At 41.5% G+C, this 72,089-nt stretch overlaps 1 protein-coding gene across 4 annotated transcripts; it reads left to right on the forward strand.

Moving 5' to 3' along the window:
- Positions 1 to 30,436: 30,436 nt before the first annotated feature.
- Positions 30,437 to 59,814, forward strand: LOC128686744 (juvenile hormone esterase-like). Of its 4 annotated transcripts, none has more exons than XM_070082306.1 (13): positions 30,437 to 30,490; positions 34,604 to 34,756; positions 35,807 to 35,963; positions 37,148 to 37,221; positions 37,417 to 37,528; positions 38,131 to 38,354; positions 38,570 to 38,768; positions 45,637 to 45,732; positions 49,997 to 50,100; positions 50,639 to 50,807; positions 50,984 to 51,101; positions 52,765 to 52,945; positions 59,516 to 59,814. In XM_070082306.1, exons 1-13 carry the CDS (start codon positions 30,452 to 30,454, stop codon positions 59,693 to 59,695), a joined length of 1,806 nt encoding a protein of 601 aa, XP_069938407.1. In that variant the 5' UTR covers positions 30,437 to 30,451; the 3' UTR covers positions 59,696 to 59,814. The 4 variants fall into 4 exon arrangements, with proteins under 4 accessions (XP_069938407.1, XP_069938405.1, XP_069938406.1 ...); XM_070082304.1 differs by lacking the exon at positions 30,437 to 30,490 and adding an exon at positions 30,497 to 31,004; XM_070082305.1 differs by lacking the exon at positions 30,437 to 30,490 and adding an exon at positions 30,497 to 31,004 and having other exon boundaries at positions 52,765 to 52,927.
- The last annotated feature ends 12,275 nt before the right edge of the window (positions 59,815 to 72,089 follow it).

Raw genomic sequence — 72,089 nt, forward strand, 5'->3', positions numbered from 1 at the left:
CTTGCACTCTTCACTCTTATTTGTTATTCCATCTGCATTGGTGTACCATACATTTAGCTTCCTTTCCATTACTGTATTTTGGGAGATGGAAGAGGAAGGTGCAGGCTGGGAGGGTGGGAGGCAGGGCACAATATTATGGGAGGCTGCTGTAATTGTGGAATTAGTGCCTAGGGGGGTGGTGGCTATGGAGTGAGGTTCATTTCCGTTTACTGTTTGGTTGATATGTGGTGGCAGGGGTTGAGAGGTTTCTGTAAGCATTTGTGTTTGATGTTCCCCCAAAGGCTGAGCTTTCCTGTCTGCCGTTGCCTGTCCTGTCTCTCTTTCCTTCCACTGGTTCTGTCTTGCTCTCACTTTCAGTTGTTCCCTTTCCTTTCGTGTTCTGTCTCGATTGAGGAACACTTTTTGATAATCTTGAGAGTCCTTTAACAGTGGTTTATGTTGTAGTATCCTATTCTGTACCACATCTGTCTTGAATATCAATCTGATTGGTCGATTTTTTTCCCTCGAATACCCCCCAAGTCTGTGAAAATTTTCTACCTGAGACATGTCCCTCTCTCCTGTTATTGCAATGATGTTCTTAATCTCTGTTTTCTCCCAATGCTTTCTTTCATCATAGGTCTGCCCTTCAGCCTCCTGAAGGCCATGAATAATTATTGACCTCTCCCTCTCCTCTTCCCATTTATTTTCCCTCTGTATCTCTGGATCTGATTTAAGCATCTCTTTTGCTGTTTCTCTAATCATCTCCCAGACACCACGATGGCCTGATATTACTGCTGCAAAAGACTGCTAAGATCCATCCCCTCCTTCATTTCCCTCGCTGCCTGCTGATGTTCCCATTTCAGTCATCTTGCTCCTCTTGGACCTCATCTTTAGATCCTGCTTCAGCACATCCATTTCTTCCTCCAATCTCTGTATCTTTGCCTCAGCTACTACAGCGCGTGATTCCCACTTCTTGCTCTCTGCAGATATTTGCTCTAACATGTTATTGCAAAGCTCGTTTAACCTTATCTCCCATTGTTGTTCCATTTTGTTCTTGAGCCGTTCTACCCATTCTTCCTTTTCCGACCAGCCATCATCGGTTCCCTTGCCTTTATGTCCTCCCTTTAGAGAGCCCATTTTGTTTTTGTCCTGTTGGGATGTTCTAGCTGCTTCAGCTTATCGTAAAAATGTGTGTGTGTGTGGTGGAGGGATTTATGAGCTGATGTGTTAGGCTAGGTTTGTATGTGTGTGTGTGTGTGTGTGTGTGTGTGTGTGTGTGTGTGTGTGTGTGTGTGTGTGTGTGTGTGTGTGTGTGTGTGTGTGTGTGTGTGTGTGTATGTGTTTGTGTGTGAAGCAGTTTGACATACAAATTGTTAATTTTGCACAGAACCTGACTTAGTAGCTTCATCCAGCTTTGCTAACATTAAGATATAATTTAGATGAACCTTACCAAGGTTATGTTAGGTCAGCTTAATATTGTTAGTATTATTTAAACATTTCATACTGCTATTTAAACATTAATGAAATATATTAAATTCGTAACGTAAATCAGTCTGGCAATAACGAATATATTTAATTGGTATTAAATAGTATTAAAATTAGGCTGGTGTTAACTGATTAGGTAGATTAGGTCGGATATAGCTAGACTATGTTATTACTCACTAACGAAGCTATATGTGTCTGTTAATTTAGCCATGGTTCAAAATTACAAATTAACATTCACTGTTAATTCATTTACGATGGAACTTCACCAGCAGGACATGCAAGGTACCATCCGTTATCTATGTTATCTATGCAGATGATACAGTCCATGTGTTGATAAGACACCTTCTCTTCTTACACAACTTCATGTGTTGCTCCAGTCACCTGACTAATTCATATATACCAGAACCTACGTTATATTTACAATAAGTTAGAGTAATGAGAGCAGATTTCGAAGTGAAAAATGGGGATTCACAGTATACCTGGAGGGGGTTTCGGGGGTCAACGCCCCCGCGGACCGGTCCGTAAAAAGATAGAATTGATTTGTATATGTCTGCCTCAGGTACAGAGATCTGATGAAGAGGGCCTCTGATTGATGCTCTTACAGCATCTGCTGAAGAGGGTCTCACACTGAGGCCGAAATATATAGGTCTATTTTACGTATTTCCTATTTCTCTCCAAGTGGCTTCTGATTTTCAATCATGCAGCTTAAATGACATTTTACTCCAGGCAAATTCCAAAATGTTATAATCATCTTATGACTGACCATTATGCCCTTATTTGGCATCTCCCCAGTGATTTGCTGCTCCTTGTACAGCAGATATATATATATATATATATATATATATATATATATATATATATATATATATATATATATATGTCGTGCCGAATATGTAAAACTGGTCAATTAGCAAGAACTCATTTAAAATTAAGTCCTTTCTGAAATTTTCTCTTATACGTTTAAAGATATATTTTTTTCATTAATGTTAATGTAAAAAATTTTAATTTTGAACCAAAAGAATCTTAGAAAACTTACCTAACCTTAATATAACAAGTGCAATTTATTTTAGCCTAACCCAACTAAATATATTTTAAATAGGTTTACAATAATTTAGTACTAAACAAACACAATCAAATATATTTTTTTTCGTTAGGTTCAGAATGATTTTGGCAAAATTATTGCATACACAAATTTTCACTTGTCCTATATGGCAAAATGAGCGTTGCTTTTTAAGTCAAGATCGCAAGTTCTGCATATTCGGCACGACATATATATATATATATATATATATATATATATATATATATATATATATATATATATATATATATATATATATATATATATATATATATATATATATGTATGTATGTATATATATAGATAAGGATATTCGAGTCCTGAATTTAGTGTATAGCATATGTATGTTGCATGTGATCTTATTCCATGCAAGTAAGAAAGGTGGTATTAAATCCCTTGTCTCGGGCATTTAATCGCCGACTACGAAATCTCTGGCTTCTAATCCACTTGAACCTGAGTAGATAGAAACGGAACTTCACAGTTAAAGGTATTAAAGTTATTACAGTAGGAAAAACTGCAATCAATTTTTTTCTTTGCTTTTTTAGAATGCAAAGAAACCGACATGGAAAATTATCATGGCTTAACTTTTCGAAAGTTTTTACGGCGAAAAATGGATTACTGGACATTATTTAATTTTTTTTTCCCTACCCCATCTACCTTTGTAACTGTTGTCAGGTAGGATGTAACTGCTGCAAGGCAGGATGTAGCCGTTGTAATGCAGGATGTAACTGTTGTCAGATAGGATGTAACTGTTATCAGGTAGGATGTAACTGCTGTCAGGATGTCACTGTTGTCAGGCAGGATATAACGTGTTAGGCAGGATGTAAGTATTGTCTGCTAGGATGTAACTGTTGTCTGGCAGGATGTAACTGTTGTCAAGCATGATGTAACAGTTGTCTGGCAGGATGTAACTGTTGTCAGGCAGGATGTACCTTGTCAGGCAGGATGTAACTGCTGTTAGGTAGGATGTAACTGCTGTCTGGCAGGATACATCTGTTGTGAGGCAGGATGTAACTTGTCAGGCAGGATGTAGCTGTTGTCAGGTAGGATATATATATCGCATCATTTTACGTCATAGTGGTGATGGTAGGTGATAATAATCATGGGAGAACGGAGGGGTGTAGTGTGGCGTAATGACACAAAGATTTCTGGAAAGTACAGAGAACAGTACCCGCCATAGTGCTGCCGTATGTTGACGTCATTCGTATTATACAGAGACAGTGCTTATGACCAGAGACACGAATACTTCTGAAATTTGTATCTTTTGGAAACTATGTCATAACATACTGATTACTGGAGTGCGAGTCGCAGCCTATTCCTCCTTGCAGTACACCATGACCTTCCTATCAACTCCTCCTTGTAGTGCACCATGACCTTCCTATCAACTCCTCCTTGTAGTACACCATGACCTTCCTATCAACTCCTCCTTGCAGTACACCATGACCTTCCTATCAACTCCTCCTTGTAGTGCACCATGACCTTCCTATCAACTCCTCCTTGCAGTACACCATGACCTTCCTATCAACTCCTCCTTGTAGTGCACCATGACCTTCCTATCAACTCCTCCTTGTAGTGCACCATGACCTTCCTATCAACTCTTCCTTGCAGTACACCATGACCATCCTATCAACTCCTCCTTGCAGTACACCATGACCTTCCTATCAACTCCTTGCAGTACACTATGACCTTCCTATTAACTCCTCCTTGTAGTACACCATGACCTTCCTATCAACTCTTGCGTTTACTCAGGCGATGCTAGGCATGTTGACAAACTGGTATGGAAATGACGTCAAACATGTTGACTAGTCTATTGTCTACTAGGCGGCATATAACCCAGTCTGTCGTTTTACCATATATTTATTTTTTTCCTTGGTGCAAACTATGGTATATGTGTTATTTATGGCTCATGAAAGTGCTTGCTTGTGACCTACAGATGAATATATTCATAGTGAAGCGCCGATAGAACTCCTTAACTAAAAACTGACTCCAAGGAGAAAATAGCCACAAGCTCTCTCGTCATATATTCATGTAGGTAGATCCTGCGACGTGTATTGGAAGGAGATAAGAGTTATCTGCTGGGAGGTTGCTCAAGGGTTGGCCTGCTATCTTGTTATGGCCTCATTGTTATCTCAGCATGTGAACTGGTGGCGCCGTCTCTTAGAGTGCTATTTCCCGGTCATAGCCTGATTAAAAATTCCTGAAGATTGCTAAAGTATCAAGTTGAGTCACATGAATTACAGAGTCAAATGAGTTTCACTTACTTTCCTTGACTCACTGTTACGACTTTAATGTCGTAAATTAAATAAAATGTTCCTGGCTCCCAAAGGCTGCTCACACTGCTGTCAAACCCGCAAAATGACATATGGAGCGTTATTTCTTATAAAATTTTTACTGTAGCACACTTGTCCTATATGGCAAGATGAACGTTGCTATTTAAGCCAAGATCGCAAGTTCTGCCTATTCGGCACGACATATATATATATATATATATATATATATATATATATATATATATATATATATATATATACATATATATATATATATATATATACCAGGAATTAGCAAGAACAGGCGAGATATTCACAAACGCTGATCTCTGGCAGAAGGAGACTCGAACTTACGAATCTTGAAACAAGGTACACAGTGCTTTACCATCCGTACCACACTGGACCAATATCTCTACGCACAGCTCACGCTAGACGTTTGATCCAAGGCAGCTTGGATCAAAACCTTGGGCGTCAATGTATTGGTCCAGTGTGGTACGGATGGTAAAGCACTGCATACCACGTTCCAAGGTTCGTAGGTTCGAGTCTCCTTCGTGTCCTTAATACGGACGGGAGACCAAAGCCTTGTATTTTTCATACGAGAAACACAGGTCATGAAGCTGATATAGTTACAACAACTGAATAAGGAAGAGGAATAATGGTCGACGATGTTGTGAGATGACTATCTTACTTCATTACGAGAGCATCATTATGGCACAACTGCACCTAGTATCAGCATCCATACGATCACCAGGAGACATGGTTGCCCTAGGTCGACGTGGCCTTTAGGCAAATTAATGCCTTTGTCCTGACAATGCCAGTGGTGAGAGCTACGAAGAATAGTCACAATACCGAACAAAAACCCGGTCATTGGAGAGGAAACTTAGGCTGACATTTCGGTCCGTCCTGGAACATTGTCAGATTACAGCTGAATGAGAAAACGGCAGAAAAGGCCAGAAGACAGAACTGTAAAAGTGCTAAGCCAAAGGTGTGTTGAATCCTAAAACTGCGGACAAACTGTACCACCACCATCATCATCGCCGCCGCCGCCGCCGCCGCCGCCGCCAGCAGCAGCAGCAGCAGCAGCAAGGTTCAGCTAACCAAGGAAACTATAACCAGATATAAATTAACTGTAAGATCTTTACAACGATTTTTAACTTAGATAAAGCCTCCAGTAAGTGAAACATCGTACTTATAAAGGTCTACTTTTTGCTATAAGGATTTTTTTACCATTTGTCGACTACACCATTCCTTAAGCAAAGTTAATTAATGGTTGGACGAGAGATACACATGTACGCGCTATGGAAACAGTTCTCTCTTGACTTTGTCACCAGTAACTAGCTAAGTAAACTTAAGTAAGTTTATTTAGGTATAGGTACACATAAGCACGGTCACACGAATTTAGGTGATTACATTTATCATACATAGTAACATGTGGGTAAATTACGTAGGATAACCCAAAAAAGTCAGACGAAATGGCTTATTTCCAATGGGGTCCTTGTAAGATGCAGTAGAAATCAGTCATGGTTATTATCTTAAAAATTAAAACAGATAAACCATACCGCGGGTGGGGTTTGATCCCGAGGTCAGAGAGTCTCAAAACTCCAGGCCGTCGCGTTAGCCACTCGACCAGCCATCTTATTGTGGCTAGCTGGTCCAGTGGCTAGTAAGTAAGTAAGTAAGTTTATTCAGGTATACACAAATACAGTTACAGAGAATTATCATACATAGCAGCATATGTGTAGAGAACCTAGGATAACCCAAAAAAGTCAGACAGAGTGACTTATTTCCGGCTAACGCGCCGGTCTGGAGTTTTGTGTGGCCCGGTGGCCTGGTGGCTAAAGCTCCCGCTTCACACACGGAGGGCCCGGGTTCGATTCCCGGCGGGTGGAAACATTTCGACACGTTTCCTTACACCTGTTGTCCTGTTCACCTAGCAGCAAATAGGTACCCGGGTGTTAGTCGACAGGTGTGGATCGCATCCTGGGGGACAAGATTAAGGACCCCAATGGAAATAAGTTAGACAGTCCTCGATGACGCACTGACTTTCTTGGGTTATCCTGGGTGGCTAACCCTCCGGGGTTAAAAATCCGAACGAAATCTTATCTTATCTTATCTTATCTTGAGACTCTCGTGGTATGGTTTGTTTGCAATCGTGTCATTACGATTTCGTGAGTCAAGTTAAAACAGATAAGTAACTCAACTTTGAAAATAAAAAATCAGTTACAGTAAAAGGAGAAGCAATAGGAATAAAGTGAAATTAATTATTTACAAGAACACTTATAATTATAGTATACGAATGTTAAATATACAAGAAATCCCTCACCTCCCAGTCTCTAGCTAGCCTCTGGCTAATTTTTTAAGCATTTCTTATATATTGAAAGTTGATTTCAATTCTTATACGTGGGGTACAATTGGAAATAATAAAAAACCTTGAAGTCTGATTAGAGACTAATTATGATATTTAATAAAATATTCTAAGTGTTAACTCACTCACTCACTGGGTGGGCGGTGTTTAGATAAGATAAAATTTGTTAGGATTTTTAACTGGAGTGCTATCTACCCAGGATAATCTAAGAATGTCGGTGTTTTATCGAGGACTGACTGTCTTATTTCCATTGGGGTCTTTCAATCTTGTTCCTCCCCCAGCATGTGACCCACATTAGTCGAATAACACCCGGGTACCTACTAACTGCTAGGTGAACAGGGACAGCAGGTATAAGAAATATGCCCAACGTTCTACCCATGCCGAGGGTTGTACAGCCAATAAACTTACACTTAACACTGACAAAACCTACTATATTATGTTTGGTAGCAGAGCAGGTGTTGCGCAACTTAACATTAAGATCGACAACACTCTAATTGCCAGACATAATGAGGGCAAATTCCTAGGCCTATACCGTGACAACAACCTGAATTTCAGCACCTATATCCAACACATAACAAAAAAAGTATCCAAAACGGTTGGGATCCTCTCCAAGATACGATACTGTGCCGCAAAATGCCCTTCTCACACTATACCATTCACTCATTTACCCATACCTATGCTATTTGTGCTTGGGGATCAACTGCAGCAACACATCTAAAGCCAATAATAACCCAACAAAAAACCGCAGTGAGAATAATCACTAAATCCCATCCCTGGCAACACCCCCCCCCCACTCTTCATAGATCTAAACTTACTCCCTGTTCAGAACATCCACACTTACTACTGTGCAATTTACATCTACAGGACCTTAAATTCCAATATTAACCTTGACCTAAAACATTCCCCGTGTCCGACTAAACCTCTACAAATATTCAATGTATTTCAAAGGCCCTACAATCTGGAACACTACCAAAAAACTCTAGAACTGCAGACACATCCATCACCTTCAAAACTACCGTTAGAAAAAATCTTATCTCCCTGATACACCCCGTCAACTAATTACACGAATACCACCTGGTGGTTCACACTTACACTCACTCACCCATTTGACTATAAACACAGAAATACGAATCTTAATCTTAAAATAATGAATACTATTTAGTCATAAGTTTGCCTGTGATACTCCAATATAGAAACTATGTATTGTGCCAAAACAAAAACACTCGCATTGCTAAACTCACGAACTATAATTTAGTTAATTAGTCATAATACCAACTTACTCTATAATTTTAATAGTTTAAAGTTAAGAATTAATCTAAGTCTGCCCGAAATGCCTAGCCATGCTAGGTGTCCTAGTGGCCCCCTCTGTATTTAGTATTTTATAACATGTAAACTACACAATATCCAAAATCTGTAAACCACGTATTGTAATCCTTATAGAGAATAAACTTGATTGATTGATTGATACTCATTGTGCGAGGCGAGAGCGTTGCCAACTGAGTCACGAGATACACATGCTTGTTTTCTCACACTCTTTTATTTATACTTTATATGGCTGATGTCGTTATGCTGTACGAACATGTCCCAGACTCGAGTCATCCTAGGATTAATGATATTATATGAAGTGATGTTCTTGGGAAAGATACAGCCAAAGTGTAATTGTTGTTCGCTGCCCGTCTTGTTGTGTAGAAGCTCACTTCTCGCTGTCGGCGGAGTGGAGCCAAGTGGGGTACCTAGACAACACTGGCCATGAACATAAAAGGCTGTGCTGCAATGACAAATCTGTCCAGGCGGGTCCTTTGGTCTTGTTCCCAGGATGCGACTCACACCCTCACATCAGTCGACTACAACCCTCACTCAAGGAAATTGATCTTGGGGTGAGTATAACACCGAACACGTCTCCGGAGGCACACAACCAGATAACTGCTGCAGCATACGGGTTCCTAGCAAATCTAAAAACAGTATTCCGACATCTCAACAAGGAATCGTTCAGGACCCTATACACCGTGTACGTTAGGCCTATATTGGAGTATGCAGCAAGTTTGGAACCCACACCCAACCAAGCACGTATGGAAATTAGAAAAAGTGCAAAGCTTGCAACAAGACTAGTCCTGGAGCTAAGAGGAATGCCCTGCGAGGAGAGGTTAAGGGAAATCGACCTGACGACACTGGAGGACAGGAGAGATAGGGGGGATATGATAACGACATATAAAATACTACTGAGATGAATCGACAAGGTGGACAGAGACAGGGTGTTCCAGAGATGGGACACAGCAACAAAGGGTCACAGTTGGAAGTTGAAGACTCAAATGAATCATAGGGATGTTAGGAAGTATTTCTTCAGCCACAGAGTTGTCAGGACGTAGAATAGTCTGGGAAGTGATGTAGTGGAGGCAGGATCCATACATAGCTTTAAGAAGAGGTATGATAAAGCTCACGGAGCCGGAAGAGTGACCTAGTAGCGGCCAGTGAAGAGGCGGGGCTAGGAACTGTGACTCGACCCCTGCAACCACAACTAGGCGAGTACCCAAGTACCTGCTTACTGCTAGGTGAACAGGGACATCAGATGTCTTAAGGAAACACGTCCTAATGTTTCCACCCGTTCCGGGGATCGAACCACGGACCTCAGTGTGTGAGGGGAGAGCTCTGCATACCATACCTATGAAGCCATTTTTATCTACTTTTCCGAGGCTATGGGTCCCCACAATTTGCACTAAAAGTTGACCCCATTTATACATATTGGAAATTCAAGGATCCCAATGGAAATAAGTCTGACATTTTTGGGTTACCCTAGGTAATTTACACATATGGTACAATGTATGATGCATAGCAATATATATGTGTAAATTACATAGGATACTGTATTAATGTGTACATGTACACCCAATTATTATACTCCTTTTTTTTTTTATTCGGCGGTATTCTCCCGGCCCGGGTCTTTTCCAAGTAGTGGTGACCCGGCCTTGGCTCCCTATCTGGGGAGTGTCTCGAGACTTAAGTCTCCCATGGGAGGAGGTACAAGTACCTCCTCATCTTTGGGACCAATTGTCCCCAGGCCTAGCCACAGGCCCCGCCCTCACGGGGCTCGTAGGGAGAAGCTAGTCCTCTGGTCTGCCATCTGCCCCGCCTCAAAGGGGCTCGTGGGGATGGCAGTCTTAGGAGCTGCAAATGGTAGCAAGGTCATGTATTATTTATTATTAAAGATTCGCCGGTATTCTCCCGGCCCGGGCCTATTCCAAGTGGTGGCCCGGCCTTGGCTCCCTCTTTAGGGAGTGTCTGAGACCTAAGTCTCCCATGAGAGGAAGCACAAGTACCTCCTCATCTTTGGGACCAACTGTCCCCAGGCCTAGCCACAAGCTAGGCCTCTCTGGTCTGCCATCCCAGCCCCAAAGGGGCAAATGGGAATGACAGTCTTATGAGCTAAAGGCTCGGGCTCAGGCACCTACCCTACCCTAGAAGGGTTAGGCATGGTGTCGATGGGTGTCGATTTATTATTATTATTATTATTATTATTATTATTATTATTATTATTATTTATTATTATTATTATTATTATAATTATTTATTATTATTATTATTATTATTATTATTATTATTATTATTATTATTATTATTATTATTATTATTATTATCATCATCATTATTACCCTTATCATTATTATTATTACTTAAAAAAAAAAAAAAAAAAAAAAAAAAAAAAAAAAAAAGAGGCAAATAATATATTTAAAGTTTACCATATCCAAGTTTTTCATATATATCGCCGTTTTCTGCTACTACGAGCGAGTTCCGAAAACAGAAAACGTAGGTGTCTTAACGGACACTTTCTTTGTATTATTTACCAAGATTAGGTCCAAGAAACCATAAGATTTCTTCCTTAATTCTGTTGAGGTGCTGTTAGAGCTCCTCCAGCATGCCACCCACAACAGTCAACTAACTTCTAGATACCTATTTAGTGCCAGGTAAACAGGAACAGCAGGTATACCGCCAGGTGAACAGGAACAGGTGTACTGCCAGGTGAACAGGAACAGTTGAACTGCCAGGTGAACAGGAACAGGTGTACTGCCAGGTGAACAGGAACAGGTGTACTGCCAGGTGAACAGGAACAACAGGTGTACTGCCAGATGAACAGGAACAGCAGGTGTATTGCCAGGTGAACAGGAACAGCAGGTGTACTGCCAGGTGAACAGGAACAGCAGGTGTACTGCCAGGTGAACAGGGACAGTAGGTGTACTGTCAGGGGAACAAGAACAACAGGCGTACTACCAGGTGAACAGAACAGCAGGTGTACTACCAGGTGAACAGGAACAACAGGTGTACTGCCAGGTGAACAAGAACAGCAGGTGCACTGCCAGGTGAATAGGAACAACAGGTGTACTGCCAGGTGAACAGGAACAGGTGTACTGCCAGGTGAACAGGAACAGCAGGTGTACTGCCAGATGAACAGGAATAACAGATGTACTGCCAGGTGAACAGGAACAACAGGTGTACTGCCAGGTGAACAGGAACAGCAGGTGTACTGCCAGGTGAACAGAACAGCAGGTGTACCACCAGGTGAACAGGAACAGCAAGTGTACTGCCAGGTGAACAGGAACACAAGGTGTAGTGCCTAGTGAACAGTAACAGCAGGTGTACTGCCAGGTGAGCAGGAACAGCAGGTGTACTGCCAGGTGAACAGGAACAGAAGGTGTAGTGCCTAGTGAACAGTAACAGCAGGTGTACTGCCAGGTGAACAGGATTAGCAGGTGTACTGCCAGGTGAACAGGAACAGCAGGTGTACTGCCAGGTGAACAAGAACAGCAGGTGTACTGCCAGGTGAGCAGGAACAGCAGGTGTGCTGCCAGGTGAACAGGAACAGCAGGTGTACTGCCAGGTGAACAGGAACAGCAGGTGTACTGCCAGGTGAACAGGAACAGCAGGTGTACTGCCAGATGAACAGGAACAGCAGGTGTACTGCCAGGTGAACAAGAACAGCAGGAGTACTGCCAGGTGAACAGGAACAGCAGGTGTACTGCCAGGTGAACAAGAACAGCAGGAGTACTGCCAGGTGAACAGGAACAGCAGGTGTACTGCCAGGTGAACAAGAACAGCAGGAGTACTGCCAGGTGAACAAGAATAGCAGGAGTACTGCCAGGTGAACAAGAACAGCAGGAGTACTGCCAGGTGAACAGGAACAGCAGGTGTACTGCCAGGTGAACAAGAACAGCCGGTGTACTGCCAGGTGAACAAGAACAGCAGGTGTACTGCCAGGTGAACAAGAACAGCAGGAGTACTGCCAGGTGAACAGGAACAGTAGGTGTACTGCCAGGTGAACAAGAACAGCAGGTGTACTGCCAGGTGAACAAGAACAGCAGGTGTACTGCCAGGTGAACAAGAACAGCAGGTGTACTGCCAGGTGAACAGGAACAGCAGGTGTACTGCCAGGTGAACAGGAATAGCAGGTGTACTGCCAGGTGAACAAGAACAGCAGGTGTACTGCCAGGTGAACAGGAACAGCAGGTGTACTGCCAGGTGAACAAGAACAGCAGGAGTACTGCCAGGTGAACAGGAACAGCAGGTGTACTGCCAGGTGAACAAGAACAGCAGGAGTACTGCCATGTGAACAAGAACAGCAGGAGTACTGCCAGGTGAACAGGAACAGCAGGTGTACTGCCAGGTGAACAAGAACAGCAGGAGTACTGCCAGGTGAACAAGAACAGCAGGAGTACTGCCAGGTGAACAAGAACAGCAGGAGTACTGCCAGGTGAACAGGAACAGCAGGTGTACTGCCAGGTGAACAAGAACAGCAGGTGTACTGCCAGGTGAACAGGAACAGCAGGTGTACTGCCAGGTGAACAAGAACAGCAGGAGTACTGCCAGGTGAACAGGAACAGCAGGAGTACTGCCAGGTGAACAGGAACAGCAGGTGTACTGCCAGGTGAACAAGAACAGCAGGTGTACTGCCAGGTGAACAGGAACAGCAGGTGTACTGCCAGGTGAACAAGAACAGCAGGTGTACTGCCAGGTGAACAGGAACAGCAGGTGTACTGCCAGGTGAACAAGAACAGCAGGTGTACTGCCAGGTGAACAAGAACAGCAGGTGTAGTGCCAGGTGAACAAGAACAGCAGGTGTACTGCCAGGTGAAGAAGAACAGCAGGTGTACTGCCAGGTGAACAAGAACAGCAGGTGTACTGCCAGGTGAACAAGAACAGCAGGAGTACTGCCAGGTGAACAAGAACATCAGGAGTACTGCCAGGTGAACAGGAACAGCAGGTGTACTGCCAGGTGAACAAGAACAGCAGGTGTACTGCCAGGTGAACAGGAACAGCAGGTGTACTGCCAGGTGAACAGGAACAGCAGGTGTACTGCCAGGTGAACAAGAACAGCAGGTGTACTGCCAGGTGAACAGGAACAGCAGGTGTACTGCCAGGTGAACAAGAACAGCAGGAGTACTGCCAGGTGAACAGGAACAGCAGGTGTACTGCCAGGTGAACAAGAACAGCAGGAGTACTGCCAGGTGAACAAGAACAGCAGGAGTACTGCCAGGTGAACAGGAACAGCAGGTGTACTGCCAGGTGAACAAGAACAGCAGGAGTACTTCCAGGTGAACAGGAACAACAGGTGTACTGCCAGGTGAACAAGAACAGCAGGAGTACTGCCAGGTGAACAAGAACAGCAGGAGTACTGCCAGGTGAACAGGAACAGCAGGTGTACTGCCAGGTGAACAGGAACAGCAGGTGTACTGCCAGGTGAACAAGAACAGCAGGTGTACTGCCAGGTGAACAGGAACAGCAGGTGTACTGCCAGGTGAACAAGAACAGCAGGAGTACTGCCAGGTGAACAAGAACAGCAGGAGTACTGCCAGGTGAACAGGAACAGCAGGTGTACTGCCAGGTGAACAAGAACAGCAGGTGTACTGCCAGGTGAACAGGAACAGCAGGAGTACTGCCAGGTGAACAGGAACAGCAGGAGTACTGCCAGGTGAACAGGAACAGCAGGTGTACTGCCAGGTGAACAAGAACAGCAGGTGTACTGCCAGGTGAACAGGAACAGCAGGTGTACTGCCAGGTGAACAAGAACAGCAGGTGTACTGCCAGGTGAACAGGAACAGCAAGTGTACTGCCAGGTGAACAAGAACAGCAGGTGTACTGCCAGGTGAACAAGAACAGCAGGTGTACTGCCAGGTGAACAAGAACAGCAGGTGTACTGCCAGGTGAACAAGAACAGCAAGTGTACTGCCAGGTGAACAAGAACAGCAGGTGTACTGCCAGGTGAACAAGAACAGCAGGAGTACTGCCAGGTGAACAGGAACAGCAGGTGTACTGCCAGATGAACAGGAACATCAGGTGTACTGCCAGGTGAACAGGAACAGCAGGTTTACTGCCAGGTGAACAGGAACAGCAGGTGTACTGCCAGATGAACAGGAACAGCAGGTGTACTGCCAGGTGAACAAGAACAGCAGGAGTACTGAAAGGTGAACAGGAACAGCAGGTGTACTGCCAGGTGAACAAGAACAGCAGGAGTACTGCCAGGTGAACAGGAACAGCTGGTGTACTGCCAGGTGAACAAGAACAGCAGGAGTACTGCCAGGTGAACAAGAATAGCAGGAGTACTGCCAGGTGAACAAGAACAGCAGATGTACTGCCAGGTGAACAAGAACAGCAGGAGTACTGCCAGGTGAACAGGAACAGCAGGAGTACTGCCAGGTGAACAGGAACAGCAGGTGTACTGCCAGGTGAACAACAACAGCAGGTGTACTGCCAGGTGAACAAGAACAGCAGGTGTACTGCCAGGTGAACAAGAACAGCAGGAGTACTGCCAGGTGAACAGGAACAGTAGGTGTACTGCCAGGTGAACAAGAACAGCAGGTGTACTGCCAGGTGAACAAGAACAGCAGGTGTACTGCCAGGTGAACAAGAACAGCAGGTGTACTGCCAGGTGAACAGGAACAGCAGGTGTACTGCCAGGTGAACAGGAACAGCAGGTGTACTGCCAGGTGAACAAGAACAGCAGGTGTACTGCCAGGTGAACAGGAACAGCAGGTGTACTGCCAGGTGAACAAGAACAGCAGGAGTACTGCCAGGTGAACAGGAACAGCAGGTGTACTGCCAGGTGAACAAGAACAGCAGGAGTACTGCCAGGTGAACAAGAACAGCAGGAGTACTGCCAGGTGAACAGGAACAGCAGGTGTACTGCCAGGTGAACAAGAACAGCAGGAGTACTGCCAGGTGAACAGGAACAGCAGGAGTACTGCCAGGTGAACAGGAACAGCAGGTGTACTGCCAGGTGAACAAGAACAGCAGGAGTACTGCCATGTGAACAAGAACAGCAGGAGTACTGCCAGGTGAACAGGAACAGCAGGTGTACTGCCAGGTGAACAAGAACAGCAGGTGTACTGCCAGGTGAACAGGAACAGCAGGTGTACTGCCAGGTGAACAAGAACAGCAGGAGTACTGCCAGGTGAACAGGAACAACAGGAGTACTGCCAGGTGAACAGGAACAGCAGGTGTACTGCCAGGTGAACAAGAACAGCAGGTGTACTGCCAGGTAAACAGGAACAGCAGGTGTACTGCCAGGTGAAAAAGAACAGCAGGTGTACTGCCAAGTGAACAAGAACAGCAGGAGTACTGCCAGGTGAACAGGAACAGCAGGTGTACTGCCAGGTGAACAGGAACAGCAGGTGTACTGCCAGGTGAACAGGAACAGCAGGTGTACTGCCAGGTGAACAAGAACAGCAGGTGTACTGCCAGGTGAACAAGAACAGCAGGTGTACTGCCAGGTGAACAAGAACAGCAGGTGTACTGCCAGGTGAACAAGAACAGCAGGTGTACTGCCAGGTGAACAAGAACAGCAGGAGTACTGCCAGGTGAACAAGAACAGCAGGAGTACTGCCAGGTGAACAAGAACAGAATGTGTACTGCCACGTGAACAAGAACAGCAGGAGTACTGCCAGGTGAACAAGAACAGCAGGTGTACTGCCAGGTGAACAAGAACAGCAGGAGTACTGCCAGGTGAACAAGAACAGCAGGAGTACTGCCACGTGAACAAGAACAGCAGCCTTGAAGACTTGGTCTTATAACTGGCATTCAAATACAATAATAATAATAATAATAATAATAATAATAATAATAATAATAATAATAATAATAATAATAATAATAATATCTTTATTTACTACAAGTACATATACAAGGTATACAGTCCTTTCTGACATCACTGACATACTACTATATAGAAAGCCACTTGTTATGCAGAGCATTTCGGGCAAATTAGGTCAGTGTCCCAGGATGAGACCCACACCAGTCGACTAACACCCAGGTACCCATTTTACTGATGAGTGAACATAGACAACCGGTGTAAAGAAACACGCCCAATGTTTCTACCCTGGCTGGGAATCGAACCCAGACCCTCGCCGTGTGATGCGAGAGCTCTAGCCACCAGGCAATGTTAAGTAAGTTTATTCAGGTTCAGGTACACATAAATACAGTTACATAAATTATCATACATAGCAACGTATGCGTAGATTATCCAGGATAACCTAAGAAAGTCAGACAAAGTTACTTATTTAGAGTTTAGTTTCAGTCTGCTCGAAATGCTCTTCAAAATCAGGGTTTATCAAGAATGTTTGAAACAGACGCCATAAAAATTTGGTAAATGTAAATTTGTATTTATTGATTAAAAGTCTACTTCATCCTCTGTTCGTGTGTCATTCATAATAGTGTGGACTCGATCTTCCGTCTGCCTGTGATAGATACTTAGTTAATCCTAGAGGGATTAGTACCAAACTTGCACACGAAAATCACTCCCTACTAAAGTAAAAGACTCGGCGGGAGATGCAACATTCCCCCAATGAAAAGCAGGGGCGCCACGAGTACACTAAGAGATAACACAGTAAGTGTCAGGGGCCCAAGACTATTCAATTGCCTCCCAACATACATAAGGGGGATTACCAATAGACCCCTGGCTGTCTTCAAGAAGACGTTGGACAGGCGCCTAAAGTCAGTACCTTATCGGCCTGGCTGTAGTTCGTACGTTGGTTTTCGTGAGGGCAGCAGTAACAGCCTGGTTGATCATACTCTGATCCACCACGAGCCCTGGTCTCAGATCGGGTCGCGGGGGCTTTGACCCCCGAAACCCTCTCCAGGTATATTCTGCTTCTATTATTATTATTGTTATTATTATTATTATTATTATTATTATTATTATTATTATTATTATTATTATTATTATTATTATTATTATTACTAATATTTTGTTTTAGCATTATTATTACTATTGTTATTATTATTTTGTTCTAATATTATTCTTATTATTGGTGGAACACTAAATCTGTATGGGTCATACAAGTGCCTGGCAAATGGGGTGTATTAGGTTTATCTAAGAAAGAGGAGAGTATAGTAGAATTCCTTGATCAAGAGCCTCTCAAGAGTGTCTAGGAGCCTCCCTGCACGGCAGATCTTGTTGTCTAAATATTGGCTACGAAAAAAAAATTGATTCAGCACGGAGCTTACAGCAGCTTCAGCATCAGTGTGGACTGATGCACAAGGGCTTGGAAGCTGCTGGTTTTCAGCATCAATATGAATTGATGTTCTCTCATCTAGAGAGAGAGAGAGAGAGATAGAGAGAGAGAGTGTGAGAGAGAGAGAGAGAGAGAGAGAGAGAGAGAGAGAGAGAGAGAGAGAGAGAGAGAGAGAGAGAGAGAGAGAGAGAGAGAGAGAGAGAGAGAGAGAGTGAGAGAGAGAGAGAGAGAGAGAGAGAGAGAGAGAAAGAGAACATCCAGAACATCACTTCATATGAGATCATTTATCCCCAGGATGATTCGAGTATGGAACACAATCGTACAGCATTATGATGTCAATGAGATAAAGTCATTTGATCAAATGAAAATGCTGGCCCACAGATGGCTCCAACTTCATCCTGTTCCCTACTTGTATGTCTCATAACAATAAAAATGCTTTCAAATGAGCTGATGTAGGTAACAGCTCTTAGCTTGTCAATAAAGTTAGGAATCCTTAACCTGTAAATAGCTTGTCAATGAAGCTAGGGATCCTTAACCTTGTCAAACTCTGTGTAAGAGAGAGAGAGAGAGAGAGAGAGAGAGAGAGAGAGAGAGAGAGAGAGAGAGAGAGAGAGAGAGAGAGAGAGAGAGAGAGAGAGAGAGAGAGAGATAGAGAGAGAGAGAGAGAGTGATTATCATCCCAGAATGATAAGAATTGTGTGATAACGTGAAGCTCTTAATTCAGTGTTAGATAATTACTCCATTAATGTGATAGGATGATATTTATGGAGGCTACACAATACCTAAAAAAATGTCAAATAACGTAATTATGTGGATGTTACAATCACAGTGTTACGCAAATGAATGTAATTATGTGGACGTGAGAAGCAGTGTTACGCAGGAGAATGTAATTATGTGGATGTTACAAGCACAGTGCTAAGCAGGAGAATGTAATTATATGGACGTTGAAAGCGCACTGTTACGCAGAATATAATTATGTGGATGTTACAAGCAGTGCTACGCCGTAGAGTGTAATTATATGTGGATATTTTAATAATTTTATTATGCATCCTATACCCATTCTTAGTCTGCCGATTTTCTTGGCTGCACAAAGTAATGACCACAGATGGACCGACTGGTGTCATTATATATGTGTCTCGGCTCTATGGAGTACAAATTAACTTTTTTCTTCTCTAATATTGCTATCCGAAACTATAAGTGGATGGCCAGTTTATCAGCTGTTATTTAAAGAGCACTGTAAGAGGGAATGTACAAGAGGTGGATGATCTTAACAGCAACGTGGTGAGTAGAATGAAAATTCAACGATTATATAAAACTGATTCTTTTGAGAAGTTTGTTGTTCATCATAAAGGATTATTTATTTTGAGAAGGGTGTTGTATAATCCTATAGTGGTTTAATACTATAGTGTTGTATAATTCTATAGTGTTGTATAATCTTATAGTGTTGTATAATCCTATACTGTTGTATAATTCTATGATGTCGAATAATCCTGTACTGTTGTATAATCCCATACTTTACTATAGATAGTTGGAATTATCGCTGATCCGTTTAGGTCTTTAATATTAATGCGTCACAATACTTGATCATAAGATATGACATAAGGAAATAATAAGACAAGAATTATATTAACTTGAAGATGCTTCTCAAAATCTTAAGCTACAAGAATATCTCATGCATTACTTATAATAATATTGTCCATGGGGAAGTGGAAAAGAATCTTTCCTCCGTAAGCCATGCGTGTCGTATGAGGCGACTAAAATGCCGGGAGCAATGGGCTAGTAACCCCTTCTCCTGTAGACATTTACTAAAAAAGAGAAGAAGAAAAACTTTATAAAACTGGGATGCTTGAATGTGCGTGGATGTAGTGCGGATGACAAGAAACAGATGATTGCTGATGTTATGAATGAAAAGAAGTTGGATGTCCTGGCCCTAAGAGAAACAAAGCTGAAGGGGGTAGGGGAGTTTCGGTGGGGGGAAATAAATGGGATTAAATCTGGAGTATCTGAGAGAGTTAGAGCAAAGGAAGGGGTAGCAGTAATGTTGAATGATCAGTTATGGAAGGAGAAAAGAGAATATGAATTGTAGATGAATGGTTCAAAGAACCGACACGTTGTTAAATTAGACACATGTACAACTCTTGGGTATCTTTATTGAGGAAACGTTTCTCCACACAGTGGCTTCATCAGTCCATACAAAGGATAAACTTGAAGAACAGGAGGAGAATGAGGTAATCAGTCCCTCAACCTTGAGTCGATGTGGTCAGTCCATCAATCTTGAATAGAATACGGCATATGAGCGGAGAAGCAGCTTATAAACCGTATGGCAGGAGAGGTGCAGCAGTTGCAGGTGATGTCACATTTGTCCAATGTGGAAGTAGGTCGTGCCCAAGGGTTAGGCAGGCGAAGAATTCCCAAGTATTAACATCCCATAAAGTCTCTCAACCTTGAGTCGTATGTAAAGAGAGTAGTTTTTACAAAGTAGAAGTGATGCAAGGAGGGAAGAGTATATGGAGAAAAAGAGAAAGGTTAAGAGAGTGGTGAAGCAATGTAAAAAGAGAGCAAATGAGAGAGTGGGTGGGATGTTATCAACAAATTTTGTTGAAAATAAGAAAAAAATTTTGGAGTGAGATTAACAAGTTGAGGAAGCCTATAGAACAAATGGATTTGTCAGTTAAAAATAGGAGAGGAGAGTTATTAAATGGAGAGTTAGAGGTATTGGGAAGATGGAGGGAATATTTTGAGGAATTGTTAAATGTTGATGAAGATAGGGAAGCTGTGATTTCATGTATAGGGCAAGGAGGAATAACATCTTGTAGGAGTGAGGAAGAGTCAGTTGTGAGTGTGGGGGAAGTTCGTGAGGCAGTAGGTAAAATGAAAGGGGTAAGGAAGCTGGGATTGATGTGATAAAGATAGAAATGTTAAAAGCAGGTGGGGATATAGTTTTGGAGTGGTTGGTGCTATTATTTAATAAATGAATGGAAGAGGGTAAGGTACCTAGAGATTGGCAGAGAGCATGCAAAGTTCCTTTGTATAAAGGCAAAGGGGACAAAAGAGAGTGCAAAAATTATAGGGGAATAAGTCTGTTGAGTATACCTGGTAAAGTGTATGGTAGAGTTATTATTGAAAGAATTAAGAATAAGACAGAGAATAGGATAGCAGATGAACAAGGAGGCTTTAGGAAAGGTAGGGGGGTGTGTGGACCAGGTGTTTACAGTGAAACATATAAGTGAACAGTATTTAGATAAGGCTAAAGAGGTTTTTGTGGTATTTATGGATTTGGAAAAGGCGTATGACAGGGTGGCAATGTGGCAGATGTTGCAGGTGCATGACTTAAGAAATCGTAATGACACGATTGCAAATAAACCATACCCCCGGCCGGGATTGAACCCGCGGTCATAGAGTCTCAAAACTCCAGCCCGTCGCGCTAGCCACTAGACCAGCTAGCCACAATAAGATTCATCCAACTAGGTATATTTCTACACCATAGGAAAGTTAGCACAGGCACCTCTGTGACCACAAATGCAAGTTTTTACAGACGAATCTCCAGCTAGCGTGGCCGTGACGAACTCTAGCTCAAGTCCCTTCACTACCTAGTTGGATGAATCTTATTGTGGCTAGCTGGTCTAGTGGCTAGCGCGACGGGCTGGAGTTTTGAGACTCTATGACCGCGGGTTCAATCCCGGCCGGGGGTATGGTTTATTTGCAATCGTGTCATTACGATTTCTTAAGTCATGTTGACGGCAGTGAAGGGACTTGAGCTAGAGTTCGTCACGGCCACGCTAGCTGGAGATTCGTCTGTAAAAACTTGCATTTGTGGTCACAGAGGTGCCTGTGCTAACTTTCCTATGGTGTAGAAATATACCTAGTTGGATGAATCTTATTGTGGCTAGCTGGTCTAGTGGCTAACGCGACGGGCTGGAGTTTTGAGACTCTATGACCGCGGGTTCAATCCCGGCCGGGGGTATGGTTTATTTGCAGGTGCATGGTATAGGAGGTAGGTTACTGAAAGCAGTGAAGAGTTTTTACGAGGATAGTGAGGCTCAAGTTAGAGTATGTAGGGAAGAGGGAGATTATTTCCCAGTAAAAGTAGGCCTTAGACAAGGATGTGTGATGTCACCGTGGTTGTTTAGTATATTTATAGATGGGGTTGTAAAAGAAGTAAATGCGAGGGTCTTGGCAAGAGGCGTGGAGTTATAAGATAAAGAATCACATAGCCTATGTTAGGTCCTTAATTGATTATACTGCTCCCATGTTGATATTAGCAAGAGAAAGTTCTCTCCAACCCTTGGAGTTAATGGAAAATGAAGCTCTCAGAATTATTCTTGGGTGTCCCAAATCTACAAAGGTTCTTAATATGAGGAAGGAGCTTGGTATTTCTAGTATCAGTGATAGGATTGTTGAGATTAACACTGTACTCGGTATTAGAATGTTAAGAAATGAACCAGACACTGTCACAATGAACCTTACTAAATGTCTAGAAGTAAATACACACATATCTCAATGGATTGTGAAAACATGCAATTATATTAAGTTTTATAACCTGCATGAACTGTATCACTGTAGACAACAAGAGCATTTCACCCCTCCATGGAAGATGTGTTCATTTAATATCACATACCTGCAAGTCCCTCCCAAGAACCTCATTGCTAGTAATCCCTTCCTTAAATCACTTGTTAAAGCAACTGCTCAAGAAGAAATTTCTCGCTTAGTTGGTAGTAATAAGTTATTACAAGTACAGTGTCTGCACTCTGAAGGAGGGGTGTTATTTTTGCAGTGTTATAACTGTGATGTAAAGCGCCCCTCTGGCAAGACAGTGATGGAGTGAATGATGATGAAAGTTTTTCTTTTTCGGGCCACCCTGCCTTGGTGGGAATCGGCCGATGTGTTAATAATAAATAATAAAAAAGTTATATACACTGATGGATCTAAAAAGGAGTCTTCTCTGGTTGCCATCTTCCTAGTTAAGAACGATAATAAATTTGTTTTGAGTTAACAACTGGGCGTCTACACTGCAAACTGAATTGTTTGCAATCCTAATGGCGCTAAAGCTAACTTATGACACTGAGCTTGACTCTATCATCATTACTGATTCTATGTCATCACTGAAGGCTCTTGATTCATATAATGACTCCAGCAACATATTGGAGAAGCCAGGTATAGATACATAAAAAATCCGAGAAAGGGAATTAATGTACAATTGCTATGGATCCCATCAGACACTGGATTACTCCTTCATGATAAAGTTGATAAGTTAGCCAAGAAGAGTACCCAGAAGGAGAAAGTAGAATATAACTTTGGTATATCTGTGTCTAGCATTAGGAATAATATTAGGAGAGAAGTAAATAATGAAAATTATTGTTATAGGAATGCAGTTAGAAGCCTGAGTAGATCTATAACCCACTATGATAACATGAACGTAGATAAGTATGTTTATGGAGCAACTTGCAATTTGAACAGACTGACTGATGATGAAATTAAGACACAGGTGCAACATCTGGGAATCTTTATTGTAGACGTTTCGCCATCCAGTGGCTTTATCAATACAAATTCTAGGACATAACTTGAAGACAGTAGAACTATGTACAGAAGATGAGGTAATCAGTCCCTCAACCTTGGAGTTGGTGCGAAGAGCACCGTAGTCGTGGAGATTCTGAAGCAGAAGCAAGGAGCCTGGCGCTTATATAGTAACGTCAGGTGTAGCAGACGAGGGCATAGTCACTGGTAGCCACTGGATGGCGAAGCGTCTACAATAAAGATACCCAGATGTTGCACCTGTGTCTTAATTTCATCTTGTCGGTATTATATACCATTCTTGCACAGACTGACTGATGTTGTAGTGGCCAGGCTTAGGCTTGGTTACAAGTAGTACTTCTGGCAGTTTGGGAGACAAACAGATGATCAAACTAAATGTAAATTATGTGATCAGGCATATGGTCACTGTCTTGAACACTATGCGCTTAATAGCCACCTATTGAGGAATATAAAGACAGACAGTATAATAACCTATGTGGCATGTGAAGATATCTTATTAATAAAAATAAGATACCAGATATACTAAGCAAATTTCCTAAATTTGCTTGTAACAGATAAGTGAACTGTAGATATAAATCCAAATGTGCACTTGTTAACCTTTTTGGGGCCTAGTTCCTAGGCCTTGTGTGTATCCATATGCTCTTGCGCTACCGTCCACAGGATGGATATGGGGTGCACAATAAACTAGCCATTTCGGTGGCAAAATCTATTCTACTGTCGTTGCTAACACTCTTGATGCTACTGATGAAAAGAGTAAAGTATCACCAGGTGGAACAGTATTGTTACAGAATAATAATAATAATTATAATAATAATAATAATAATAATAATAATAATAATAATAATAATAATAATAATATCTTTATTTTTACAAGTACATATACATGGTATACAGGTCTAGCTGATATCAATGACATACTACTATATAGAAATTCGCTTGTTATGCAGAACATTCGGGTAAATTAGGTCAATTTTGTCCCAGGATGCGACCCACACCAGTTTACTAACACCCAGGTACCCATTTTTACTGATGGATGAACATGGACAACCGATATATGGAAACACGCCCAATATTTCTACCCTTTCAGGAAATCGAATTAGGACACCTCAGCGTGTGAAGCGATAGCTTTTGCCACCAGGCCACGGGCCACCGTAATAGCCAGGAACATGGAATGCGTCAACTGGTCCATAAATTCATTGCTCTGCCTCGAGTTCTCAAGCAACTACGAGGTAACAAGTTTAAAGACAGATATTTCAAGGAAGCCAACTTGGATCATTTAAAATTCATTGACAACGATCAAGCAGAACCTAAATTATATGACCAGTGTTGAGCCTGAGTAATTCAACGACAGATCTACTCTCATGGTAAATATCAGTCTACCAATCAAGCATCCTTACGCATCATTATTCTCGTCGTTCCGGAACAGGAATAATTGCGTGTTATTTATAATTGTGTGTGGTGGACTCTATCCCTGACACTCCTGAGCTGTGTATCGAGTACATAAATTGCTTCCTGAGTTGGATGTCAGTATCCACAAGTCATACAAATAGCTGCAACTTTCGTGTATCTCAGAATCATTGTAAATAATTATGGTGTAGTCGTGTGTTCACACATTTTATACAAATTGTAACTTACTTGCATCTTGCAAGAGGCTACAGTGCAGTGATAAGATCTGTATTTCAAGCTTTGGTTGTTTAGCCCTAGTATATACGTACTGTATTTATGTTACACTTTCAAAAAAGCGTTGTCGCCTCTATATTTGACAGAAGAGGATGTACGACTAAACAATAGAGCCTGACAGTGTTCTCTGCCACCTGGCTGATAAATTATACACACGTATATAACATTTAGATACCCGTATTTGAAGACATTTAACCAAGCAGTGTTTTTTTTCTTCATTTTAATTCAGAGATGATATATGAAGACAGAAGATGAGGTAATCAGTCTCTCAGCCTGGAAGTCGATGTTTAGCACCCTAGTCTAGATGACTTACATGCAGGATGATGATCTCATATGCTGGAGTCAGAAGAGATGCAGCGGTTAAAATCAGACGACAGGTGGGCGGGACCCACTAGTGGAAGTAGGTCAGGCCCAAGAGTTAGGCCACGGCTTAGCCAACAGGTAGCAAGAGATATCCTCTGTACCAAGATTCTATGGTGCTGCTGCTGTGTCAGATCAGTTACCATAATGGTATACAGTGCCGACAAGATGAGGAGTTTGACTCATGTGCAACACCTGGATATCTTCCAAATAAAGATTTCCTGATGTTGCATGAGTATCCAAACCCTAATCCTCTGGCACCTGTCAGCGTGATGTGGATGAGTGTCCAAAATCCTCATTCCCTGACACCTGTCAGCGTGATGTGGCGCGCAGAAGGAGCGGTGGGAGGAAAGGAGCCGCCCCAGTGACCAGGAAGAGCTACAAAACTTCCTATTCTCTGAAGCAGCAACAACAACAGCAGCAACAACAATAACAACAGCTACAGCAGCAGCAGCAGCAGCAGCTGCATCCTCTATGGAATCAAAAAAAACAAGTCTTCGCTATCCTTTTCTACTAAACTAGACGTGCGGTTAATTTTGTCTTCCCCTCAGGGGAGTTATATATTTTTTTCTCGAGTTTTGTAAAGCTGTGAGAGAGTCAAAATGCAGTGCTTAGCCAGGGTTGAGCGAACTAAATATTGTATAAGGACGACCTGACTGTGAGCCTACCTGTGCAGGTAATCAAACTTACTTCTAAAAGCCTCGTATATATCTTGTCCCCACAGCTTTTCTCGGCAATGTTATCCGTAGGCTGTTCATGGTAATGTAGGCCGTGTAGTATGAGCGAGATTTCGTCCTCATAAGGCCTAGGTGATGCCTTCTAGCATCACCTAGTACCACCTTCCCCGCCCTTGGCTCACTGTGTTCGTGGCTCACTGTGTCCTTGGCTCACTGTGTTCTTGGTTCACTGTGTCCTTGGTTCAATGTGTCCTTGGCTCACTGTGTCCTTGACTCCCTGTGTCCTTGGCTCACTGTCTCCCTGGCTCACTGTGTCCTTGGCTCACTGTCTCCCTGGCTCACTGTGTCCTTGGCTCTGGCCCTGCTATTAAGTGCCGTTAATTTACTAAACAAACATAACTACACAAGGATTATCACAGTAAGTGTACTTTGTTACTGTATTGATGTTTGTGTGTGTGGGCGAGTCTGTATTTATTAGATAACGTTTCGGTCCTGGGACCTTGATCACTGGCCCTGGAACCTTGATCACTGGTCCTGGGACCTTGATCACTGGTCTTGTGACTTTGATCACTGGTCCTGGGATTTTGATCACTGATCCTGGGATCTTGATCACTGGTCCTGGGACCTTGATCACTGGTCCTGGGTCTTTGATCACTGGTCCTGGGACTGTGATCACTGGTCCTGGGACTTTGATAACTGGTCCTAGGACTTTGATCACTGGTCCTGGGACTGTGATGACTGGTCCTGGGACTGATCACTGAAATCAACACCGTTTTGACTTCTGGCTTCTTGAGTACCAACATACATTTTCCTTAAATATTTATACGCTCTGTACGGATCCTGTCTCTTCCATGTCACTGATTGTCCAGGTCGATCCACTTCCTGGTACACTCCGAGGCTGAAGAAATACTTCCCAACATCTCTGGGAGGGGGGTGCATTTATGCCCCCGTGTACCTGTTTCCGGCCTCTGACAACTCACACACGACGAGGTTCTTCGCACTCAGCATGTGAAAGACGGAGCCTCCCAGCCCTCCTTGCGCTGGAAGACCCGCACGGGTTTAGTACTTCTCACACACATACACACACACAAATACTATAACATTGCGAACGTCAAGTTTCAGTGAATCTCTCACTGCTAGTTCACTGCTAGTCCACGTTAGTTCACTGCTAGTTCACCATTAGCTCATGACAAGTTCACTACTAATTCACTACTAGCTCACTCCTAGTTCATTACTAGTTCACTACTAATTCACTCTAGTTCATTACTAGTTCAGACATACATCAACTACAAATGCACCTACCATGGACATGGGGGCTGCGGTGTGTGTGCTCCTCCTACCTGTGCTCACCAGTATTTCACTGTGGGTTTGTGTATGCTTGCGTTGTTACTTGTATTAGAGGTCACACACACACACACACACATACACACACACACACACACACACACACACACACACACACACACACACACACACACACACACACACACACACACACACACACACACACACACACACACACACACACACACACACACACCTGTGACGAGCGGGGTCCCACAGGGGTCGGTCCTAGGACCAGTGCTATTTTTGGTATATGTGAACGACATGATGGAAGGGTTAGACTCAGAAGTGTCCCTGTTTGCAGATGATGTGAAGTTAATGAGGAGAATTAAATCAGATGAGGACCAGGCAGGACTTCAAAGAGACCTGGACAGACTGGACACCTGGTCCAGCAAATGGCTTCTCGAATTTAATCCTGCCAAATGCAAAGTCATGAAGATAGGGAAAGGGCACAGAAGACTACAGACAGAGTATAGGCTAGGTGGCCAAAGACTGCAAACCTCACTCAAGGAGAAAGATCTTGGGGTGAGTATAACACCGAGCATGTCTCCGGAAGCACACATCAACCAGATAACTGCTGCAGCATATGGGCACCTGGCAAACCTGAGAACAGCATTCCGATACCTTAGTAAGGAATCGTTCAAGACACTGTACACCGTGTATGTCAGGCCCATACTGGAGTATGCAGCACCTGTTTGGAACCCGCACTTGATAAAGCACGTCAAGAAACTAGAGAAAGTACAAAGGTTTTCGACAAGGTTAGTTCCAGAGCTAAGGGGAATGTCCTATGAAGAAAGATTAAGGGAAATCGGCCTGACGACACTGGAGGACAGGAGGGTCAGGGGAGACATGATAACGACATATAAAATACTGCATGGAATAGACAAGGTGGACAAAGGATGTTCCAGGTAGGGGACACAGAAACAAGAGGCTACAATTGGAAGTTGAAGACACAAATGAGTCAGAGAGATATTAGGAAGTATTTCTTCAGTCATAGAGTTGTAAGGCAGTGGAATAGCCTAGAAAATGACGTAGTGGAGGCAGGAACCATACACAGTTTTAAGACGAGGTTTGATAAAGCTCATGGAGCGGGGAGAGAGAGGACCTAGTAGCAACCGGTGAAGAGGCGGGGCCAGGAGCTAAGACTCGACCACTGCAACCACAAATAGGTGAGTACAAATAGGTGAGTACACACACGCACACACACACACACACACACACACACACACACACACACACACACACACACACACACACACATATTGGAGTATGCGGCACCAGTTTGGAACCCACACCTAGCCAAGCACGTAAAGAAACTAGAGAAAGTGCAAAGGTTTGCAACAAGACTAGTCCCAGAGCTAAGAGGTATGTCCTACGAGGAGAGGTTAAGGGAAATCAACCTGACGACACTGGAGGACAGGAGAGATAGGGGGGACATGATAACGACATACAAAATACTGAGAGGAATTGACAAGGTGGACAAAGACAGGATGTTCCAGAGATTGGACACAGTAACAAGGGGACACAGTTGGAAGCTGAAGACACAGATGAATCACAGGGATGTTAGGAAGTATTTCTTCAGCCACAGAGTAGTCAGTAAGTGGAATAGTTTGGGAAGCGATGTAGTGGAGGCAGGATCCATACATAGCTTTAAGCAGAGGTATGATAAAGCTCACGGCTCAGGGAGAGTGACCTAGTAGCGATCAGTGAAGAGGCGGGGCCAGGAGCTCGGACTCGACCCCCGCAACCTCAACTAGGTGAGTACAACTAGGTGAGTACACACACACACACACACCATCTTACTGAAGCCTTTTCTAAGTTTCTATCTGTTTTTTTGTTTTTGCTAATTATTGGCTTTTTCTTTACATTTCTCTTTCTGTTTTTGTTTTACACAGGGTTTTACAAGGTTATATTAAGGAGTCTTAACTTTATTTACTAGCTAAGAGGTGTTAAAACATCAGCTTATTTAAAAGTATTTTTATTGTTATGAGACAGACAAGGAACAGGATGAAGTTGGAGCCATCTGTGGGCCAGCAATTTCATTTGATCAACTGATTTTATTTCGTTGATATCATTATGCTGTACGAACATGTTCCAGACTTGAGTCATCCGAAGAATAAATGATCTCAGATGTAGTGATGTTCTCTCTTTCTCTCTTTTTATTTCTTGCGTCTTTCCCTTCTCGTCTCCTCCCCTCCTCCCCTTCCTTCAGTGATTTTTATCAGACACAAGTCTCCACGGTTCACTCGGCCTTGATAATAGCCTTCAAAGATTAAGAGACGTCACCAGTCTCTGAGACAATGGGATGTCACGGCCCAGAGAGACGGAGAGAGAGATGTCACATGAGATTATTGACTATCACAGATTGTATTTCGTGAGGTGCTAGATCCAGGAGTGTTGGTCATTCACTGCAAGATGAAGGAGAGGTTCAGTCCACTGTCAAGTAATCTTAGCCCAAGCTCAGAGCAATTTAGACTTATTATTATTATTATTAAAGATTCGACGGTATTCTCCCGGCCCGGGCCTTTTCCAAGTGGTGGCCCGGCCTTGGCTCCCTCTTTAGGGAGTGTCTGAGACCTAAGTCTCCCATGGGAGGAGGCACAAGTTCCCCCTCATCTTTGGAACCAATTGTCCCCAGGCCTAGCCACATTCCCAGGCCTCTAGGGGCGCGTAGGGAGAAGCTAGGCCTCTCTGGTCTGCCATCCCCGCCCCAAGGGGGCGAATGACAGTTTTGTGAGCTGCAAGCTCGGGCTCAGGCACCTACCCTACCCTAGAAGGGCTGGGCATGGTGTCGATCATTTAGACTTGTTGGTTGCAGCTTGAGACGGTTCGATCATTCTCATGTATCTTTTGCATATCATTGTTATCATATTATAATTAATGTAACACTAAATGTAGCTATTATTACACTTTATTATTATTATTGTTATTATTATTATTATTATTATTATTATTATTATTAGTAGTAGTAGTAGTAGTAGTAGTAGTAGTAGTAGTAGTAGTAGTAGTAGTAGTAGTAGTAGTAGTAATTTTTCTATATTCAATATTACGAAATAAACAGTATACCTTGTTTGTTTACGAAGGTGTTGAGAGTGAAGTCTTTGACGTACTAATTCAGGAGCTTGTGTTATCAGCTGCATCAACTGAGTACCTAAGTGATCCCTCCACTCTCAGTGGTTGAGATGATCACCTGGCTGGTCACTCCACGGCCAGTGATAGAGGTGAGCACCCAGCTGGTCACTCCACTGTCAGTACTCAAGGGGGTAGTGTTAACACAGGCAGCAACCCTCCCTGAAGGAACCAAGCAGGATTCTTGAAGCCTCAAAAGAAAACAGCTCACTTGAGGGACGAAACCTCTGTGCTCACCTTTGAAGAACAAGTTCCTTCATTGTTGATTACTTGGCCATGTCTTTCAGTGTTCGTGTGAGCGTAGTTCTTGCTCTCTTTGTTCTGAAGACGAGCGAAACTAACGCTTTCAAACAATCACCCCTGCTGGTCAAGGAGACAGCTATCTTGGATGACGTCTTGGCAGCACAGCATCAGAATCTACAAGAAGGGCAAACACCATATGGTTCCAGTAGCAGTGAAATGCCCCCGACAGACTATAAGCGGGTTACCGCAGGCGATCTGGGCACGGCCAGAGGAACGATTCTGAAGTCCTTCATGGGAAGAGATTTCTACGCCTTCATGAGCATCCCGTACGCTCAGCCTCCCGTGGGCGATCTCAGGTTCAGAGTGAGTTTCAGTAATATCCGTTTTGATGTGCTTACGCAGCAGATATTTCCTGCATCTCTTGAAGTAACATATGAGAGATATTCAATACTACATTTATGTTTTCACGTGTGTCTACAAAGTCACCAGCTTAAAAACGACACAGGTTACACACATCTGCATTTAAAAACAAAGCAATTAAGAACCAATTAAATTATACAATAGCCGAACTTTGGTACGAATATTTGCAAGACATAAGTCTGTCTTGTACTATTGTTTTGTATGCAAACAACCCGTTTGCAAGTTAATACACCAGGACCGTAACTTGGATGTAAGATAAAACACCAGGGAACACCACTGGTTTATTAGTTGAAACACCAGGGAAAACAAATGGCTTGTATGTTTGAGATTCGTATTTGAATGTTGTCAACACCGGTAACAAGAGGGTTGAAGAAGAGGTGGCTACATGGTAAGGGTAGTCCCTGATCCCTGACCTAACTTTCTAGCAAAAAAGACAGACTACCACTGCAGCATTAATCGAGGTCCACCACAGCAAAACACCGGTGGTGCATCGGTTCCCCTGAACCACCACACCAATGAGTCGTGTGGCAAGTTAGCAAAAAACTCTCGTGTGTAATTCGATCACTACTTATCATGACTACTGTTACCAATTCTTCAAAGGGTCAAACCTGATTTTCGCCCACTTCTCCAGGGGCAATGTAATTCTCTACGGGTTAGTGCTTCCCTACGTATATAATCATTATAACAGTCTCGCCCTCCACCCCTAATTTAAAAGCAACTAGCCTTGGATATCTATAAATGTAGTTGATATATAAGCGTAGATATGGTGTATCACAACACTTCAGCCTCTCAAGTGCTGGTCCCACACTACACTCTGTGGTCGACAGATAGTGTAGAACTTTGTCAACATCTCTGCCAAGTCATGGCTTGTTAAAAGCTCTACATATACTACCATATTTGCCTCTTTACACATTTACATACCTGCCATCCTGCACACATTTCACATTTTTCACATTTCAATCATAACTAATACCAAATTTAATAATAATAATAATAATAATAATAATAATAATAATAATAATAATAATAATTATTATTATTATTATTATTATTATTATTATTATTATTATTATTATTATTATTATTATTATTTTAACACATCAGCCGTTTCCCACCGAGGTAGGGTGACCCCGAAAAAGAAGAAACATTTTCATCATCACTCACTCCATCACTGTCTTGCCAGAGACGTGCCTACAAAAACTACAATATATCTCCACCCCTCCTTCAGAGTGTAGCACTGTACTTCCCACCTCCAGGACTAGAATAATACCAGAGCTTTGGTAAGTTGGGGGAAGAAGAAGGATAGGCGAGGATGGAATATGAAGGCAGGTTCGGTGGGGGGTGGGGAGAGAGAGGGATGTGGATAATTGCCGCCCAACCACTTTGGCGTATATAATGAAGGTGTGCGTGTGTTGTGTTATGCATAATAATCGGATGATTGGTATTCTGCATCACCCGTCAGAGGCACACGTGTTAATTTGCATGAAAGTGAATTAGTCGTAAATACGTTTTTGTTTTTGCCAGTTTTATGCGTAGAAGGCAAGTTGTTCGGGCTAGTTGTAAGGCGCTTGCTGGAGCTGCTGGTCAGCTGATCCGTTTCTGAGGCGGTGTCCTGTTGTAGGCGATTTTCAACTGCTACTTGGTTAGATGTAAGGTGTCATCAATAAGGATGGTTTTGTGTCTTAGACACAGATTGAATCTGGTGGTACCTATTCTTCTATATCTTCAGGCAGATCACTCAGAATCTTTGGTCTTGGGAAGTCTCACATCCTGTGGGTTTTGTGTGGGGAGGTGTATTGATTATTAAGTCAGTAGTGCTAGTTGGCTGGGGGTGGGTTTTCCCTGTCTAGTATAGTCCTTGTGGCTTAGCGCTTCTTTTTTTTATTATAATAATAATAATCTGTCTAGTATACAGAGTTCTTGCATAACATATAGTCATTGCTTCTTTAGTTTGTGAAGCCTAACATTTATTGCTTCGATTTCCTGTTGGATGTGCAGATCTTCCATTCTGATTCTGTCCCTCAGTCTGGTGCCTGTGATAAAGCAGAGTGCCTTGTTCTGGAGTCTTCGCATGTGTAACATATTGATTTTTGTTGTTAGTGACATGGCACGCAAGGATGTTCAAGCATAGGTCTTGCCTTTATCTTATATAGGTGCTTCATGACATGAGAGAGAACTATGATTAAACTTGTATAGCTGACTGAGGCGGGTTGTAGCTGAGTTTACCTTGTTGGTGACGTGTGATGTAGACTGGAGTATTGTGTCATTCTCATAGCCCAAGATCTTATTTGGGTTTTAATGGTGATAGGTGTGCCCCATCGACCCCGGGTAGTAGTAGTAGTATAAGCACAAGCAGCAGTAGTAACCAAATCATTAGTCTAGCAATATTCATCGTAAAGTTTTTTGGTTGTTGTTCGCCTTCACTTGTAAACAGTTCATTGTTTATCAGTCTACGAAGCAAAACTTTCTGCAATAATTTCTGCATCTCCTCTTCCTTCATTGCTCTACTGAAGTGAGTATTTCTAATCACTGTTTTGCTGTTACTTGCCTCTCTCCTTATCTTACCACCATAATCCCGTACTCATATTTGTATTCTGCTCCAGGCCTGTGATGGATAGTGTATCATCACTCTTACCTTTTACTGGTCACTGTATCATCACCCTTACCTTGTACTGACTGGTCACTATATCATCACCCTTATCTTGTAATGATCACTGTATCATCACATCATATTAACCTTGTACTGGTCACTGTATCATCACTTACCTTGCACTGGTAACTGTATCATCACTTGTACTGGTCACTATATCATCATACTTACCTTATACTGGTCACTGTATCATCACTTAACTTGCACTGGTCCCTATATCATCACACTTCTCTTGTACTGATGACTGGATCATCACTCTTACCTTGTACTGACGACTGTATCATCACCCTTACCTTCTACTGATCACTACATGGACGTGCGACGTGCCGCGACGCAGTTTAACTACTGATCACGGTTCAGCCTTGTAACTTCCTTCGAGTTTTTTTTTTTTTTAAATTGAGGTATCTGTAGGAACCTGGGGAATTTTTTTAAGTGCCTTCTAAGAATTTAATTTATTTTTATTAAAATGATTATTGTAATTTAGTGAGGAGAAGTTTGTGTTTCGTTACCTAGTGTTACCATGTTACTCTTGTGCGTGAGTTGCTGCGTGATTCTGATAAATGGTTCTTGGAAATATCTTCTTTAAGTCCAGGTCACAGACCAGGTCTTACTTCCTTCTTCTTGTCTGTGTATCATTACACTCCCTCTATCATTTTCTTCCTTTTGTGTATCATCACACTCTCGTTTGCTTCCTTCTTCTGGTGTGCAAATCATGTTCACACTCATTTCCTTCTTTCTTCTGGTCTGCGTATCGTCACACTCTCATTTCATTCCTTCTTCTGTGTATCATCATGTTCACACTCTCATTTCCCTCCTTCCCTCTGGTCTGTGAATTATGTTCACATTCATTTCCTTCCTTGTGGTCTGCGTATCATCACACTCAACTCCGCAGAATCCTGAGCCGTGGGAGGGCCCCTGGCCTCAGGAGGTAGATGGGGACTACGAGGCCACCTGGCTGAGAGCGAAATGTCCTCAGATCTCCCTCATCCTTGACGTCATCTCCGGCAGAGAAGACTGTCTCCACCTCAGCATTTACACCCCTTTGGTGAGTATGCTCTACCTCCCTGGTGAGTATGATCCACCTCCTTGGTGAGTATGATCCACCTCCCTGGTGAGTATGATCCACCTCCCTGGTGAGTATGATCCACCTCCCTGGTGAGTATGATCCACCTCCCTGGTGAGTATGATCCATCTCCCTAGTGAGTATGATCCACCTCCCTGGTGAGTATGATCCACCTCCCTGGTGAGTATGATCCACCTCCCTGGTGAGTATGATCCACCTCCCTGGTGAGTATGATTCATCTCCCTGATGAGTATGATCCACCTCCCTGGTGAGTAAGATTCATCTCCCTGGTGAGTAGGCTTAATCACCGGACTAAATTATCCGTCTATCAGACTAAATTACCAGTCTACCAAGAGTGATTTACCAGATTACCAAACTGAAGTAAATGTATTATTTTTAAAATCTATTAGACTGTATTTCATTGTATTATACTCTAATACATTATTCTACATTGTAGTGCTCTGTTACTGTAATCTTAATTAATACAATGTCCCAAAAATGTACAATGTACCAAAAATGTTGCATTTGATCGTAATGTATTCAGTGTATTGCTGTATTCTGTTCTATTCTAGGTTCTATTCTGCCCTGTGCTGAATAGAACCTAGACTCTGCTGCGTTCTAGGTTCTATTGTACTCTGCTGAATTAGTGTAACTACAGTCTTGTACTCATGAGTACAAAACTGTTTAGTACAATGTAAGTCCTCTTTTCCTTGGTTTCCTTCAAGGTGGGCACCTTGATGCTAGTGAAGGGATCTTGATTCAAGGAACTAGAACTACCCTTTAATCTTATCAAATCAGGTTACCTCCCATTTCCAGGGCGCTGGCTGACCTTGCGGTTTTAGAGCGTCTCCTCGAGTATTAATAATAGCCAAAAGTAATGAGAGACACGGGAACAGAACTTCTGCTGCCACAACGTTTCGCCATGAGTAAAGATTTTTCAAGCTTTCTATTAAGCTCTGCTTAGAGCGAAACATTGTCACAAGAAAAGCTTGTACCTAGTTTGTTTTCTTCGTAACAGTAAGCTTTCCACAGCTTCCGGAGGATATGGAAGCCAGCAGCAGTCTTCCTGTGATGTTTTGGATCCACGGTGGAGCTTACACTACCGGTGACGCCAGCCTCTATGTTCCCACCAAGCTTATGGACCGAGATGTGGTGGTGGTGGTGGTGCAGTACCGTCTGGCCTCGTTGGGTGAGTGGTGATGTTGGTGATGATGGTGGTGGTGGTGGTGGTGGTGGTGGTGGTGGTGGTGGTGGTAGCGGTGGTGATGGTGGGGGTAGTGATATAGTAACATATCATTCTAAAATCCACTTGGATCTAACACCCTCACACTTGTTATGTGTTCAGTCCTCATACCTCTCAAAACCTCCTTCACATCCTCCGTCGAAACCCTCCCACGGAAGTTCCCTACATTTCTTCTCTTCCTCTCTTAGTAAACCTAACCAGCTCCATGCTTTCTACATGACCGAACAATCTCAGCAGCCTCTTTCCCCATATTGACTCTCACCTAAGAGCCGTACTGCTTTCTAATTATTTCATTCCTTATTCTCTTCATAAAATTCTCTCCAAACATTAATCTGTTACGGTATTTTCACTGCCTCGAACCTCATCCTTGTAAATACAATGGCGTCATTATTCCTATGTTCTGATATGTTTTCTTTTTGCATTCACTGATATACCTCTTTGTCTTACACAGATATCTCTATACTCCTGCATCTTTCTTTCCTTAGTTTATTCTTTGATTCAGCATCCTCTTCATGGGTCTATCTGCCGATGCATCCGTTGTCAGGTATCAGGACACTACCTTCATGATCCTTCCTTCCACTCTCACTTGCAGTCTTCCATCTCCCGGAATTCTACTCATTCTAATCACCTTTGCTCTTTTCTGTGTTTATTTATTTAGCTAGCTTTCCTCTCTTACTGTTTGTTCCAAATTCCTCCACTGTAAACAAAGCTCTACCTTAGATTCAACTAACAGCAAAATTCAACTCTGACAACTTACATTATACATCAGATTAATCTTTACGACAGAGCATCTCTCTCTAACTCTGTGATTCACTTCTATAAGCACGTTACATTACCATAGCGACATACGCAGCCTTATCTAATACCTACTTTCAGTATCTAACATTCTCCCTCTTTCTTACATACCGTAAACAACCTCAGCCTCACTCTCATATAATCTTTCTACAGATTACAAATATTATTATTATTATTATTATTATTATTATTATTATTATTATTATTATTATTATTATTATTATTATTATTATTGGGACATACTGGGACATCTTTCTTGGATCGCTCAGCTACCGAAACACATCTAGCTAATGTGTGTATTTTTCTGTGTACTTGACGTTGTCTCTTTTCTTCAGGTTTCCTTGCTGGGGGTATTCCCGAGGCTCCTGGCAACATGGGGCTCCTCGACCAGATCATGGCCCTCCGCTGGGTAAGTGCTCCTTGCCTCTTCTTCTCAATATATTATTGCCTATTCACTGATAACTCGGATAACGCTGGACCGTTATCAACTCTAACCAAGGACACAGTGCAAGCCAACCACGGTACTGTTCTTCTTTGTTTGGAGTACCTATAAATTCACCCCCCTCCCCCAAACACACACACTAATCCTTTCCTTCCACCGCAGGTACAAGATTACATAAGCTACTTCGGTGGAGACCCCAACCTAGTGACAGTGTTCGGGCAGAGTGCTGGTGGAGCCAGTGCATCTTGGCTGCAACTCACGCCGTTAACTAACGGTAAATGTCTCTTTCTCTCCTGCACTAACACTCCCTTTTCACTATAACCTTAAATTACAGTATGATATATCATTCTTTACTAATTCTCGTCCGCTGCCTCCTTATTACTGGCGAGTCACTAACAATGATCTGACCATATTAATTATGAATTACTGTTTATCGTTGGCTGCGAGAGTACAGTTTCTGTTTTGCGATTATCGGGCGGAGGATCGAGCCTCTACAGCTCCTTACTTTGCATGACCCCCACGAGTTGAGTGCTATAAGAAAATATAATAATGACAACTGTCTAAACAAGACGTCATTTACACTGGAACCTGTGCTAACCAGGCAGCAGCGCCACACCTGTACCTGGCACCATGATGCCACATATTGAAATGAAAATTTTTATTCAATCCTCTAGTCGTGGGAGTCCAGACTATTGCCATATATTTACATTTTACTCATTACATCCTGAGTAAACCGAGTTCGAGCCTATATGACGCCTTTCGTACAGTTTTTTTTTTTTCACGAAAATGTGGAACATGAATTTGGTTCTTGTTTTAAGAATAGTTACCTTGCTTTGCTCCCACCGAATGGAATCTCCACACTTCGTCACGACACAGAGACAGCGCCACAGAACAATGGTCGTCAGCTGCTGCATCGTGTGATCGTCGAGAGTGGCTCTGCCCTGGAGATCTGGACCATCGACAACAACCCGCATGAGTCCTTCCAAGACACCGCTGCTCTCCTCAATTGCTCCTTGGACGGCTGGAGCTCCGAGGAGAAAGTCGAGTGTATGAAAACCAGGAGCTACAAGGAGGTCACCCGTGCTTCACTTGTTCTTTATGTAAGTTAGCCTGAGTGCCATTCATTCAGGTGCTCCAAAATCACATTTTTATTTAGCTTTATTTATACTAAAGAGTAAGCAGTCACATATACGGTAGGAGTCAGAGTGCCATCATATAGGAACAGGAAGATGAGCTTAATTGACATCGTCTCTGAATCATCCATAATGTCCATGAGGAATCATTTGCCTCACAGACCGCGTATCTTCCCCAACAGGCACAAGACCGTATTACGGGAGGTCTGGGGTTTCGTGGTTTGTGTCCAGTGATTCAGAGTGAACTGGCCAATGGTAATCACAGTGACTTGGAAATCGTCATTCCCAAGGACCCTCGTGCCACACTAGAGCTTGGGGAGTTCCTGAAGGTGCCTGTCATGATCGGCAGTGTACGAGACGAAGGATCACTCATCATTGGATGTGAGATCATTTATTTCATCTACGGATTTGATATTTTTATGGAACCTAATTATGTTAATAATTATAACATACAGTAACAATAAAAATATCAATAATAATAATAGTCATAATAATGATGATAATAATAACAATATTACTAATGACAAAGAATACATAACTCAACAAACTGTATTGAATATATATATATATATATATATATATATATATATATATATATATATATATATATATATATATATATATATATATATATATTTATATATATATATATATATGTCGTGCCGAATATGTAAAACTGGTCATTTAGCAAGAACTCATTTAAAATTAAGTCCTTTCTAAAATTTTCTCTTATACGTTTAAAGATAATTTTTTTTCATTAATGTTGATGTAAAAAATTATAATTTTGCACCAAAAGGCATTTAGAAAACTTACCTAACCTTATTATAACAAGAACAATTTATTTTAGCCTAACCCAACTAAATATATTTTAGATTTGTTTACAATAATTTAATACTAAACAAACAGTGAAATATATTTTTTTTCGTTAGGTTCAGAATGATTTTGGCGAAATTATTGCATACACAAATTTTAACTTGTCCTATATGGCAAGATAAGTGTTGCTAATTAAGCCAAGATCGCAAATTCTGCCTATTCGGTACGACATTTATATATATATATATATATATATATATATATATATATATATATATATATATATATATATATATATATATATATATATATATATATATATATATATATATATATATATGCAAAACAACCACTCTGAAAGAATAGAGAAATTCCAAGCGCTTTCGTGACTACTCACATTATCAAGGAACTATGAAAGTAAAGCATCCAAGGAAGCTATATAAGGGGTCTGGCCAGCACCTCACTATCAGATCCCACAACGGTTAAACACCTGACGCGCGCCGACCCAACTTGGATAGGTCCTTTGCACAACTCACCCCACAAACTATTCTACCCCAAAAAAATTAAAAATTATTTGTCCAGTGTATTATTAAATTCTTCCCAAATTCTATTAATTATAAATGGATCTAATTTATATAAACCAAAGGAAATATTCATATTATTGTCAAAACTGCTTTTTATGAAACAAGATTCAATTATATTCCTGTCGACCATGGACTTGCTTGATACTACTTTCTCAACTTTTTGAAAATCAATTGGATGGTTAAAATCTCTTACATGAATAAATAGAGCATTGGAATCTTGTCCAGTTCTAATGCTATATTTATGTTGTTTTAATCATAGTTCGAGATTTTTACCAGTTTGACAGTAATAAACTTTATCGCAAATTTTACAAGGAATCTTATAGACACATCCATCAGCATTTTGGGGGGAATTCTTTATCAAAAGTTTTTGTACTGTATCAAGATTTTTGAATACAACTTTAATATTAAAAGTCTTAAGAAGAGAAGGCATATCAACCAAGTTTTCATGGTAAGGGAGAACCAACATATTTTTAGTTGAATAAGGCTGGTTGTCCCTTTTTGGATTGTAAAAAGTATTTCTAGCAACTTTAAAAGATTTATCAATTACATTTCTTGGGTATTTTAAATCATTACCTATTTCATAAATTTTGGATATTTCCTCATCTATGAACTCAGGACTACATATTCGTAAAACTCTCAAAAACATTGATGAGAAAACAGACAGTTTGACTCTATCTTGATGCGAGGAATAATAGTGGACATAGGAACAGTTATTTGTAGGTTTTCTGTAAATTTTAAATTTGAATTCATTATTACCCTTAATAATTAAAACATCTAGAAAAGGCAATGAGTTATTTTCTTCAAACTCAACAGTAAAGTTTATAGAATGGGCTAAGCTATTTAATTTTCCTAGGAAATGGTGTATATCTACATTCTATAAACTTCTATAAACTTTACTGTTGAGTTTGAAGAAAATAACTCATTGCCTTTTCTAGATGTTTTAATTATTAAGGGTAATAATGAATTCAAATTTAAAATTTACAGAAAACCTACAAATAACTGTTCCTATGTCCACTATTATTCCTCGCATCAAGATAGAGTCAAACTGTCTGTTTTTTCATCAATGTTTTTGAGAGCTTTACGAATTTGTAGCCCTGAGTTCATAGATGAGGAAATATCCAAAATTTATGAAATAGGTAATGATTTAAAATACCCAAGAAATGTAATTGATAAATCTTTTAAAGTTGCTAGAAATACTTTTTACAATCCAAAAAGGGACAACCAGCCTTATTCAACTAAAAATATGTTGGTTCTCCCTTACCATGAAAACTTGGTTGATATGCCTTCTCTTCTTAAGACTTTTAATATTAGAGTTGTATTCAAAAATCTTGATACAATAAAAAAACTTTTGATAAAGAATTCCCCCCAAAATGCTGATGGATGTGTCTATAAGATTCCTTGTAAAATTTGCGATAAAGTTTATTACGGTCAAACTGGTAAAAATCTCGAACTAAGATTAAAACAACATAAATATAGCATTAGAACTGGACAAGATTCCAATGCTCTATTTATTCATGTAAGAGATTTTAACCATCCAATTGATTTTCAAAAAGTTGAGAAAGTAGTATCAAGCAAGTCCATGGTCGACAGGAATATAATTGAATCTTGTTTCATAAAAAGCAGTTTTGACAATAATATGAATATTTCCTTTGGTTTATATAAATTAGATCCATTTATAATTAATAGAATTTGGGAAGAATTTAATAATACACTGGACAAATAATTTTTAAATTTTCTTGGGTAGAAGAGTTTGTGGGGTGAGTTGTGCAAAGGACCTATCCAAGTTGGGTCGGCGCGCGTCAGGTGTTTAACCGTTGTGGGATCTGATAGTGAGGTGCTGGCCAGACCCCTTATATAGCTTCCTTGGATGCTTTACTTTCATAGTTCCTTGATAATGTGAGTAGTCACGAAAGCGCTTGGAATTTCTCTATTCTTTCAGAGTGGTTGTTTTGCATATTCTGAAATCACCTGTTTACTGTGATCTTATTGCATATATATATATATATATATATATATATATATATATATATATATATATATATATATATATATATATATATATATATATATATATATATATATATATATATATATAAGAACATAAGAAAGGAGAATCACTGCAGCAGGCCTGTTGGCCCATACTAGGCAGGTCCTTTACAATTCATCCCACTAACAAAACATTTGCCCAACCTAGTTTTCAATGCTACCCAAGAAATAAGCTCTGATAACTCTATCCACTCATTTGCAAGTCACACTCAAATCCAACCCCTCTCACTCATATATTTATCCAACCTAAATTTGAAACTATTCAAAGTCCTAGCCTCAATAACCCAACTAGGTAGACTGTTCCACTCATCAACTACCCTATTTCCAAACCAATACTTTCCCATGTCCTTTCTAAATCTGAACTTTTCTAATTTAAATCCATTACTGCGGGTTCTCCCTTTATTAATACCTATCTTCCACTTATACACATCGATCAGGTCTCCCCTCATTCTTCGTCTAACAAGAAAATGTAATTTAAGAGTCTTCAATCTTTCTTCATAAGGAAGATTTCTAATGTATTAATTTAGTCATTCTACGCTGAATGTTTTCTAACGAATTTATATCCATTCTGTAATATGGAGATCAGAATTGAGCTGCATAATCTAGGTGAGGCCTTACTAATGATGTATAAAGCTGCAGTACAACCTCTGGACTTCTGTTGCTTACACTTCTTGATATAAATCCCAATAATCTATTTGCCTTTTTACGTACGCTTAGGCACTGCTGTCTTGGTTTAATTAAGGTTGCTGCTCACCATAACCCCCAAGTCCTTTTCGCAATCTGTATGGCTAAGTTCTACATTATTTAACTTATAAGTACCAGGGTTATGGACACTCCCGAGCTTCAGAACCTTGCATTTATCTACATTGAACTGCATCTGCCACTTTTCTGACCAAGAACAGAGTTTGTCTAAATCCTCCTGAAGTTCCATAACATCTACGTTTGAATCAATTATCCTACCTATCTTTGTGTCATCGGTGAATTTGCTCATATCACTAGTAATACCCTCATCAAGGTCATTGATATATATTATAAACAACAACGGGCCTAAGACTGATCCCTGTGGAACGCCACTTGTTACAGATCCCCACTCGGATTTAACCCCATTTAAGCATACTCTCTGCTTCCTATTAGTGAGCCATGACTCGATCCATGACAGCACTTTTCCCCCAATGCCATGAGCTGCCACTTTTTTTAACAGTGGTGCGGTACTCTATCAAAAGCCTTACTAAAATCTAAATAAACAATATCGTATTCTTTATCATGATCAACGGCCTCAAAAGCTTTACTGAAGAAGGTTAATAAATAAGTTAGGCAGGAATGGCCCCTCGTGAATCCATGCTGAGTATCATTAATCAAGCTGTGCTTATCCAGATGGCTTCTTATATTATCAGCTATAATTGACTCTAGTAATTTCCCTACAGTTGAGGTTAGGCTTATTGGGCGGTAATTTGACGGAAACGACTTGTCCTCTGCTTTAAAAATAGGAATTACATTAGCCATCTTCCACATATCAGACACTACACCTGTTTGAAGAGAAATATTTAAAATATTAGTCAATGGTTCACAAAGTTCCATTTTACACTCTTTAAGAACCCTTGGAAAAAGTTCATCAGTGCCCGGGGATTTATTTTGCTTTAACCGGTCTATTTGTTTGATAACCAATTCGGTAGTGACTGTGATATTGCATAATTTATCATCATCAGGCCCACTATAACAATTAATTACTGAGATATTGTTAGTGTCTTCCTGAGTGAAAACCGAGAGAAAATAATTATTAAGAATAGAGCACATTTCATTCTCCTTGTCAGTGAGATGCCCAGAGTTATTTTTAAGGGGACCTATCTTATCTCTAACTTTTGTTCTATAAACCTGGAAAAAACTTTTTGGGTTAGTTTTCGAATCCCTAGCAACTTTAATTTCATAGTCCCGTTTAGCTTTTCTTATCCCTTTTTTAACGTCCCTCTTAATGTCAATATACTGATTCATAAGATGACCCTCACCTCTTTAGATGCGCCTATAAATTCCTTTTTTCTGTCCTAAAAGATATCTGAGTCTATTATTCATTTATCTGGGATCATTTCTATTCGATCTAATTTCCTTATATGGGATAAAAGTCCTTTGGGCAGCATGTATTGTGTTAAGAAAGCTGTCATACTGATAGCTCTCTTCGTTACCCCAATCCACAGATGATAAGTGTTCTCTAAGCCCATTGTAATCTGCTAAGCGAAAATCTGGGAACAGTACTGAATTATCCCTACTGTCATACTTCCATTCAATGCTAAAGGTAATTGATTTGTGATCGCTTGTGCCGAGTTCCTCTGTAATTTCTAAATTATTAACAAGAGTTTCCTTGTTTGCCTAAACCAAGTCAAGAAGGTTATTTCCCTTTGTAGGCTGTATCACAAACTGCTTCAAAAAACAATCCTGAACTACTTCTAAGAAGTCGTTTGATTCCAAATTCCCAGTCAAGAAATTCCAATCAATATGACTAAAGTTAAAGTCTCCTAGAATTACTACATTATCGTGCCTTGTGGCCTTAACAATTTCCTCCCATAGTAGTCTCCCTTGGTCCCTATCTAAGTTTGGGGGACGGTATATCACATCTAAAATCAATTTTTCATGTCCCTCTGAAAATTCTATCCAAACAGACTCTGTGTGTGTTACTTCAGACTTAATACCCATTTTTATGCAACAGTTCAAGCTATCTCCGACATACAGTGCCACCCCACCCCCCTTCCCGATACTTCTATCTACTTGGAACAATTTAAATCCCTGTATGTGACATTCAAAAGGCATGTCCCGATTTTTCGTGTTGAACCACGTCTCAGTTATGGTAAATACATCAATGTTACCTGCACTAGCAACTAGTCTCAACTCGTCCATCTTATTCCTAGCACTACGACTATTTGTGTAATATATATTTAAGGACCCACCTGTCTCTTTACCCTTCCTGCTCCTTTCTGTTATTCCACTAAACCTATTACTGTCCTTGTCACCTAGTGCCACTGGCTTTCCAATATCCACCTCATTTTGCCTAATACTAGTTCTCCTAGTACTCATATTACTACACTGTTTTCCCGTCAAAACCCATACCACTAACTATTCCTAGTTTAAAGACCTAACAGCTCCCTCCCTTGTCTCACTGATCCCTATCTTCCTACACTGATAACCCGACCTTACTGGCTCCCTCTTCCCTCACTGATAACCCGACCTTACTGGCTCCATCTTCCCTCACTGATAACCCGACCTTACTGGCTCCATCTTCCCTCACTGATAACCCGACCTTACTGGCTCAATCTTCCCTACTGATAATCCTACATTACTTGCTCCATCTTCCCTCACTGATAACCCGACCTTACTGGCTCAATCTTCCCTACTGATAACCCTACATTACTGGCTCCATCTTCCCTCACTGATAACCCGACCTTACTGACTCCATCTTCCCTCACTGATAACCCTACCTTACTGGCTCCATCTTCCCTCACTGATAACCCGACCTTTCAGGCTCCATCTTCCCTCACTGATAACCCGACCTTACTGGCTCCATCTTCCCTCACTGATAACCCGACCTTACAGGCTCCATCTTCCCTCACTGATAACCCTACCTTACTGGCTCCATCTTCCCTCACTGATAACCCTACCTTACAGGCTCCATCTTCCCTCACTGATAACCCTACCTTACTGGCTCCATCTTCCCTCACTGATAACCCTACCTTACTGGCTCCATCTTCTCTCACTGATAACCCTATAATACACGACTGACTCAGGTAACACCACTGACCTCATCTCATTCCGTCCAACAGTGGCCTACAAGGACTACTTATACCCCAAAAATCACACCCCTAACGACACCGACTTCATGAGAGACCAAGCACTTCACATGATCATCAGTGCCTTTGGTAAGGTCACGGTGTCCTCGTCTACATCAATATCTATGGTAAGGTCACGGTGTGCCTGTCTACATCGGTATTATATATCATTCTTGTACTACTACTTCTACTACTACCACCACCTCTTCCTGCCTATATATAGCCGTCCTGCTCCACTTCTGGTTAGTGTGACTTTGTCAATGGTCCAAGTCGGACCGAAACGTCGTCGTAAGCTTCTCTTTTTTATGTGCGGGTTATTTGTGTATTGTGTACATCAATATCTATGGTAAGGTCACGGTGTCCTCGTCTGCATCAATATCTATGGTAAGATCACGGTGTCCCCGTCTAAATCAATATCTATGGTAAGGTCACGGTGTCCTCGTCTGCATCAATATCTATGGTAAGATCACGGTGTCCCCGTCTACATCAATATCTATGGTAAGGTCACGGTGTCCTCGTCTGCATCAATATCTATGGTAAGGTCACGGTGTCCACGTCTGCATCAATATTTATGGTTATTTTTGATGACTGGTTATTTGCGTGAATGACAGCCTATTAATCTAATTAATCAGCTAATTTGTTTTCTGGTTAATTAGCTGACTGATTGATCGGTTGGACTAGAACTTGACATACCTCAAGGTTGACTGAGAACTTGGCATACCTTAAGGTTGACTAAGAACTTGACATACCTCAAGGTTGACTGAGAACTTGACATACCTTAAGGTTGACTAAGAACTTGACATACCTCAAGGTTGACTGAGAACTTGGCATACCTTAAGGTTGACTAAGAACTTGACATACCTCAAGGTTGACTAAGAACTTGACATACCTCAAGGTTGACTAAGAACTTGACATACCTCAAGGTTGACTAAGAACTTGACATACCTGAAGGTTGACTAAGAACTTGACATACCTCAAGTTTGACTAAGAACTTGACATACCTCAAGGTTGACTAAGAACTTGACATACCTCAAGGTTGACCGAGAACTTGACATACCTCAAGGTTGACTAAGAGCTTGACATACCTCAAGGTTGACTAAGAACTTGACATACCTCAAGGTTGACTAAGAACTTGACATACCTCAAGTTTGACTAAGAACTTGACATACCTCAAGGTTGACTAAGAACTTGACATACCTCAAGGTTGACCGAGAACTTGACATACCTCAAGGTTGACTAAGAGCTTGACATACCTGAAGGTTGACTAAGAACTTGACATACCGCAAGGTTGACTAAGAACTTGACATACCTGAAGGTTGACTAAGAACTTGACATACCTCAAGGTTGACTAAGAACTTGACATACCTGAAGGTTGACTAAGAACTTGACATACCTGAAGGTTGACTAAGAACTTGACATACCTCAAGGTTGACTAAGAGCTTGACATACCTGAAGGTTGACTAAGAACTTGACATACCGCAAGGTTGACTAAGAACTTGACATACCTGAAGGTTGACTAAGAACTTGACATACCTCAAGGTTGACTAAGAACTTGACATACCTGAAGGTTGACTAAGAACTTGACATACAGCAAGGTTGACTGAGAACTTGACATACCTCAAGGTTGACTAATAACTTGACATACCTGAAGGTTGACTAAGAACTTGACATACCTCAAGGTTGACTGAGAACTTGACATACCTCAAGGTTGACTAAGAACTTGACATACCTGAAGGTTGACTAAGAACTTGACATACCTCAAGGTTGACTAAGAACTTGACATACCTGAAGGTTGACTAAGAACTTGACATACCTCAAGGTTGACTGAGAACTTGACATACCTCAAGGTTGACTAAGAACTTGACATACCTGAAGGTTGACTAAGAACTTGACATACCTCAAGGTTGACTGAGAACTTGACATACCTGAAGGTTGACTAAGAACTTGACATACCTCAAGGTTGACTGAGAACTTGACATACCTCAAGGTTGACTAAGAACTTGACATACCTCAAGGTTGACTAAGAACTTGACATACCTCAAGGTTGACTAAGAACTTGACATACCTGAAGGTTGACTAAGAACTTGACATACCGCAAGGTTGACTAAGAACTTGACATACCTGAAGGTTGACTAAGAACTTGACATACCTCAAGGTTGACTAAGAACTTGACATACCTCAAGGTTGACTAAGAACTTGACATACCTCAAGGTTGACCGAGAACTTGACATACCTCAAGGTTGACTAAGAACTTGACATACCTCAAGGTTGACTAAGAACTTGACATACCTCAAGGTTGACTAAGAACTTGACATACCTGAAGGTTGACTAAGAACTTGACATACCTCAAGGTTGACTAAGAACTTGACATACCTGAAGGTTGACTAAGAACTTGACATACCTCAAGGTTGACTGAAAACTTGACATACCTCAAGGTTGACTAAGAACTTGACATACCTGAAGGTTGACTAAGAACTTGACATACCTCAAGGTTGACTGAGAACTTGACATACCTGAAGGTTGACTAAGAACTTGACATACCTCAAGGTTGACTGAGAACTTGACATACCTCAAGGTTGACTAAGAACTTGACATACCTCAAGGTTGACTAAGAACTTGACATACCTCAAGGTTGACTAAGAACTTGACATACCTGAAGGTTGACTAAGAACTTGACATACCGCAAGGTTGACTAAGAACTTGACATACCTGAAGGTTGACTAAGAACTTGACATACCTCAAGGTTTACTAAGAACTTGACATACCTCAAGGTTGACTAAGAACTTGACATACCTCAAGGTTGACCGAGAACTTGACATACCTCAAGGTTGACTAAGAACTTGACATACCTCAAGGTTGACTAAGAACTTGACATACCTCTAGGTTGACTAAGAACTTGACATACCTGAAGGTTGACTAAGAACTTGACATACCTCAAGGTTGACTAAGAACTTGACATACCTGAAGGTTGACTAAGAACTTGACATACCTCAAGGTTGACTGAAAACTTGACATACCTCAAGGTTGACTAAGAACTTGATATACCTGAAGGTTGACTAAGAACTTGACATACCTCAAGGTTGACTGAGAACTTGACATACCTCAAGGTTGACTAAGAACTTGACATACCTGAAGGTTGACTAAGAACTTGACATACCTCAAGGTTGACTGAGAACTTGACATACCTGAAGGTTGACTAAGAACTTGACATACCTCAAGGTTGACTGAGAACTTGACATACCTCAAGGTTGACTAAGAACTTGACATACCTCAAGGTTGACTAAGAACTTGACATACCTCAAGGTTGACTAAGAACTTGACATACCTGAAGGTTGACTAAGAACTTGACATACCGCAAGGTTGACTAAGAACTTGACATACCTGAAGGTTGACTAAGAACTTGACATACCTCAAGGTTTACTAAGAGCTTGACATACCTCAAGGTTGACTAAGAACTTGACATACCTCAAGGTTGACCGAGAACTTGACATACCTCAAGGTTGACTAAGAACTTGACATACCTCAAGGTTGACTAAGAACTTGACATACCTCAAGGTTGACTAAGAACTTGACATACCTGAAGGTTGACTAAGAACTTGACATACCTCAAGGTTGACTGACTAAAACTTGACATACCTCAAGGTTGACTAAAACTTGACATACCTCAAGGTTGACCTCTGAAGGTTGACTAAGAACTTGACATACCTCAAGGTTGACTGAGAACTTGACATACCTCAAGGTTGACTAAGAACTTGACATACCTGAAGGTTGACTAAAAACTTGACATACCTCAAGGTTGACTAAGAACTTGACATACCTGAAGGTTGACTAAGAACTTGACATACCTCAAGGTTGACTGAGAACTTGACATACCTCAAGGTTGACTAAGAACTTGACATACCTGAAGGTTGACTAAGAACTTGACATACCACAAGGTTGACTGAGAACTTGACATACCTGAAGGTTGACTAAGAACTTGACATACCTCAAGGTTGACTAAGAACTTGACATACCACAAGGTTGACTGAGAACTTGACATACCTGAAGGTTGACTAAGAACTTGACATACCTCAAGGTTGACTGAGAACTTGACATACCTCAAAGTTGACTAAGAACTTGACATACCTCATAGTTGATTGAGTTAGTAACTTAGTAACTAACCAACTTCTTTCTCGATTTAATGAGCGAGTGGCAGAATGCCTCTTTGATTGCAGATATGTATGACTGCCTGTCTGCTCAACTGACAGATTAACAGTTAGTTCAGTGGACTGAGAAACTGCTACACTGACTCACTGAATGAAACACTCCCGATGCAGAGTCTGACTTGTCACTTTCCGTCCTCTGCCTCATCCAGGTATAGACGACAAGAATGGTGCCATCACTGATACCATGCAAGTGGCGTATCTTCCCTACGCTACCATGGGAGACTGGGATACCATGGTGGGAGGCATGATTGACGTAAGTAAATCATGGTTTGAAGACGTAGCTGTTGTAAATATGCTTGCATGTGAAATAAATTTATTTCGACAGCGGAGAGAATAAATACCAACAATCTGCTTCTCCAAACTTTATTATAATTATTATTATTATTATTATTATTATTATTATTATTATTATTATTATTATTATTATTAACTTATATTATTTTATTATTGTTTTCACTGGGAAAGCGCTAAACCCTGTAGGAGTTATAGTCCTTGGATCAAGAGCATTTCAGTTGCTTCCTCCAAGGGCTGTTGATAAATGTTTAAGAAACTGATTTATTGGTAATTTATTTGGCGAAGTTTACAGAGATGATTTCTTTTTTACTAATTGTGAAGTACATTTTTCATATTGTTTTAATTTGGTGGGTTTTCTTTCTAGTGGCTTTTTTCACTCTGTATGGATGGGTTTAAAATGTGTGTGCCAGTTTTTTCCTTGATGGCACAGGGCGCTGAATGTTCTTTAGGATGAAGTGCCGCTGGCCGTCCATGCTGTCTTCCTTCTTGCCTTACAGATGGGTGGAGTGATGTTTCTCAAGGCTGGCTTGTGGGAGCTGGTGCACTACGTCAACAGAGTGGCTCCTGACGAGGTACCAGTATACTTCTACTCTTGGGAGTTCGAGGCGGACGACTCGCTTTTCCCATGGATCTTCTTGTCCATGCCTGATATTCCTGTGCCTGGAGGTGAGAAAGAGAGAGAGAGAGAGAGAGAGAGAGAGAGAGAGAGAGAGAGAGAGAGAGAGAGAGAGAGAGAGAGAGAGAGAGAGAGAGAGAGAGAGAGAGAGAGAGAGAAAGAGAGAGGGAGAAGGAGAGAGAGTAGTGTAGAGGGGAGAAAATAAAAAAAAATTCTTCTCCTTTAGGTATCTCACACGCTGACGAGCTCCTCTACCTCTTCCACCTTCCCAGTGATTTGGACGATCGTCAGAAGGTCATGGTAGAGCGTATGTTGACACTTTGGACCAACTTCGCAATATGTGGGTGAGTATCATCTACTGACGTGTCATCTACTGACGTGTCATCTACTGACGTGTCATGTACTGACATGTCATCTACTGACGTGTCATCTAGTGACGACTCATCTACTGACGTCTCATCTGCTGGAGTCAGCAACAACATATCTAGGCCGTGTCCCATATTAGATTTCAGTGACGTACTACCTACAACAGCGAAGAGAAGACACACGTTGCAGGATAAGCTACAAAACGTTTTGCTCTGTGCAGAGCGAAACGTTTATCATGACTTGATAAAGTGCTACACAGAACGTATAGATTTGTCCCCATAAAACCTTGTTTCTCAGCGTATATCTTCTTTTTTTTCTTGTCACAAAATATTTTGAAGATTTTGACCAACTGAATAATTGTCTAGGTGTGTTATTTACAAAATTTTCGACGTTAATAATATATACCAAATGGGCACTGTAATAGACCTACTGGCCAGTGGGAAGCAGACTCTGTTACACACAATAACTTTCTCTGATGTGTCCATCGGGGCAGACGGAGGATCAAGCCTCCATCATGTCTTGGGCTGAATGACCCACGTGGTTTTAGCGCTTAACATGAATTATTTACTTATTTATTTTCACTAATTCATCTCTTTGGCCAACTAATAATTACGTAAATCCAGTTATAATCTGCGTCCGTTTAATTTTAATTTATCTCTGTGAGTGCTCTCTTGATTCAGCATTTTAATCCCCTTGTTGGATGAAGGCACACATAAAGCTTGGTAAACTTTGTTTTAGCGACGTTTCACCTCTATGGGAAAAGGTTTAACATTATTCTACGACCGATTAAGTCGTGATTAAGTCTTGTGTTGCTTTATTCCATCACCGCTTCGCAGTCTCTTCGCCTACCTGTATATCCCTTGTTGTTGTCATCTCCTTGATTTATACCTATATTCTTGGGTACACTTCGGTATCATTTCTTAATGAATGTCTGAGTATATATACGATTATGTACGTATATACGTTGTGTGTGTACGTATATACGTTGTGTTGTGTACGTATATACGTTGTGTTTTGTGTATATATACGTTGTATTGTGTGGGGTTCGCTGTACCAGTGACGATCACGATGTCTTCCAAAAGTTTCTATAAGCATTGTATTACTGTGCGACACAACCACATGGAATATTGTATTACACAATTGTTTTTAAAAGATGTGTTCAGTATGTTTATAGAGTATGAATAAATGTCAGTATTATGTATGTACAGCTACAGTACCTATATGTGTAATTATTCTTGACGTATTTTCGTGGTATGCAGATGGAAACTTTTAGGATTATTAAAAGAAATTATTTACTGGTAATGTAACGTTAGCTAAAGTGTAACGTAACGTTAGCTGAAGTATAAAGTAACGTTAGCTAAAGTGTAACTCAAAGCCTACTCTGGACCCTAATCTTGAGCATATAAGGCGCAGGGTGATTTTCCAAGACTTTTCGTGGGAAAAAAAGCTGGCGTCATATGCCAGAAAATACGGTAACCCACGAACTCTGACGTAAAAGTATAATAAATGCTCATTCTTCACGTGGGGTTGTCTGGGTCATAACTTAACTGGAAAAAAAATATTCAGTCATAAAATGCGTCACCTGCTCACTCTGCCCGCGTCGCAAAGGTAAGATCAAACTGATTTCTCTGCCTCTGACAGGAACCCGACTCCTGACGATGGTGAATGCCAGAGTGAGGAGTGGAAGGGAGAGATAGAGAAGTGGCAGACCTTCTCCCTTACACAACCCAACTTCATGCTCATCACTGACACATTCACAGTAGCCCAGGATTTTCTCACGCGATGGAACTACCACAGGGATGTGGTAAGTCCCACCACGCAGGTCAGTTGTTCTCTCTCCCTCTCTCTCCTAAATATTGTTTACAATCAAATTTTTCTCAATAAATTATCAGTAAAATTAAGTAAAGGACACATGTGCAGCTAATGCGACATTTTTATTGTGACAACGTTTCTTTGTCAGAGGAAAGAAAGTCTCCCTGATAATATTGTGTGTACATAGTGTATAGTGTATACTACAGTGGCTCACTAGTATGTAGATAATAAAGGCTAAAGTGTCATTTGAAAACAGGTGAATTTGTAAATGAAGTGATAAGCCTATAGAGGCAGGTGCCAGAAGTCGCCAGAAACTTACCACACTGGTCAGCTGTTTTAATAATCTTCCTGGCTTGCTAGTGTACTCGCATATAATCTAGTGATACCAGTGAATAGCAGAATACAGTGTTGTAGTAGCAACTAACCAGTATTATAATGGTACTTAGTGGAGTGGAGTGACTTTCATTAGTTTCTTTTTTCTTGAACATTAAAATGGTATAAAATACCGACAGATTGTTAGGTAAGACACATATGCAACAGTAGGTATCTTTATTTCGAAACGTTTCGCCTACACAGTAGGCTTCATCAGTCGAGTACAGAAAAGTTGATAGAAGCAGAAGAGACTTGAAGACTATGTAATCAGTCCAACACAAGGGTATCTTGGTACAGACCTAAAATCAACTTCGACATCCTCTTCTAGTGAGAACGGCTGGATTTGAGAGGGACCTGACATCCAACATCTGCGTTCTTACCTCTACTAGTGACCTACGTCTCACCTCCTGGCGCTATATAAGGCTCCATCCTGTCACTTCAACTCCATATTGTTTCAGACTATGGAACAAGGCTCTTCTCCAGAATGAGGGACTGACCACTTCAAATCTTTAAGGGTGATGGACTGATTACATCGTCTTCAAGTCTCTTCTGCTTCTATCAACTTTTCTGTACTCGACTGAAGAAGCCTACTGTGTAGGCGAAACGTTTCGAAATAAAGATACCTACTGTTGCATTCTTTTTTCTTGAAATGCCAGACGTATACTGTGTTTTTCATATAACCTGTAGTTACAAGCGGTCGCAATATACACAACGAGAAGAAAATATTACTACAGAAAAAGCGTCCTTCCTCCAAAATTTTCACCAGTCAACTGTAGTGATAATATAGCAATTATTGTGGTGAGACAGAAAAAACCTAGAAAAGCTAGATACAGCGATTGATAAACAAGGGTTGAGGCTCGACCGTTCGTCATTGTAGGAGTGCCAGCAGTCACCGGTTCTTCAACACGCAAGTTATACTTTTGTATCAATCAAATCACATATTACTCGGGTAGATAATTTCCAGTAGATCGTTCATGTGTTAGCCCAAATCACCGACCAGTATGTTTTAAATAAGTGACCCACTGATCAGATCAGACTGGTTCCGAACCCTCGACTGGTCCGAACCCTCGACTGGTCCGAACCCTTGACTGGTCCGAACCCTTGACCAGTTTCAAACGGATTCCTTGGACAATAAAGCAGACTGTAAACGGATGGGGTTGTAGGCGCCCTTATCAAACACAAACAATAAATATAAAACAGGAGCATACTCCGGTAAGCTGTCCTAATATACAAGTACAGCCAGAAATAGAAATACAAATAGCTAGAGCTTCATTTAAGGAGGTTATTAATAAAGTATTCAAGAGGTTGCTAGTAGAATTACAGTAAATCAACCATTCAAATCATTATGAAGCCCTGTGTAGTCTGCAATCAATCAAACAAACGGGCCTCCACATGGATAAATTGTCATTTTTGTGGAAATTGGTGTCACGCCCCTTGTGCAGATATCCAAGAACTAGCTACAAGCAGTATTAAAACAGGGAAGTGTTTTTGGGTGTGCCCAAATGAGATAAATCTGTGGACTAAAATCACAATGGTATTAAAAGAGGATAACATCAAAGCTGCTTTCATAGACAACCTGGAAGCTTTCTACAACAGATGGGAACATAAAAAGTCTGGGCTGAATGGTACTGCCCCTGATACTGGCCATGTAGTCAGAAACTGTAAGGCTGGAGGTGAAGCTGGAGGTGCTGTCCTGGGAGACAGTTATGGTGAAGCTGGAGGTGCTGTCCTGGGAGACAGTAATGGTGAAGCTGGAGGTGCTGTCCTATGAGACAGTAATGGTGAAGCTGGAGATTTTGTCCAGGTAGTCGGGAATTATACGCAGGAATGCATATAAATGACCTCATGGGAGACAGGAGCCGTAGTGGGGAAACAAGTGTAGTCAAAGATAAGATAAAACCAATATTGCAAACTAGAAATACCACAGGAAATAACAAACAAGAGGACTCCACTAGCAATAGTGAGGATATATTACCAAAAACAACTGGTGGGAGCTCCATTGTTGGTGCTAGGGAGGATAGGAATAAGACAGGTAAACATGCACCAACAGGGAATACAGTCACAGAAACCCAAGGCAAACGGAAACCAAGCCTGTGCACATACTATGCACTATGGGAAATTTGGAAAAACAGATGGGACGTGCAACTATGACCACCCTAGAAAATGCCGTGCCCATATGACAGCAGGAAAATGCAAACTCCCTTCCTGTAAGCTTTTTCACCCTGAAATGTGTACCTCTTCAGTACAGGAAAGACTGTGCTATAATTTAAATTGTCAGGCACACCATCTAAAGGGGACAAAAAGATACAAAACATCCAGGCCATGGGAAAACCTGGGTAGCCACAGCCACTCAAGAGGGAGAGGTTTTTTAGTGCAAGGAAGGAAAAAAAAACTGGCAGGAAATGGCTGAAATCGTACACCAAATCCAGTCATTCCTGGAGTGGAACCACAGTCGATGGCCTCCACTCCAAACCAACAGATACAGATACTAACGCCGGAAAAAAATCCCCCCCCCCCAGTACCAACAATGTCACCAGTCCGATGACATTCTTCTTTGCAGATATACAGGGTCTAAAGCCAGCAACAAACAACAAAATACCTTTCATCCGTGGACTGCTTGCAGAGGCAAAGGCAATGTTCGCGGCTTTCACTGAGACCCACATAAAGGATCACTTGGACAACGAAATATGGATCCCAGGTTACAACCTATACACATGTGACAGAGTGAACAGGCAAAAGGAAGGGGGGTGGCCTGTACATTGCAGAGTCACTTCTTTGCACAGAACTGCTTAATGCCTCAAATGATGTAGTGGAAGTTTTAGCAGTAAAGATCGAGAACCAAAACCTAGTCATTGTGGTAGTCTACAAGCCTCCGGATGCAACATCCCAGACTGTTCAACTGCCTCCCAGCATACATAAGGGGGATTACCAACAGACCCCTGGCAGTCTTCAAGCTGGCACTGGACAAGCACCTAAAGTCGGTACCTGACCAGCCGGGCTGTGGCTCGTACGTTCGTTTGCGTGCAGCCAGCAGTAACAGCCTGGTTGATCAGGTTCTGATCACAGGCTGGTCACAGACCGGGCCGCGGGGGCGTTGACCCCCGGAACTCTCTCCAGGTAAACTCCAGGTAAACTCCAGGAGCTTTGTCAAACCGTTACAAAAATTGCATGGACACAGCGTATACATATACCCTCTGTGTCATTGTTGCCACAATAAAATGTCACATTAGTTGCACTTGTATCCTTTTACTTAACATTTTTTTTATTTATTATCACACTGGCCGATTCCCACCAAGGCAGGGTGGCCCGAAAAAGAAAAACTTTCACCATCATTCACTCCATCACTGTCTTGCCAGAAGGGTGCTTTACACTACAGTTTTTAAACTGCAACATTAACACCCCTCCTTCGGAGTGCAGGCACTGTACTTCCCATCTCCAGGACTCAAGTCCGGCCTGCCGGTTTCCCTGAACCCCTTCATAAATGTTACTTTGCTCACACTCCAACAGCACGTCAAGTATTAAAAACCATTCGTCTCCATTCACTCCTATCAAACACGCTCACGCACGCCTGCTGGAAGTCCAAGCCCCTCACACACAAAACCTCCTTTACCCCCTCCCTCCAACCTTTCCTAGGCCGACCCCTATCCCTCCTTCCTTCCACTACAGACTGATACACTCTTGAAGTCATTCTGTTTCGCTCCATTCTCTCTACATGTCCGAACCACCTCAACAACCCTTCCTCAGCCCTCTGGACAACAGTTTTGGTAATCCCGCACCTCCTCCTAACTTCCAAACTACGAATTCTCTGCATTATATTCACACCACACATTGCCCTCAGACATGACATCTCCACTGCCTCCAGCCTTCTCCTCGCTGCAACATTCATCACCCATGCTTCACACCCATATAAGAGTGTTGGTAAAACTATACTCTCATACATTCCCCTCTTTGCCTCCAAAGACAAAGTTCTTTGTCTCCACAGACTCCTAAGTGCACCACTCACCCTTTTCCCCTCATCAATTCTGTGATTCACCTCATCCTCCATAGACCCATCCGCTGACACGTCCACTCCCAAATATCTGAATACATTCACTTCCTCCATACTCTCTCTCTCCAATCTGATATCCAATCTTTCATCACCTAATATTTTTGTTATCCTCATAACCTTACTCTTTCCTGTATTCACTTTTAATTTTCTTCTTTTGAACACCCTACCAAATTCATCCACCAATCTCTGCAACTTCTCTTCAGAATCTCCCAAGAGCACAGTGTCATCAGCAAAGAGCAACTGTGACAACTCCCACTTTATGTGTGATTCTTTATCTTTTAACTCCACGCCTCTTGTCAAGACCCTCGCATTTACTTCTCTTACAACCCCATCTATAAATATATTAAACAACCACGGCGACATCACACATCCCTGTCTAAGGCCTACTTTTACTGGGAAATAATTTCCCTCTTTCCTATGTACTCTAACTTGAGCCTCACTATCCTCGTAAAAACTCTTCACTGCTTTCAGTAACCTACCTCCTACACCATACACCTGCAACATCTGCCACATTGCCCCCCTATCCACCCTGTCATACGCCTTTTTCAAATCCATAAATGCCACAAAGACCTCTTTAGCCTTATCTAAATACTGTTCACTTATATGTTTCACTGTAAACACCTGGTCCACACACCCCCTACCTTTCCTAAAGCCCCCTTGTTCATCTGCTATCCTATTCTCCGTTTTACTTTTAATTCTTTCAATAATAACTCTACCATACACTTTACCAGGTATACTCAACAGACTTATCCCCCTATAATTTTTGCACCCTCTTTTGTCCCCTTTGCTTTTATACAAAGGAACTATGCATGCTCTCTGCCAATCCCTAGGTACCTTACCCTCTTCCATACATTAAATAATTGCACCAACCACTCCAAAACTATATCCCCACCTGCTTTTAACATTTCTATCTTTATCCCATCAATCCCGGCTGCCTTACCCCCTTTCATTTTACCTACTGCCTCACGAACTTCCCCCACACTCACAACTGGCTCTTCCTCACTCCTGTAAGATGTTATTCCTCCTTGCCCTATACACGAAATCACAGCTTCCCTATCTTCATCAACATTTAACAATTCCTCAAAATATTCCCTCCATCTTCCCAATACCTCTAACTCTCCGTTTAATAACTCTCCTCTCCTATTTTTAACTGACAAATCCATTTGTTCTCTAGGCTTCCTTAACTTATTAATCTCACTCCAAAACTTTTTCTTATTTTCAACAAAATTTGTTGATAACATCTCACCCACTCTCTCATTTGCTCTCTTTTTACATTGCTTCACCACTCTCTTAACCTCTCTCTTTTTCTCCATATACTCTTCCCTCCTTGCATCACTTCTACTTTGTAAAAACTTCTCATATGCTAACTTTTTCTCCCTTACTACTCTCTTTACATCATCATTCCACCAATCGCTCCTCTTCCCTCCCGCACCCACTTTCCTGTAACCACAAACTTCTGCTGAACACTCTAACACTACATTTTTAAACCTACCCCATACCTCTTCGACCCCATTGCCTATGCTCTCATTAGCCCATCTATCTTCCAATAGCTGTTTATATCTTTCCCTAATTGCCTCCTCTTTTAGTTTATAAACCTTCACCTCTCTCTTCCCTGATGCTTCTATTCTCCTTTTATCCCATCTACCTTTTACTCTCAGTGTAGCTACAACTAGAAAGTGATCTGATATATCTGTGGCCCCTCTATAAACATGTACATCCTGAAGTCTACTCAACAGTCTTTTATCTACCAATACATAATCCAACAAACTACTGTCATTTCGCCGTACATCATATCTTGTATACTTATTTATCCTCTTTTTCTTAAAATATGTATTACCTATAACTAAACCCCTTTCTATACAAAGTTCAATCAAAGGGCTCCCATTATCATTTACACCTGGCACCCCAAACTTTCCTACCACACCCTCTCTAAAAGTTTCTCCTACTTTAGCATTCAGGTCCCCTACCACAATTACTCTCTCACTTGGTTCAAAGGCTCCTATACTTACTTAACATATTGTCGGTAATTCTACCAACATTACAATAAAAATTAGAGAATGTGAAATACTGGAGATCTCAGTCTTACTGTGTCGTGTCCACCTCATTGCTGTACCACAAATACTGATTTAATATTTACCTTCCAATTTTCTTCATTTTCAGGCGGTGAGCAGCACAGTCGAGCCACAGGTGGTGTCCAAAGAAGAGTTCGACCAGCAAGTGCACAAGACGAAACAGTGGCAGCTGGCTACAGGTATCCTGACTGGTCTGCTTGCGTGCACTGTCATCGTAGCCGCTGCGCTCCTCGGCACACTGCGCAGGAAAAACAATCAACTTGCGTGATGTGTTAAAGGGATTCACAGTGCGAGTGCATCTGAGTAGGTGTGTTTGGCGAAGAGCCGACGAAGGCTCGAGCCTTCGTAGCACAGCTTGTGCTGAATGAAAGACTCACAGGCTTAGTGTATTGTCTGCATCGCTCTTGGGCTGTGTAGACCCCCTTGCCTGACGCTCCTCAGTAACCTGACAGCAGTGGTACGAGGAGGTGGTGTTGTGTCTCTGTTGACACCGCTGGGAAATTACTGGTGTTGAGATGGCGGTTTGTTATCGCAGACGCGTTAACACTATTGGTATTGAACTGCTTCGAGGTGCGATTACACCTAGTTCAGCTCAAATACTCTTACCCAAGATAATCAGGGAGACATACGGCATACAAGATAGTGAATTGTATGGGGTAGCGCTGAACGGAGCGCATAGAGTATTTGTGAAACTGCTTGCTGCGACAGTTTATGAATCGGTGGTTACGCGCTTTCAAGATGTGTGTTTTGACGTTACTCCTGCTGTGCGTGTGAGACTGGTGGACGTGTCTCGATATTATACCTGGATAAAGTTGAGGAATGTCCCCTTCGAGGCAAACGAAGCTGACATCAGAAACGTATTTGAGAAATATGGAACTGTGCATTCTGCCCAGCAGGGTAAGTGGATAATGGGTGCCTACACAGGTATGCCGGAAGGTACATTCAGCCTTAAGATGACGTTGCGCCAACCCATACCGTCATATGTGTATCTTCAAGATTTTAGGACACAGGTAATGGTTTTATATCCTGGACAGCGGCGTACGTGTCGCATTTGTGGAGAGTATGACCACATAGCGGCGGCATGTGAAAAGAACAGACGCGTGACCAAACCTGTGCAAGAAGACGTAGCCCCAGTCACACGTGATGAAGGTGAGCATCGTTCGTCAGAGGAAGGGCGTGGTCGTTTGTGGAGTGAGATGGTGGAACAGGCTTTTCGAAATGAGAGTGAGTCCTTCCCTCAGCTGCCTGCACCTGAGTCGTTGCCGATACCATCTACTGGATTGGTACCCCGGCATGACGTGTTGAGTATTGGTCGAGAGACGAATGTCGGTGAGGATTTAGACGAAGTCTTAAGGACCTTGTCACCGCAAGTGGTGGAAGCTCCGTCTCCGGAAGACGTAGCTGGAGACTTTCTGAGTCCGGATTGTCAACAATACGAGACTCCGCAGAAGGACGACGAGACTGGGACATCGGGAGACTTCATACCTCATTGTGAGGTGGATGTTGAGGTACACCGTGAGGCTTCCTCGGATCTTGACATGGAGGATAAGAACGTTACCAGGAAACGGGCAGCTACGTCAGATTCGGATGACGTACTGACGCCGGCACAGAGGACTGGGAAAAAAACTGAGAGGATGGGTGAGGGGAGGGGTGGGGAGGGGGGGGGTCATGAGGGACGCCATCGCAAGAAGGGAGGCGAATGGGAAGGTACTGTAAAGAAGACACATAGACGTAACAAATCAAGTGGTGAACCACGGGAGGAGAAGAGGAAAGGGTGGAAAATATAACAGGCCTTAGGTGTATGACTGCTAATGTTAACGGTTTGTGTACTAGATTAAAGAGAGATTGGTTGAGTAGTTTTCTTAGCAAACATAGAATTGATGTTCTCTTCCTTCAAGAACACAATTTCAAAGAAGGAGAAGTGTTGCAGGTTGCAGGTTATACAGTACTGACCCTGCCAACTATTCGTTTGAAAGGTGGTGTGGGTCTTTTAATAAAAGAGACGAGCCCGTTTGTGTTGCAGAGATGTGAGGGGGGTGGGGGGAGGGTGTTGCGAGTGGATGGGACTTGGATGGGAAAGCGTGTATCCTTGGTAAGTGTCTATGCCCCTGCGGAGAATGACACGAAGGTTCGAACGGATTTTGTGTGTGAGGACCTTGTTTATTTTTTGCGTGGTCTTCCGGAAGTAGCGATAGTGGGGGGTGACTGGAACTGTGTCATAAGGGCGGCTGACGTCGAACCCAAAGGGGCTGGGCATGTGTCTGCACCTCTCAGAGATTTGTTGAGGGATGTTAAGTTAAGAGATGTGTTTGGGGGAGGGGTGTGGGAAACAGAACATACTTTTATCAGAAGGGGATATGCTGCAAGGTTAGACAGAGTGTATATTTCGCAGGGAGTAGTTGTAAAGTCTTTTAATACGGTGGAGACGGTCTTGTCAGATCATAGGGCAGTTGTAGTGGAGGTAGGGTGGGAGGGAATGGCCGAAATTTATAGGAATTATTGGAAATTAAATATTAGTGTGTTAAGTGATGAGGAAGGGTTGGAGGGTTTTTCTATGCTGTGGAATGAGCTTTCAAGGGAAGCTCAGGAGGTGGAAGACATTGTAACGTGGTGGGACTCGGTGGCAAAGGAAAGGATAAAGTCCTTTTATGTGAGGGAGGGTAGGCGTATAAACACTTTAAAATATGGGCTAGCGAATTATTTAGAGGATCGATTACGAAGTTGTTATGGGCAGGGATCGGTTAGTGGTGTTTACCCCATGGACGAGATTGTAGACATAAAAGAGAGCTTGCGAACGTTGCATAATGAGCGGTTTCAAGCGGTGAGGGTGCAAGCAGGATTAGAAGAAGTTTTGTGGGGAGATAGGCCATCCGCGTGTGTGTTGAGACAACAAAAGCAAAAGCAGGCGCTGACGGCAATCCCGAGCTTGGAGGTAAACGAGACGATGGGAATCCATAGAGCAGGTCAAGTGATACGAAACACAAAAGCTATGAGTGCATATGCGGATACATGGTATAAAAAACACTGGACTAGTAGTGGCGTGGATGAAGTGGAATTAAGTAAGGTGTGCACGTATGCTAAGTGCATTTTGGGTCACAGTGATAGGAAGGCATTGGGTGGGGTTATTACTGAGGAGGAAATTGAAATTGCTTTACACGGAATGAGGAAGGGCAAGTCCCCGGGTATTGATGGTTTACCGGTGGAATTTTATTTGCAGCATTGGGAGTTGATTGGGAAGTTCATGGTAAGATTATTAAATTGTATGAAGGAGAAGGGTACGTTAGGGGATAAGCAGAATACGGCAGTTGTGGTGTTGGTCCCGAAAGGCAAAGGGCAGCCAAACCTTGGGAAGTATAGGGCGATATCGTTGCTCTGTGCAGACTATAAGGTTTTCGCAAAAATTTTGGGTAATAGGGTAAAATGCGTGGTGGGGAGGGTCGTTTCGCCATCGCAGTATGGGTTGCCGGGCAGGTCGATGTTAGAAGGTCACGGGCTTATAAGAAGTTTTGTGGAGTCAAAGGGGGGAGGGGAGGGGGCGGCTTTACTGGCCTTGGACTGGCGAGCCGCCTATGATAGAGTGGAAAGAGGTGCACTGCAGAGTATTCTTCGGAGACAGGGTTATGGAGAAGAAATAGTTGGGTGGGTAAACACTCTGTATAAGGGGGCAAGGATGAGGGTACAAATAAATGGGTGTATGGGGACGGACTTTGAGATGGGTAGAGGTTTAAGACAAGGGTGCCCTATGTCACAGATCTTATTTGCGTGTTTTCAGGATCCCTTTTACAGGATGGTTGAGAGCACAGTTAGTTCCCGGGGTGGGGGTGGGGTAGGGGAAGGGGTTTGTTGGCCGGCATTAATAGGTTATGTGGATGATACGACTGTTTTGGTGTGTGAACGAATGTCTATGAAAGGGTTGGAAGATGTTGTGCGTGTGTTTGAACGTGCCACGGGTATGAAGGTAAATAGTGAAAAGTCGATGATCATGGGGTTGGGTACCTGGAAAGGGGGTGGAATGGAGAGCTGTAACGTGGTTAACACAACTGCGATGTCATTAAAGATTTGCGGTATTATTTATAGAGACGATTTGGATGTGGCGCGGGAGGAAAATTCAGTAAGGACGTTGGAAAAGGTCATTGGTCGTCTGGGTGTTTTGAGGCCCCAACATCTCACTCTGGCCCAACGTGTGATTGTTGTTAACGTTTTATTGTATAGTAAGGTGTGGCACGTTGCGGCTGTATTCCCAATTACAGGAACAGCGATCAATGGAATATTGAGAAGAGTATTTACCTTTCTGTGGGGATCGAGGTGTGATTGGTTAAAACGTGAGGTTGTTATGTTACCTGTACGTCGAGGAGGTTTAGGATTGTTGGACTTAAAGCGTAGGGTGAAATGTGTTTTTCTAAAGTGGGAGGTTTGGCGTGTGGGTGTGATGGCGGGAAATATAGACCAAGTATATACGAGGGTGAAAAAGTGGTATAGGGGAATGGAGTTAAGGGAATGTGAGATTGTACTACGAGCTTTGTTGATGGTAAAGGAACGGAGGAACATTCGCATAAGGGTTTTAAGTAGGTTACTAGGGGGTACGTGCGCAGCTCCAGTAGAAGGTTTGTTCCCCATGTACTCGTGGGAAAATATATGGCTCCGATTTAGCAAGTTGAAATTACGGCCTAGGGTGCGTGAAGTCATGTTTCGTTTTTTACATGGTATATTGCCGTCAGGGGCAATACTACGATCCAGAAGAGTCGTGGTGGGAGGCGGGTGTGGGTTTTGTGGTGGGGAAGACACGGCTTTTCACGTTGTCTATTTTTGCGAAGGTTTAGAAGATGTCAGGAGTTGGTTGGGTAGGGTGGTACAGAGGGTGGGAGGCAGAGGAGTGCAGGTCCTGCGTGCGTTAAGTCTCGACATCGGTGGATTAGACCAGGACGTTGAACGGGCTTTAGATTATATTATCGTGGATTACATTTATATTTCGTGGGTAATGCGGGGAAAAGGGGTCAGTGAGGTGAGAAGGCGTGTCCTTGCAATAACGTTTTATCGTACAATGTGTAGGAATAGGGAATTGTATGGGAGGAGGTGGGATAAGGGTTTTTCGGACGGTTATAAAAGGCTCACTCTTGAAACCCTTGTGAATCTGTGATAAATATACGGGCATGCCGAATAAGTTGTCGTGTAGGTCAGTGGGCAATAGCTGGCTCGTCTCTTGGGGGGAAGGATGTGAGTTGCGTGAATATGAGTTTGGGCATGAATGTTTTTTAGTTGTTATGGATGTGTGGTTGTAGATTCAGGGATTAGGGTTACTTATTGTACCTTTTGTGTACAAAATGACTGGGGTGCCTTTACATATTTGTTATATTTTTGATGCTTCCTTTGTGTAAAGACTCGTTGTATTCTTGAGTCACTAGTTTTCTTAGTTTTGTTTTTGACTGTGTTATGGAGGTTCAGATATTTGGGCATATGAACGTGCATATATATGTATATGTGTGTATGTGTATATTTGTGTATGTATGTATATATATATATATATATATATATATATATGTATATATATATATATATGTATATATATATATGCATATGTATGTATATGTATGTGTATATATGCATGTTTTATCCCTTCCCTGTTACTGTTCAATTAGTCTGTGAGTCACCAAAGTATTAAAGGGATATAACACGTGTACATTACCCTGAGTTATCCAATTGTATCCTATAAATATGTAGCAACATTATGATTTTTGTTTGTGATTCAAACGTAGTTCTTAGGTATCAAGATTGAACACTTATGGAATGGATGGAAATTGCTGACGATTAATATGATCGTCAATTTATATAATATTTATTATGTTAATGAATTTGTGTTAGAGTAAATCATTGAATTTGTGTCTAAGTTGGAATTTCTATAATCAATTGTATATTTTGTATGCAAATTACATAAACTATTGTTTAAACATCAATGTAACATGTTTGTATGATGTGCATGTAGGTTATAATGGGTTAAGTGGTGTTTCCACCAGTGTTATATTTGTTACGCAGTTATATCTTTTGGTATTGTGTGTGTTTAGTGAAACGTACGTATGCATTTTATGGTGTGTTTGTCGTATATATCTATACGTATTAGTTAAAGATTGGTATTTATGGTGTGTACCTCGTTGTACTCTATAGATTATGTATGGTGATGCTATTTAATTTTTAAGCAGCCTTGTATTTATGATGTTTTAAATAAAATATAAAAAAAAAAAAGAAGCTCTCTTGATCCAGGGAACTGGAGATACCATTCCTTGGATGAACTGATTTGCCGCCCATGTCCCTAGCTCTATGACCCCTGTAGGTTTAATGCTCCTCCATGAATTTAAAAATAACTTATCATATATTATTACATTACTGTAAAAATATCGAGATAAAAATAATAATAGAAACTCCAAGATAATAATAATAATAATAATAATAATAATAATAATAATAATAATAATAATAATAATTATTTATTATTATTATTATTATTATTATTATTATTATTATTTTTATGATTATGTTATTAATTATTATGTTACTATTAATTATTATTGTTATCACACTCATGGGAAAGCATTAAACCCGTAAGGGCTGTATAGTGAATAGGAGTTAATTAGGATTAAATTAAAAGACGGAGGACAGCTCCTTTACCTCAGATCAAGAGTTCCCTCCCTTGACGGGAGCAGCAATACAAGGACGACATACGTAGCGCTCCTTGTTCGTTATATAGACGTACAAGGAGTGCTCAGGAATGCTCTCGCTTAATGAGCAGTTGCAAAATATATTTGTTAATCCCAAAATGCATATAGTGATGTATTCTGTACGATACTATCTCTTTGTTATATATTTAGTTATGTAGTTTATATATACAGGAGGACCCCACTTATACAGCAGGTCAGGTTCCGGGCTACACTATCATATATTATGCAAGTAATACAGTTAGACCTAAAAAATGTATGTACACTGTACACACATTACTTACCTTAAAATATTTTTGTGTCTCGCTTATAGTGAGTGGTGAATATATTTATTGTAGGAAGTCTGAATAAATGATAACCACTATATAAGGAAAACGCTGTAAAGCAAAGCGCTGTAATGCGGGGTCCGCTTGTGTGTACTCACCTATTTGTACTCACCTATTTGTGGTTGCAGGGGTCGAGTGTGTGTGTGTGTGTGTGTGTTTGTGAATAAGGACGGACTCACATCTTTTGATGGCAGTACTATAAGCTAAATAATGATTATTCTCAGTCTTTTTTCTCTTACGTTTCTTATTCTCTGCATGTAGAAGTTGCGTCTTCCTCACTTAGTACTAGATAGTTCGGCATAAACACAATACTTCAGTAAAGTTTTCAGCGATGTTTGAGTATCATTAACCTTTACTAGATCTAGATAGTATTGGAAATACGTGCTTCCTTTAGATAAGTAACAGTTCAGTCAGTTATAAAACAATAAAGATACTTGGCATTCCTTTTAATGTTGAATGTTATTGTCTTGTAATGTTGATGGATAAAACATGTGCAGAACTTGAGTATCATTGGTGTGGCCTTATAAGTCCAATACATAGAATAATACTGGAGACGGTGGATGTTATGGCTCCTTTTGGACATCATGTGCACTTGCACGAGGGAGCATCATAGTCTCCCTATGCTCCTGATCTTCTTATGCTGTATAAATGATGTGTTCTTTAGCATTAAATGCAAACTACTAGTGTAGGAAGATGAGAGTGCGATTTTAATATCACGAAAAGGCCGAAATGATAAACCTTAGGTATTATACCTCGGAAAGGAGTATTGCAAACATTGGTAAATAGATAAGAAACTGTCGCTGCACCTGGGTAACAAAGTTTTTTTTTCGGGGGAAGGGGGATTAGAGATTCAAGTTAAAGACAGTCCGCTATTTTACAGTAATGTGTAATGAAAAAGATGTCTCATTAACACCTGTGAATTGTATGGGAATAACCTTTGATCCTTAAATGTGAAGTGAACTAACAGATCTCAATGTAGGAAAAAAGTGAATACCAAGTTCGAGTTCCTCCATAGACAGGCACAGTACCTCTGACTCGAGCACGCGATACATACAAATATAAGAAAGTAGGAATACTGCAACAGGCTTACCGCCCACACTTGGAAAGTTCTTGTCGAACCCAAACCCACCAAAAAATATTCGCCCAACCCATTATCAATGTTAACCAAAGAATAAGCTTTGATAACCCTATTAACTCAAGTGAAAGTCCTATTCAAAATCAAACCCCCTCTCACTCATGTATTATCTAACGTAATTTTGAAGCTACCCAAGGTTATAGCTTCAATGACACTACTAGGTAGACTATTCCACTCATCGAGTATGTAGGTATGTAGGTTACTCTTCTTCTTCCTGGTACTCTATCCAATCTGACAAACATATTACAAATAATTTAAAATGACATTGTGAATTTGAGAGTAGACCTGGGTCACCTGGGTCCAGGAGGTCAGGCAGGACAGGATGGACTAGAAAATATACATGCTAAAAGTGGCAGATAAAACACACTATACTACAAAGAAACTAACAGTCGTTACCTAGAATATCTTTCTTCAAATGCTGTAACAGTTACCTGGAGTATACCTGGAGAAAGTTTCGGGGGTCAACGCCCCCGTGGCCCGGTCTGTGACCAGGCTTCGTGATGGATCAGGGCCTGATCAACCAGGTTGTTACGAAGACTAACGTACGAACCGCAGCCCGCATGTCCAACGTCTTCTTAAAGACAGCCAGGGGTTAATTGGTAATCCCCTTTATGTATTCAGGGAGGCAGCTGAGCAGAATTTTAGCTGACACACTTGTAAATATAAATAACTCATTTTACCTTATTCCTAGTATATCTACTTTATAGTATAATAATAAGATATTATCTCCTTTATAGCATAACAATAAGGTGTTAAAGGGACCCCATTGGAAATAAGTTACTTTATCTGACTTTTTTGGGTTATCCCAGGTTCTCTAGACATATGCTGCTATGTATGATTATCCATGTAACTGTATTTGTGTATATCTGAATAAACCTACTTACTTGGGCCCCCCTGGCACTTATTGTGTTAAGAATAAGTTACCCGACACTGTCAAGACCAGGTTTAGTATATAGGAATTTAGGTATTAAGTTAAAGAATACATAATTAATGAAGCTGCAGAAAGAGAAGAAAGTGACTTACATACAGTATTGTTAACGTTAAATGTAATCTTGATATAATAAAGTTATTTTCACTTAGTTTTTATTGTTTATATTAATAATGATAGAAGCCGAAACGACGTGAAATAAAGACCCTAACGTAAATAAATGAGAGTGTATTCCTTTATTTGGTTATATTACGTTAATTTTTACACTAGTTAATATATCAGAAAACTATGAACAATTAAATTTGTGCATTGAACCCGTATAAAAATTTTCTTGAAATACGCGAGCTGGCAATGATGGTGAGAGAGAGAGAGAGAAATATTATAATAAAAAAAGAAGCGCTAAATCACAAGGGCTATACAGCGCTGCAGAGAGAGAGAGAGAGAGAGAGAGAGAGAGAGAGAGAGAGAGAGAGAGAGAGAGGAGCATGGTAGACAACGAGGAGTGAACCATAACTCTTATATACTATGCTTCACAACCTAGAAGAAGAATAAGAAGAAAAAAAATAAGTAGATGAAGAAGAATATAAAAGAAAAAGATAATGTACAAAAAAAGAAAATGAAAAGAACTTAAAAATAAAATGAAAGACTAAGAAAAAAGAAAGAGTAAGAAACAAGAAACAGATAAAAGAGAAAAAGAGAAATAAGAACAAGAAAAAGGAAAAGTAAGATTTTTTGAATTATTGCTAGAGGATGTTAGGCTAGAATATCCCATGATAACTAACCAGCGGAGCTAATTTGAGGTGAGCTCTTGACAATATAAATACACTGAGAGGTGTATGTCTCTCAGCGTGTATATACTGAGACTTTAATCCCTATTTTTGAGTATGAGTGTATTCTTGTCAGGTAAAGAAAAGGTTATGAGCAGCCTTAATGACCCTAGCGTAGTCGACAGGCTTTAAACCCCCATTAACCGACTACTCCATTAGATTCTAAAGGTCCTTCCTGAGGTTGCTGCCCACAACAATCTACTAGCTAATAGGTACCTGTATACCGCTAGGTGAAGAAGGGGTTTATAAGTGCTAGGAGACTTGCCCATTCGTCTTTCCTTGTCCGAGATTGAACACAGGTGCTATTGGTTGTCGGCCTAACGCTCCTCCAGCACTGACTTGATTTGATTAGTCAAGGTTAAATGTACACAATGCACTTTTTGTGTCCATAACTTATACGTACCCTCAAGACATTGTTATGTGTTTTATCTGTATGCTCGGAAACCTTAATAAAAGCTTACTTGAATAAACAGAAGAATGGACGGAGTGATCGAACTATGGTCCATAAGTTTATTCATTGACAGTCGTTAATTACGACTTAATCTGAGTTCAGAAGCACACTAATTTAGAACTTTCCTTTGTGCTATTTCTGTTATCATACAGGATATATACATCACCAAGTATATATATGCGTATATATGCATATATGCTGTTTATTTTAATCCCTAATTCAGGTATTTAAAAAGTATCCATGTTTGGTGATAAAACTCCTTGAAGCCTTAATGATCATCATCTAGTCGGTAGGCTTCAAACTATTAACCAACTAATCAACGTGCTGTCGTTGGAAGTTGTCTGTCGGAAGAACACTCGCAAATTGTGCGATCATGTCTGTCGCAAGTGAACGCTGCGAGTCCATTAAGCGAGCCAAACAAATTTCAGCAATTAAAAGCTGATAAGAAATGCATATAACACTTCCCTGAGTATACACTTAGATGTGGTTGCAAGCACTACCGTGCCTGATCTTGAAGCTGCTGTATGTATGGACTCGGTCGTCATCACTTCCTCGTTAAATAACAAAAAAAAAAAAGGCACAATACCGTGACTGGAACGATACACAAATAACCCGCACATAGAAGAGAGGAGCTTACGACGACGTTTCGGTCCGACTTGGATCATATGTAACTTTGTAAATGGTCCAGGCCGGACCGAAACGTCGTGGTAAACTCCTCTCTTCTATGTGCGGGTTATTTGTACACTTCCTCGTCATTACACTTCCAGACCATCCTGAGGGAGAAAAAATACTTCCTGACAGTAAGCTTGTGTACGTGTGAATGTGTGACAAGTGACTGTGACAAGTAACTGTGTGACAAATGATTGTGTGACAAGTAACTGTGTGACAAGTGACTGTGTGACAAGTGACTGTGTGACAAGTGACTGAGTGACAAGTGACTGTCTGATAAGTGACTGTGTGACAGGTAACTGAGTGACAAGTAACTAAGTAACAAATGACTGAGTGACAAGTGACTGTGTGATAAGTGACTGTGTGACAAGTAACTGAGTGACAAGTAACTGAGTGACAAGTGACTTTGTGACAAGTGACTGTGTGACAAGTGATTGTGTGACAAGTAACTGAAAGACAGGTGACTGTGTGACAAAGGACTGTGTGACAAGTAACTGAGCGACAAGTGACTACGTGACAAGTGATTGTGTGACAAGTGAGTGTGTGACAAGTAACTGTCTAACAAGTGGCTGTGTGACAAGTAACTGAGTGACAAGTGACTGTATGACAAGTAACTGTGTGACAAGTAACTGTGTGACAAGTAACTGAGTGACAAGTGGCTGTGTGACGAGTAAGTGACTGTGTGACAAATAACTGTGACAAGTGACTGTGTGACAAGTGACTGTGTGACAAGTAACTGTGTGACAAGTAACTGTGTGACAAGTAACTGTGTGACAAGTGACTGTGTGACAAGTGACTGCGTGACAAGTGACTGTGTGACAAGTGACTGAGTGACAAGTGACTGAGTGACAAGTGGCTGAGTGACAAGTGACTGAGTGACAAGTAACTGAGTGACAAGTGACTGTGTGACAAGTGACTGAGTGACAAGTGGCTGAGTGACAAGTGACTGAGTGACAAGGAACTGAGTTACAAGTGACTGTGTGACAAGTGACTGAGTGACAAGTGACTGTGTGACAAGTGACTGAGTGACAAGTGACTGTGTGACAAGTGACTGAGTGACAAGGGACTGAGTTACAAGTGACTGTGTGACAAGTGACTGAGTGACAAGTGACTGTGTGACAAAGGACTGTGTGACAAGTGACTGTGTGACAAGTGACTGAGTGACAAGGGACTGAGTTACAAGTGACTGTGTGACAAGTGACTGAGTGACAAGTGACTGTGTGACAAAGGACTGTGTGACAAGTAACTGAGCGACAAGTGACTGAGTGACAGGTGACTGAGTGACAGGTGACTGTGTGAGTGACAGGTGACTGTGTGAGTGACAGGTGACTGTGTGAGTGACAGGTGACTGTGTGAGTGACAGGTGACTGTGTGAGTGACAGGTGACTGAGTGACAGGTGACTGAGTGACAAGGGACTGAGTTACAAGTAACTGAGAGACAAGTGACTGAGTGACAAGTGAATGAGTGACAAGTGACTGTGTGACAAGTGACTGAGTGACAAGTGACTGAGTGACAAGGGACTGAGTTACAAGTGACTGAGTGACAAGTGACTGAGTGACAAGTGACTGAGTGAAAAGTGACTGAGTGACAAGTGACTGAGTGACAAGTGACTGAGTGA

The sequence above is a fragment of the Cherax quadricarinatus genome, chromosome 7, assembly GCF_038502225.1.
Source record: "Cherax quadricarinatus isolate ZL_2023a chromosome 7, ASM3850222v1, whole genome shotgun sequence".
In the NCBI taxonomy this organism is placed as follows: domain Eukaryota; kingdom Metazoa; phylum Arthropoda; class Malacostraca; order Decapoda; family Parastacidae; genus Cherax; species Cherax quadricarinatus.

Coding starts and splice junctions, on each gene's coding strand:
- LOC128686744 (XM_070082304.1), top strand. CDS start 30,675: ATGTCTTTCAGTGTTCGTGTGAGCGTAGTTCTTGCTCTCTTTGTTCTG. Junction 37,222..37,416: donor AGATCATGGCCCTCCGCTGG/GTAAGTGCTCCT, acceptor CTTCCACCGCAG/GTACAAGATTACATAAGCTA. Junction 51,102..52,764: donor ACCAACTTCGCAATATGTGG/GTGAGTATCATC, acceptor TGCCTCTGACAG/GAACCCGACTCCTGACGATG.